This window comes from Pinus tabuliformis, chromosome 8 (genome assembly GCF_031772625.1).
Source record: "Pinus tabuliformis cultivar Carrire ecotype Pingquan chromosome 8, CPIR1, whole genome shotgun sequence".
Taxonomy (NCBI): Eukaryota; Viridiplantae; Streptophyta; class Pinopsida; order Pinales; family Pinaceae; genus Pinus; species Pinus tabuliformis.
In genome coordinates, this window is record NC_142294.1 from 248416361 (window position 1) to 248488449 (window position 72089).

A 72089-nucleotide genomic window follows, 5' to 3' on the forward strand; every position below is an offset into this window, starting at 1 on the left:
CCAACAATCTTTGAGGATGAGTTTGTTTGAGGCATTGTATGGGAAAAGTTGTAATACTCCCATCAATTGGAGTGATCCAGTGAACATGTGTTGATTGGCCTAGACATGTTGGTAGAGATGGAATAGGAAATGCAGGTAATCAAGAATAATTTTAAGGAAACATAGGATATATAGAAGAGTTATGCATATCAAAACATGTTGTTTAAGGGCTTTCAGGTTGGGGAACAAGTGTTCTTGCACATCAAGCCCAAGAAGAGCTCCTTGAGGATTGGATCATGTACCAAGTTGGCACCTTGGTTTTGTGGACCTTTTAGGATTCTTGAGAGGATAGGACCAGTAGCTTATCGACTTGAACTTCCTCTGATAGTGAAAGTTCATGATGATTTCCATGCGTCATTTCTTAGGAAGTATGTTAAATATCTTGATCATGTTATTGAATAGACTGAATTTCAAGTGGAACTAGAAGGATAATTACAGTCGGAACCTCAATGCATTTTGCAGATAAAGACGGTCATGCTCCAGAACCAAGAAATCGAGCAGGCTAAAGTTTAGTGCAAGCTCTTTGGGCCTAATGAAGCTACATGGAAGATCGTTGATCAGATGTGAGCTATGTATCATTATTTATTTGTTGGTTGAGAAAATGTTTTTGGCATATGTTTTGGTGTGATGTTTGATCTATGTATATGCATATATGGATGTAAATACTACCATGAGTTGTGTTATAAATCTCCAATAAGCGATATGGGTGTCATTTTGTTATGGTTGTCATGTGGTTATGTTTCTCATGTTGGTTTGCTTCTCAACAGGTTGTTCATTGTAAATAATGCAATGAGCTAAGTTATAAAGCTCCATGGGCAATACTTGTTTCTTTCCAACATTTTTACTAGTGATAGGCTTCATTGAACACTGAGGATGGTGTTCCCACAAGGGCGAGGGTTCTGTAACAACCCTAGTAAAAAATCCATGTAAGAAAGATAATAAAGGAAAAATAATAACCATGGTCTTGGGATACATATTCCAAGCTAAATGTTGGGAAAAAACATAGTGATGGGGATCACTTATGATTAATTAATGGCTATGGACATTGGCAAAGGCAATGGAAAAGGCTTTGGAAAGGAAAAGTGGCATTAATTAGCATTTTATTTATGAAAATAATGGGAATTAGGAGAAAATGGAGGTGAAAAGTCAAAAGTTGCATGTGAGGAGGAAAATGAAGGAAAATAATGGAAAATTGAAGAAAATAGAGGCCTCATTAATAAAAAGGCTTATGAGGATCAGTTCATGGCTTTTTTCAGTTCAGACTTGTGTCAATTTTCGCTGAGATCTCTCTATTCGAATCTCTCTCTCTCGCATACTCTTAGACACTTAGATTTTTCTTAAAGCACTCTTGCAATAGTGTGGCATACTTGGAATTTTGGAGCAAGAAGGCAAAGGATGTTATGAAACCAACTCACAAAAAGATAGATCAACGACTTCAAAATCAACCTCTTCAATGGGGAAACCTCATTTACATTACACAAATGAATAATTCTTGGATGATACAAATGACAAGACCTCCTTTCTATATATAGGAGTCTAAGGGGTCTCAATACAATCAGAGCCTACATAAAAATAATATTGTAGGGCCACAAAAATAACAATAGTGGGCTTCTATGTAGCATAATAATAACAACATGGGGACTATATGGGCACAATAATGCAATAAGGGGGTTGAAATAATAACAATAAGTGTTATAGCACCATTTACCACTCTTGGTAGATCTGATGCTCTGATTATGGCCTAAGGCAACCCTTCCTTCTAGACTTGGTCCAAAATCTAAAAAAATCATGTTGTATTTCCTATATGCTACTTTTCCCTGTGATAAAAGTGTGTACATGTGGGTCAGCATATACCCAACCCACGTACATGTATTAAAACACTTAGAATTAATACATTTCCTTAATTTCGGGTGGATTTCAAGGGTTTTACTTGTTACTCACCTCCTATATCCCATGGCCCAACAGTTTCCCAACTGAAAAAACTAATTTGGATAAGTATAAATAAACCTCCATGGGAAGGTCTTAAGGGAGAACAAAGGAGATATTGATATTATATTTGATTTATCCATGATCAAGTCTGACGAAATCTCTGTGCCTCCTGCACTCCCCAAAGCTTTAGGAAACCCTTGTTTCCTCTTTTGAAATATCCTTCATCCTTCTTGAGATATCCTTGTGTATGATGATGGAGGAAGGTTGCTAAGGCTGGGAAAGGATGGATCCAGAGGACTATTCCACCTGGAGCTGGAGGAAGACTCAGGTTGTAGTTTTCCATCTTTCTTATAGCTTACATCAATAAAGAAATTGTGTTCTATTCCTGATATTAAAACGTGTTTATGAATTGATCGATATTGTGATTTGTTTATAAATCTTATATTGATGCATAATTGTTCATTTGTTTATATGATCTAACGTATATATCACAAATTACTTTATGTTTCTACTATTGTATATGCTTTTTTTGAATAATTTATAGGTTTCAAAGGTATCAAGAGAAGCATAGGGTTTTCACCCTGTGGGATCTACCTAAATGTAGGACCTCTGGGTAAGGAGACTTATTCCCAGTTTAGTAGAATAAGCATTTAGATTGTTTGTCTGATTATTTCTTGTTGTTGTTTTCCCTCCGCTTTATTGTAGTTTTCAACCAAAGACCCTAGGGTGTCCCCACCCGCAACATAATTGGCGACACCATTGGGGATAACATTCTTGTTATTCCTAGTTTGGGTTGTTTGTTCTCAATCAAGGTTTGTTTTCTTGATTGCTTGCTTTTATAGTGTTATCTGAATCATTAGCTTCCCAGCCATCAGTCTAATCTTTTGGATTAGGTCTTGACTTTTGTTTTTTCTTAATTGAGCCTTGTATATGCTTTTTTCTTGGGTTACAGTCGCGTATAAACACAAATTTCCTCAAACAGACTCATGTATACACGAGTTTCTTTTGTTAAAAAAGTGTGTGCATGCCTCTGTGTCTTTACACGTTGGCATATACAATTTTTTGAATTGTTTTCTCAATTTTTTTTGCCCAATTAGCTCTATTTCCTGGTGATTTCTGTTGTTTTATGGTCATTCACTATATAAAGAACTCTATTCTCTTACAAGTTTTCTTTTTCAAATCTCCTTCTCAGTCAAAAGCCCAGTTGGCCTAGGATTGCTTTTTGTGCAAGATTTTGGTCTATGTCTTGGGTTCAAGTATTCTGTCTAAAGTTCTTGGATGTTCTAGTTTTCCAAAACAAGAAATTGATTTTGATTTCATTTGTAACTCATATTTCAAGTTGCCTTGCTTTTATTTCCATTTTGCTTGGCCTTGTTGCTTTTCATGCTTTTTGAGTGTCTCTTTAGCAATTTTGAAAGTTTTCTTTCTTGACATTTTATCGATTTGCTGAAGTCTTTTACTGTTGTTCGGATCATTTTTGGTGAGTTTGTAGTCCTTCTTGTTTCAAGTTTCATTTATTAATGAGTTTTATAACTTGCAAGGTATAAGGACTCCTTGTGCTTCTTTTTTGATCTTTCGAATTTAGTAGTTCTTTTTGTGACCTCAAAAGTTTCTTTAGTTTCCTTAAAAGAAAAAAAGACAAAAATGTTGCTTTTGCTTTTCCTTTTTCCAAGATTTTGGTTTTTTGGTTTCTTTTGTTTTGTTTATGAGGAATTGTGATCTTTTTCAATTTGTTTTGCTTGGTTTTGAGGGAAATTTGTTTATTAAATTTTTTCCCTCTTTATTGTCAAGTTGGCTTATTGATCTTATAAAGAAACACATTTTCTTCTTGTATGAGCATCCATGCACCATCATTATAGTTTGCATTAGGATAGTTTGCATAGCAGACATTTTAGTATTTTTGTTAGCTTTTGTGTGTGTGGAGTGTGTTTTCTGGAAAAAGAAAAATTTTCTTGTACAAGTTTATTCGTAGAACTCTATAGAAATCCCTTTTCATTGAAGAAAATAACTATATTTTCATGTAGCTAAGTTTCTATTGGTTTCTTTTGAATCAAAACATCGTTAGTTTCAATCTCATTTTACCCATGACTTAAAGAATAGCCCTCTAAAATCAAGTGCTTTAATAAAAAGAACTAGAACTTTTTTATTTTGTCATTAACAAACACCAACAAGTTTAAGTTCTTTAGGGCCTTGGAATAGGTGAGTGGAGAGTTAACTCTCCAAGGCCGCTCAAATTATCAAACATAGAAGTTGAATAACGAGTGAAATCCAGTGTCGTTAAAAAGATCGGGAAAGCTTTGTGACTGAGATTTAAGCATGAGGGAGAGTGAAGACAAGGAAAAGAGATACCCCCTCTCCTAATTTTTGGTTCCCGCCTCATGACTATTCCGCCCGGCTTTTGATACGAATTGGTGCCCATAGTTTCCTTTCCTAGGGATCACATAGGTGGCTACAGAGGGGAATCCCGTGGCACCTGAGGTAGATGTTGCATCACATTCATTAGTACTTCTGGAGGGTACCCTTGCGAAGCTTGGGTGCTTGCATCGGCAAAGGCTTTTGTCTGGAGGTTAGCGTAACTGTTTCTGTTATCTTTGCTAGTAGGCTTGGGCTATTATTATCCCAAACTATGTTCGAAAGGTCCCTTACCTCAGCTTCTTGTATTTTGGTGTGTAGTCCTCGTCACTTGGAGTGGAAATACTTGGAAGTTGCTTGGTTTGTTGCATCTTTAAGGACTTTATAGTTGAGTGCTCTTTTCTCTTTGGATTTAGTTGGCTTTAGGTGTGTTTATCTTGTCACTTTTGATATTATATTTTGAGTGACTGAACTACCACTCCACTGATCTTGAAAGGCTATTGATCTTTCTTTTTGAAAGTTGTGGAGTTGCCTCCTTCAAGGCAAAGGTTTTGATTGTGCATCTCTCTTCCTTGGAAATTCATTTGTACATTCACATAAGGGAAGGATCTACAAATAAGTCTGGTATGGCCCATATTCCTGTGGAGACCAACCAAGGTACCCTTCCAAAAGAGGATCCTTGTGCTTTTCCTTTCTTTGGAAACATTGGTAACCCCTTGATGGCCACTTTGAATATTCCTGGATTGAATGTTGGACTACCAGTTTAGCTATGGTCCACTCCGAATATTCCTGATGTTCTTGAAGCTTCTCAGATGAATGATTTATTTCAAGGGCATCAAATAGGTGTTAATTTTTCATCTTCTTTCAAAGAGAAATTTGGGATTCTTCTTTCTCCTCCCTCTTGTAGTAAGATATCTAAAAGAGGAAAAAGAGGAAGATGAAGAAGAAGAATAGTTATATCCATTCATCAGCAACGTCTACAAGTCATGTTGGAGATGAGCCTTCAGCCGCTGCAAGTCATGTTGGGGTCATAAGTCTAGTCACTGCAAGTCATATTTGTAATTCATCACCAATCTTTATAAGTCATGTTGGAGATGAACCTTCATCCGTTGCAAGTCATGCTGGGGGCATAAGTCTAGTCACTGCAAGTCATACTAGCAATTCATCACCAATCTCTGCAAGTCATGTTGGATATGAGCCTTCAACCACTACAAGTCATGTTGGGGGCATAAATCTAGTCACTGCAAGTCATACTAGGGGCATAAGGCTAGTCACTGCAAGTCATACTAGCAATGGGTCACCTACCTCTATGAGTCATATTTCTGTTGACTGACCTGCTTCTATGAGTAGAGCTGGGGGTACAAGTCCTATCTTTCTTGGGAAAGAGTCACTAACCTCTGCAAGTCATGTTAGTGACTTTCCATCAACCACTGCTAGTCATGTTAGTGGAATGGATGTTGATCAGAAACCTAAGCAAGGGAGACCATCTTACTCATTTATGCCCTGGTATTCTAGAGGAACAAAGGATATGGTCCAAGTCTGAAGGTTCTTCTACTCCTGAATCTGTTGTGGTTTCTCAACAGTCTCATCAACCATTGGTTAATAAAGTGGTCGAGCTAGTGCAATATTTGGCTGATTACACTCCTCTTTTGGGGGGTGAAATGCCTAAAAACAGAGTCTGTTTGATTTCTAGTATAGAGTCTTTTGGTATAGGGTGAATTCCGGTTTCTTTGAATGTTCCCCCTCTAAGTTCTTGGAGTGTCTCCTTCGATTTGGATAGTCTTGTCGAGCCTCATCTTCCTTTCGCTACACCTTTCCAAATAAAGGTTAGAGTTAATTCCACAAATGTTTATCAATGTATGGTGGATGAAGGATTCTCTTCAAGTATTATATCCTCCATGACTTGGAAAGCTTTGGGTTCTCCAAAGTTGTTGACGGTTGATAGTCAGTTTTTAGCCTATGATAGAAGACCTGGTGAATCTATGGGTGTTCTTCCTAATTTGCCTATTACTTTAGGTGGGAAGGCTATTTTTATTGATATGATGGTGCTTGATTGCCATTTATACTTTAATATGCTACTTGGGCATGATTTTTTCTATGCTATGAATGTTGTGGTGTCTTCACTCTTTCGAGTGATGTTTTTTCCTTGTAATGGAAATATTGTCACTATTGATCAACTTGCATCTGATAATCACCACCCTAATTTGAATTTACTACAAAATACCCCTTGGCTTGTTCCAAGTGTTCAAGTAGACTCTACCCCGCCACGGGTGAACTATGTGGCATTGAATCCTCAATGTTCAATTTCTTCTAAGAAGGATCCTATGTACTATTATCTTCCTTCTAGGACTTGGTCCCGCTAGTTGACCAAGTGATTCCTACTATGGGGACATGGGATTGTTTAGTCAATTTAGTGTTCCTAAATTGATGTCATTAATTGTCAACCCAGGGCTCGTAAGCTGATGAAGTGAAGGTGTACTATATGTACTTAAGCAACCTCTTAGAGCTTTTTGTCGTTTGGGGTGTTGTTTGTGGTTAATTTATCTTCCTAAGATGGAGTGGTGATTTATAAACAGATGAGTGATGGTGTGTGTAAGGTGAATTCTAGATGAGTGAAGGTGTGTGATTAGTGGTTTCTAACTACTTGCTGAAAAGGAAAAGCTTGAAAGAAATAAATAACTTGAAATGACTTGAAAGCAAAGAACCACTTTCTAATGGCATTAGACACCATTCATGCTGCTGCAAATAAAAGGTAAGAAAATCACTTAAAAGACCAATGATAATGTTTATCTCTTCCTAACTCTCTGCTTCTAACACATAGTACTGTGTAAAACACGATTAGGAAGTAGCTAAAGATAAGTCTAAGAAATGATAAAAAATGAGAAAAATCTACTTTAAAGACTAGTTATAATGTTCAGCTCTCTCTAACTCTCTGCCTCTAACACATAGTACTGTGTAAAGCATGATTAGAAAGTAGTTAAAGATTAGTCTAAAAAGTACTCAAAGCCAGCTGTAAGTTATTAATATTCTGATCTCTAAAAGATAAACAATTTTGTGATAAAGAGACCATTCATATGTTAGCAGACAACTTTGAAAATTAAACTAAAAATCAGCTATTAAAATAAAGTAAAGGCAGCAACTTTGAATCTGTCAACTGAAACTACCACTAGATATAAAGCAAATACATAAACACAAAAACAATCCCGGGTTAAAAACCTGCAAAAGAACAATATTGATCAGTCAAAATGAATGTTGCAATTGAAATAACAATGAAAGTGAATTAAGTTGTACATGTTTCAAGAAAAGAAATGCTGAATGAAAATAAGGAAATGTTGAACATAAAATACTATACAAGGGCTAACATGAACAGGGCCCCTCCATTCATATAACCCAAAGAAGACTCAAGGTATTGAAAACTTCAGAACAGCACTGCTTCTATTACTCCATGTGCAGAAAATTACAGTCAAGAGTGCTAGAACAGCACTATTAAAACAGAGTTTTGAAATGCACTAAAATGATAACGAGTTCATAAAACACAGCAACTAAAAAGTAACCATAAGCGTACGTAGACGCAAGTTTTTATAGGCATCTGAAAGATGGCCTAATGCGTACAGCTAAAACTGAAAAGTAAACTAACTGTCATGCGTAATTAAGGTTCAATAACACGTCATAAGCCTCGTGGATGAGTTGGAGGTTCTGGTCGTTATGGGCATTGAATCCAGAGTTGGATTATGTCCCCCATAACCTGCGTAACACGGACAAATCACCGTTTGAACTGACGTGACCCAACAGCTTACGTATCACCGTTAAGCTGCCTTTGTTGACCGTAACTTGACCCTCGTTGACCGGAGGTACAGATGACATGGTTGGCTGAACCAATAGCACAGGAACCTCGAGCACCTTGATTCCTAAGTGCCCATGTGGCTCGTTTGGCAAAATGACACGTGGAACCTTGAGATTAACAAAAAGGCTGTGGAATCATCAGATGGCTGCGGAATTCCTGTAAATATGTCAAAATCTAAACAAAACAGTCACACATTAGCAAAATTCCTTAATCATGCTTAAAGTCATCTAATGTAATGATCTAGGTTGGTTTGCAAGGAAAATGAGGCAAAAGAGAGAGATGAATGAGGGAAAACTGTAGGTAATGGTGGATAATCAAGTGTAAAGTAGAGGCTCTACATACCCCCACTACGAGGGCATTGCATGTCCTCATGCAATCAAAAACATTGTTCAGTCCACCTGCTGGGATGCCTCTGCCAAGACATCCAACCTTCTCTTCTTTCTCTGTGTGGCCACATTGACTCTTGGTCTTTTCATCAAACACCTGAATTTTAGATTGATCAAGGCTCTGTTTAATTTCCTGCATCTCTTCTTGAGCTTTTTGTTTTCCTTTTGCCACAGGCCCATATGAAGCATGGTGTTATCTTGGACCATCTTGTCCACATTGCTCTGTACCTTCAATTTTTCATTTTCTTGTTTGATGTGGCGATTTAGTACCTCTAGCTCAAATATTTCCTGCTTCAGTGATTGGACTTGCTGCTCCAAAGGTTGAGCAGTTCTTGGACCAGCAGCTGCTTATTCTAGCGTCTCCAGGTAATTATAAACTTTCTGCTGATCAGGGTCAACCTCAGGTGACTTCTTAGGACTAGGCTCATACTGAAATTCAGATCCATGTTCATATTCAGGTTCATGCTCAAAAGGACTTTCCTCACGTGGAGGACTGGTCTCAACATACTCAGCGTGTGAAGGGCTTTTCTCAAAGTCAGGACTTGTAGCACCTTTTTGAGGTGTGCTCAAGTCAATAAAGAATGACTTTTTACCCTTTGTGGCCCCTACTTTTCTTTGTAACCTGCTGCTTCTTCTCACGGTGGTGATGTTCTGTTTTTCTTTTTGTGCCTTTTGCTTTTGTTTTTCCACCTTCTTGGAAAGGGCAGTTTCATGGAGTTTGGCCATTCTTTGTGCTAAGGGCTGAGTATCTTCTTCACTAGAGTTCTCAGGAGTAGCGTAAGTTTCTTGGGCTACAGCTTTTCCTTTATCTTTCTTTTGTTTCTTCCTACTCTCTTTTCTCTTTTGAGCAACTTCTTGGGCAAGTTCTGAAAGGGTTTCTGTGATGACTCTTTGAGCTGTTTGATCAGTGTCCACAGCAGGCTCAAGATCAATTTCATGTTCAGAATGATGTACATCAGTTTCTTCTTCAATCTGTTCTTGGACAGTTTCCTCTTGGACAACAGTTTCAGGGGTAGCCTCTTTTCTTTTTCTTCTACTCTTTCTAGGCACAGAGGTTTCTCCTGCTTCTTCAAAATGGTTTCTCACAAGAAATCTCTCCCAGGTATCTCTTTTTGCTTTCAACTGTTCCTCAACTAGCATCTTAACAAGACCATGATGATACAGATGTGATTCAATGTTTCTTGGGTTCCTTTGGACAATTGAACACATTTTTCTAAGACTTGAGAGTAGAAAATATGGAAGGTTAATATCATCTCCTAAGAAATGCATCATGACTTTGGCATGGTAAACATATAAAACTCCAAACCTTCCCTCACAAGTAAAGAATTTTTGCACTAATAAAAGTAAAGTTGTCCATTCTTCCTTGACATAAGTAACAGGAATCCCTTTTGTAAAAATGCTGGTATCCGTACCTGGATTCTTTAAGATTTGCTTCCACTATTGGTCTTGTACTGATCTATTTTTAAACCATCTTTCTCCAGTTTGTGGGAGTGAAGTGGCCTGTGCTATACTGCTCTCAGTGACTGTAAACTTCAGGTCCCCTATCTCCACTTGATTGTCTTTGTCTCTGAAGGAACGTGCAAAGGCCTTCGTAACCTCTTTGTGGTAACCTCTGAATTTCTGGATGCATTGGAGCCAGTTTGCTTTCTGCAAAGCTTCTTTAACTTGAGGATATCCCTCCAGAAATTTTGAACCCTCGGGTTCTACTCTTAAGAGTTTACCCATTGGCTCTACGGCTCTGTTCTAAGACATTTGGAAAAAAGGTTAAACGGCTTCAACAGTGGCCCTAACACAGTAAATTTACGGCTCTGTTCTAAGACTTTTGGAAAAAAGGTTACACGGCTTCAACAGTGGCCCTAACACAGTAAATTTACGGCTCTGTTCTAAATCTTTTGGAAAAAGGTTACACGGCTTCGACAGTGGTCTTAACACAGTAAATTTACGGTTCTACTATAACAGCCGTAACACTGATAATCAGAATTAGCAGAGAGGAAGACGTAAAACAGAGTATGGCTCAGGTAGCAGCATAGTGAGCACAGCGGAATAAGGGAACTGTGGAAATGAAACAGCGTGAATGGAATGATACGAGCGTATGAGGGTTATGAAATGATGGGTAGAAACGGTTAGGTCCTTAGGCTTCGGTCATGGGTTTACACTTGGCTACGGGAATTATGACTTAGAGAGACGTAGTACAGTAGTCTACGTCACTTAGGTACGAAAACCTTAATGGAAGAGCAGCCGCAATTGAGTTTCAAAATCGTGATGAACATGACCGATAAGTGTGGGGGATACGTGGATTTTTGGTTGCATGATGGGAAAGACTGGTAATCATTACATTAAATGGCAAGAAACATAACCCTGAAACTTTGCAAAATGAGATAACTGTAAGTTTAGGATTTAGATCATACCTCAGATCCGCACTTGGATTGCCTTTGATTATTTTCCACTAACCCTTCATTGTTTTATTGTTGTTGCATGACTCTCTTCCACTTATTGTTGATGACTTCTGAACTGTAAATTTTTTTTTCAAACAGACTGTGTTTTTTTTATGCAGGTGCAGAGAGCTGCGGAATCGTTAGATGGCTGCAGAATTGTCAAACAGCTGCGGAAACTGCAGTGATACCCTCCGGCTGCACAAAACAACTTCAGTTATCTAAAAATGACTTTATTGATGGAATGAAATGTAATGAATGGATGGATGGATGGAAAGAAATGAAGTGGAGTGAGAGTGATTAAATGAATGAGATGGCGAATGAAGTGGATGGAATGGCGAGATGAGATGGAAGGGAGAGAGATATATATATATATATATATTTTTTGGAAAACATGAGGTGTCAGGTGACCCTGATTTTCACCTCAGGTTTTCTGTATGAGACTGCCAATCAGAGATTGGTTTTCAGGCTCATACATTTTTTTTTTTTTTTTTTTTTTTTTTTTTTTTTTAAACCAAAGATTAGGCTGATGGAGGAGAAGAATCCTTCTCCACCAACCTGATTGCAGAATCTTCTTTAAACAACTTAACAAACTCTTCTTTTGAGAATGGCTTTTGGTAGATTTTCAAGTGATGGCCATTCACAATAAGAGGAGTATGAAATTCATCAATAGTTTTCACTCGAACTGCTCCATTGCTAAAGACTTCATCAATCTCATATGGCCCAAGCCAATGAGTTTGAAACTTTCCTTTGAAGTCTTTGAATTTTGAATCAAACAATAGAGCCCAATCTCCTTTCTGAAACTTTCTTTCTTTGATATGACGATCATGCCATTTAGATCTTTGGTGCTGAACTAGATCGGTCCTTAGAATTGCATCTTGTCTTATTTCATCTAGCTCATTTAGCTGGTCCATTCTATGTCTTTGAGCTTCTGAGAGGCTCATTCCCAATTGGACTGCCATCTTGAAGGTCTTGATTTGGAACTCAATGGGGAGCAGGACTTCCTTCCCATAAACAAGTTCATAGGGAGAATGTCCTGTTGTGTTCTTCCATGTAGTTCTATAGGCCCATAAGGCTTCAGGGAGCCTTTCCGCCCAATCTCTTCTATGAAGATGAACAGTCTTGGTGATAATGCCTTCAAGAACTTTATTGGTAGATTCCACTTGGCCATTGGATTGTGGATGGTATGGAGTAGATGTTCTGTGCTTGATCTTTTATTCCTCCATCAGCTTCTCCATCAATTTAGATGTAAACTGGCTGCCCTGATCTGTCACAATTTCCCTTGGGACACCAAAACGAGTGAAGATATCCTCAAAAAGAAATTGAACAACTTAATTTTCAGTGGCAGAAGGCAATGCTTTCGCTTCTACCCAATTAGTAACATAATCAGTACAAACCAGTATATACTTCTTTTGCTTTGATGGAGGATTAATTGGTCCAACGAAATCTAGAGCCCATTTCTCAAAGGGTTCGATGCATACCTGAGGCTGTAGTGGCATTTCATTTGAAGGAGTTGGTTTCCCAACTCTTTGGCAGCTGTCACACCTTCTAACATACTGCTTTGCATCTTTAAAGAGAGAAGGCCAATAATATCCTAGAGAAAGGATTTTATAGGCTGTCCTCTTATCAGCAAAGTGCCCGCCGCATGGTTCATCATGACATGCCTTAAGGATGTCAGGCATTTCATCTTCCCGAACACACCTTCTGATTATACAATCTGGCCCTGTTTTGAACAATTCATTAGAAATCCAAGAATAATGTGCACTCTCCTGAATGATTTTCCTTTTCTCATTAGGAAATAAGTGTAGAGGAAGCTTCCCTGTAACAAGATAATTAGCCATATCTGCATACCAAGGAGTCTTGGTAGTCACTGCAAATAAGTATTCATCTGGAAACTTATCTTCTACTGGAGAATATTCATTAGTGTTTTGGATTCTAGACAAGAAATCAGCTACTGTGTTTTGTTTTCCAGGTCTATCTAACACAGTAATGTTGAATTCTTGTAAAAGTAAAAGCCATCTTGTAACTCTACCATTAGTGACAGGTTTGTTCATTAAATATCTTATGGCAGAGTGATCAGTATGGACAAAGGTTTCATAGCCGGTTATGTAGTGTCTAAACTTGTTGATTGCATGTACCACAGCTAAGAACTCTTTTTCTGTAACAGTATAATTTAACTCAGTGGGAGTCAAATTCTTACTTGTGTAATAAATGGCATAAGGGATCAAATCATTTTGTCCCAAAACAGCTCCTAGAGCTGTATCTGAAGCATCAGTAGAAATGTGGAAAGGGAGTTTCCAATTTGGCCCCCTTAAGATGGGTGCTTCAGATATTCTAGTCTTTAAAGCTTCAAAGGCAGATTGACACTCAGGATCCCATTTGAACTCATAGTCCTTGGTAAGCAATTTGAAAAGAGGGGATGCTATCTTAGTGAAATTTTCAATAAATCTTCTGTAATACCCAGTAAACCCAAGAAAACTCCTAACATCCTTCTGGAAATTTGGAACAGGTAACTTAGAGATGACTTCAACTTTGGATCTATCAACCTTAATCCCATCTCCTGAAATATGATGTCCTAAAACAATCCCTTCAGTGAACATCATAAAACACTTTTCATGACTTAAAGAAAGATTTGTTTCCTTACATCTTACCAGTACTTTTTCCAAATTTTCCAAAGCTTCTTCAAATGTATTACCATAAACTGTGAAATCGTCCATGTATACCTCTACACAATCATGAATCAGATCTGAAAAGATTCCTAATACAGCCCTTTGAAATGTAGCGGGTGCATTGCACAATCCAAAAGGGAGTACTTGGTAGGCAAAAGTTCCCCAAGGACAAGTAAATGTGGTTTTGTCTTGATCTTTAGGTGCTACCTGAATTTGATTATACCCACTAAAACCATCCAAGAATGAGAAATACTTTTTACCTGCTAAATTGTCTAGTACCTGATCAATAAAAGGTAGAGGGAAATGGTCCTTTAAGGTTTCCTTGTTCAATTCTCGATAATCAATGCAAACTCTCCATTTACCATTCTTTTTGGGTACTATAACCAAGGGAGAAACCCATTGGCTATCTGAAATGGGGTAAATGAAGTTTACCTTGAGCAATTTCTGGAGTTCTTCTTTCACGATTTCCCTAAGGTTTGGATTCATCCTTCTTTGTGGTTGCCTAATAGGTCTGCTATTTTCTTCAATATAGATGTGATGAATACAAGTCTTAGGATCGATTCCTTTCATGTCAGTGTATTCCCATGCAAAGGCAGTGGAATGTTTTTGCAACAGTTTAGTTAATTCTTCTTGTTGTGGTCTTCCCAAGTTTTTGTTAATGTTCAATGTTTTTCCTGGAAGGATTTCAACTGTAGAACTACCAAACTCTTCCATTGAGAAGAGAGACATCTGTCTAGAGGAGAGATATTCAATGTCTGCATCTAACTGAAACTGTGTAGAGTCATATTCTAAAGGTATTTCAAAATTTTCTAATGTATTTAGAATTTGACTATCCTCATTGATTTCAGAGATGGTTAGAACAGGTTGAATAGTATCCTCATCATCAACCCACTCATCTTCTCCTATTTCCGTTATTGCCTTTGCTGGAGGATACAAGTTGAATTTCTTGGTGGAATTACCATCTGATATATACATGTCCCCAGACCTACAACTTATGAAAGCATCAGCTGTGGCCAGCCAAGGTCTTCCTAAAATAAGAGGATGTCCTCCTAGATTGTTCTTTGGAGTTAAAATCATAAAATCAACTGGATATTCCCAAGAATCTAGAGAGACTGGAATATCTTCCAATACACCATCAGGTTTAATGATTGATCTATCTGCAAGCTGCAGCAAAGTAGGTGTAAAGAGAAGGTTAGGAAGCTTTAACTGATCCATGGTCTGTCTACTCATGATGTTGATCGCGGCTCCTAAGTCAATCAGAGTATTTGGGATTTCAACCCCATTAATATGAGTTTTGACAATAGGGCTACCGGGATCCACATATTTTTGCATGGTAATCTTACCCATCATTATGTTTGCAATTTTTCCAACTAGATGTATCCTTTTTGTATCTCTGGTTCTCTTTCCTGTTTTCTTCAAACTCAACTCCTTTATTGTCTTCGCTAGAATGGGAATTTCTTTAATGGCTTGTAACAAGGGGATCTTGATACAGACATTCTTCAATTCATCTAGGAAACTATAGTCAGGCACCCATATCTGCTTTTCCACCCCTTTGTCAATTTGCAATCTTTCAGGAAAAGGAGGTGTAGCTAAAGGTGTAGGTTGCTCAACTATGGGAGTTGTAGAGGTTGATTCTTTTTCTTTTTCTTTTTGGATATTTTGGTTTTGAAGTGATACTTCAGAACCTTTATTGACTTTGAGAGATTCTTCCTAAGAAATGCTTGGTTGTTGAACACTTGTAGAAGGTTGATCTAAGATTCTACCTGATCTGAGTTGTACTTCATTGAGAGGAACAACCATATAGGTAGGGAATGGTTGACCTTCCATCATGTAAGCATTTTGAGGGTTCCTATTATTTGGATTTGGTAATGGCTGAGAGGGAAGTTGATTTGATTTCTGCTGGGATTGAAGTGATAGTTGAGAATTTTGATTTTGTGGAGGAGGTTGTTGTTGTTGAGGGTATGGCAATGATAGTTGTTCACCTTGATTTGGAAATTGTGGGGCTTGCTGATTCTGAAATGATGGAGGATATTGATAGAATTGAGCAAATATCCCATAAGGATTTTGCATGCTTTGCATCCATGCTTGAAAAGCATTTTGAGGTTGAGGCCAAGGTTGTTGCCAAGGATTCCAATTTGGTTGGGATTGAGTATTCATAGAGTTGTTAAACCCTTGATTTTGTTGTCCTTGCCAAGGTCTCCTTGCAATAAAACAGAGAGATTCAAGTGTATCTGGATCCTCTTGAAAGACTGCTTTGAGGCCAAGAATTGAAGGACAATCCTTGGTCTCATGAGTTTCTAAGCAAATTACACATGTTTCTACAACGTGTGCATCTAAGGGACATTCCCTTAAAGCATGTTTCTTTCTACATTATGGGCAAAAGATAGCCAAAGCCTCAGCTTCTGCTTTTTGTTTATTGTGAATCTTAAGGGTATCTAGTTGTTCACTAAGGCTCCCTAAGATGTCAGTTTTAAATTCATCAAGCATATTGCCGATTTCAGCCCTACTTACTGATCCTGTTGCAGATTTATTTGCCCTAAGGAGAGAAGGATCTCTAGGCCCTTTTTGAGTTTTTGATTTTCCCCTTGAGAGATGGATACAAAGTTCTGCTATAGCATTGAGTGAAAGTTGAGAAATATCCCCTTTCCCCATCATGTTTAAGATGTCTATCCATTCATCCCTAATGGCTTTTAATAAGAGGGCTTTTAAGGTCTCTTCATCCAAGGTACTCATTTTTGCTCTTTTCAAGTTATATTGAAATCTTTCAAGTAAATCTTCTAAGCTCTCATCTTCTTTTTGTATCATTTTAAAAACCTCGTCCTTGTGATTAGTAGGCATACAATAGTCCAAATACCTATCCAAAAATGTCTGTTTCATTTCATCCCAAGTCCTAATGGATTGAGTGAGCAACCCCATGAACCATTTCAAGGCTTGATCCTTCAGTGTTGAAGGGAACAACTTGAGTTTCTGGGAGTCATCCAGGTAGTCATAAGTTCGACATACCACTTCAAACTCAAATAAAAATGTTTCAGGGTCCTCAATCCTTAACCCATGGAAGTTAGGGAGGACAGATGGTGATATTTTTTTCATGGTGGCTCGGGAATCCTCATTAACAATGGGAAACCCAAATGAATTATCCCCATCTCTATTTCCTCCTCCAAGGGGACCTCTACCTCCATTATTGTTATTGTTGTTTCCTCCTCCTCCTCTACCTCTACCCCCACCACCTCCTTCTTCCTCTGTCATGATGATTCTCCTAGGGATTTCAAAATCTTCTGGTTCCTCTACAAAAGGTGAATGAGAAGAGATTTCTCCTTCTTCTTCAGATGATTCCAATTCCTCAATTACAATTGGTCTTTCTGTAGGAGAAAGAGAAGAGTCTCTCCCTGGTTCAAACTCAATAGAAGGTGTAGGAGAGTCAACTCTTGGCTCTTGAATTCCAGGAGTGCTGGTTGGAGATAAGGGAGGTGTCTCTTGTCTATCCCTTGAAACAGATGGACTTGTAAAAATTGAACTTCGAGCTCTAGCTAAAAACCTTCCTCTAGAATCTCTAGCTCTATGCATGTCATTTTTTATTATTTTTCTTCAAGTCAAGTTAATAGTTCTTTTTCTGATCTTCCAGTTCACTCTAGGTGCAAGAAGAGAGCATACTCAAGAAACTACCAAATCAATAACTTTCTCTTTTCTGATCCTCCAGATCACCTTGCAGTGCAAGAGGAGAGCATACTTTGATAGGTTATCAACTTCTTTCCTTGAAATTTTTATGTTTTTTTTTCTAAGAATATGGCTACTTAATTTCACTTCCCCGGCAACGGCGCCAAAATGTTTAGTCAATTTAGTGTTCCTAAATTGATGTCATTAATTGTCAACCCGGGGCTCATAAGCTGATGAAGTGAAGGTGTACTATATGTACTTAAGCAACCTCTTAGAGATTTTTGTCGTTTGGGGTGTTGTTTGTGGTTAATTTATCTTCCTAAGATGGAGTGGTGATTTATAAACAGATGAGTGATGGTGTGTGTAAGGTGAATTCTAGATGAGTGAAGGTGTGTGATTAGTGGTTTCTAACTACTTGCTGAAAGGGAAAAGCTTGAAAGAAATAAATAACTTGAAATGACTTGAAAGCAAAGAACCACTTTCTAATGGCATTAGACACCATTCATGCTGCTGCAAATAAAAGGTAAGAAAATCACTTAAAAGACCAATGATAATGTTTATCTCTTCCTAACTCTCTGCTTCTAACACATAGTACTATGTAAAACACGATTAGGAAGTAGCTAAAGATAAGTCTAAGAAATGATAAAAAATGAGAAAAATCTACTTTAAAGACTAGTTATAATGTTCAGCTCTCTCTAACTCTCTGCCTCTAACACATAGTACTGTGTAAAGCACGATTAGAAAGTAGTTAAAGATTAGTCTAAAAAGTACTCAAAGCCAGCTGTAAGTTATTAATATTCTGATCTCTAAAAGATAAACAATTTTGTGATAAAGAGACCATTCATATGTTAGCAGACAACTTTGAAAATTAAACTAAAAATCAGCTATGAAAATAAAGTAAAGGCAGCAACTTTGAATCTGTCAACTGAAACTGCCACTAGATATAAAGCAAATACATAAACACAAAAACAATCCCGGGTTAAAAACCTGCAAAAGAACAATACTGATCAGTCAAAATGAATGCTGCAAATGAAATAACAATGAAAGTGAATTAAGCTGTACATGTTTCAAGAAAAGAAATGCTGAATGAAAATAAGGAAATGTTGAACATAAAATACTATACAAGGGCTAACATGAACAGGGGCCCTCCATTCATATAACCCAAAGAAGGCTCAAGGTATTGAAAACTTCAGAACAGCACTGCTTCTATTACTCCATGTGCAGAAAATTACAGTCAAGAGTGCTAGAACAGCACTATTAAAACAGAGTTTTGAAATGCACTAAAATGATAACGAGTTCATAAAACATAGAAACTAAAAAGTAACCATAAGCGTACGCAGACGCAAGTTTTTATAGGCATCTGAAAGATGGCCTAATGCGTACAGCTAAAACTGAAAAATAAACTAGTTGTCATGCGTAATTAAGGTTCAATAACACGTCATAAGCCTCGTGGATGAGCTGGAGGTTCTGGTCGTTATGGGCATTGAATCCAGAGTTGGATTATGTCCCCCACAACCTGCGTAACACGGACAAATCACCGTTTGAACTGACGTGACCCAACAGCTTACGTATCACCGTTAAGCTGCCTTTGTTGACCGTAACTTGACCCTCGTTGACCGGAGGTACAGATGACGTGGCTGGCTGAACCAATAGCACAGGAACCTCGAGCACCTTGATTCCTAAGTGCCCATGTGGCTCGTTTGGCAAAATGACACGTGGAACCTTGAGATTAACAAAAAGGCTGCGGAATCATCAGATGGCTGCGGAATTCCTGTAAATATGTCAAAATCTAAACAAAACAGTCACACATTAGCAAAATTCCTTAATCATGCTTAAAGTCATCTAATGTAATGATCTGGGTTGGTTTGCAAGGAAAATGAGGCAAAAGAGAGAGATGAATGAGGGAAAACTGTAGGTAATGATGGATAATCAAGTGTAAAGTAGAGGCTCTACAGGGACCCCATAATTCCCACTTTTGATCCTTGTAGTTCTCGTGATTTCTTGGAATTTGATTTGCTTTCACAAGAGGAACTTTTTGAAGCCATGAGTTTTAACTACCAAAGAAGTCCTTGGCCTGAGCCTCGTGAGGGGCTTGTCCTGAAGAACTATTATGTGTGGTTCCTTGTACCATATTGTACATATAAGGTACGCATTTTCAAGTTTTGTATTCTATAACACCATATTTTATCTGAAGTTTATATATGGGATGTATTAACTTCTTGTCTAGTGTTCCTAATTATGTGTACAGAACTTGGAAGATTTCTCCTATGGACATTTTTATGGCTGATTTTCTTTGATAGGTATTGGTTCTCGAAACTGGCATACAGGTTAGGTTTTTTACCTACATTTTTCATTTATCGGTTTCCTTTCCCATTTTTTCCTTAGGATCGACCCCGCCAAGATATGATGTGGAACCTTCTCATTGCTTAGAAGTGTTATAACTTGTGTGGTAGAGCCTACCTTACCATGGGCACCCTAGATAGTACCTTATTGTCACTTGGCACCCATGTTGAACTTGTGTTCTTAGGCTCAGAAGTCCTCTGTAGTCCCGCCATGACTTTTGCGATGAAGGCTAATTCTCCTCCTTCTTCGCTATTTTCTGGCTTTATACCCTAGAGGCTCCTTTGTGTTAAGGTGTACTGCTACATTGCATATTGACTATTTACACCTTTTGGCCTTGATCCGGCTTCACTTGGACTCGTGTTTAAGCCAGTTTTTGACCACGACTTCTATGAAATCGACCTTGCAATCATTTAGCCTCTGCAACTTGACATCACCTTTTACTCGTGGAAAGAATATTCCTTTGAGTGTCATTAACCAATTTCGCCACCTTACATTAAGCATAGGAATGTTCCCCTCCCAAGAACTAGAGCATCTGCTTTTTTGACACTCTTTCTTTCTACTGTACTATAGCATTCTTTTATTCTTTTTCAGGCTTCATATAAATGAAAAAGATAAAAAAAATTATATATCCCAAAAAAGAGTGGGAACTAGACATTATTTCCATGTTTGATGGCAGCTAGAGTCAGTTGTGTCGCCCTTGAAAAAAACACTCAAAAGATAAGTCTTGCATCCATTGGGATGGGCTTTAGTTTGATTTAGGAGAGCCTTAACCTTGTTATTGAGTCAGTACTCCTTTGATTGGTTATCTCTTCCAATCATATGGAGAGTTTTCTTATGCCTCCTGCATGAAAAACTTATACGAAGTTATCATATGCTGCCATATAGTCATAGTTGAGTTGTGCTTTTGTTCAAGGAAAGTAAACCTAAGTCGGCCTCTCTGCAGTGTCCCTTGACCTATTTTTAAGCCGACCATCCCTCGTCGTCAGTGTCATGTTCGTTATCACATCAGATATGTTGTTCCTTTGCTCATGCTGGTTTGAGAAGGTCTGCATTGACTTCTTGCTGGAAGGTCTTACTCTTATTGACTACGATAAATTTCTCTGAGGACGGATGTAGAGCCGCACCCTCACCCTATTTTCATTATTTTTAGGTCACCTTGTGCTCAGCATCAATCAATATCATGGATTTTTGACTGAGTGGTTTCCCTTGTTTTCAACATCAGCTTTCATTATCACACATTGGGATTCGTGCAGTACCTTGGTTTCCATTTTAACCTATTGGTGGATTCCTCACCTCTATGTCAGCTTTCATTATTAGTTGGTTCAGAGGGTTTCTATCGTGTGCTAGCTACATCTTGTGTATGTCAGAAATGTGCTTCGGTTAGGTTACTACATCTTTATTCATCTGATTCCTTCTGCATTATTGGCCTACAAGTTACACTCACGCTAGATTGATAAAGGATGCCTTAATGCCTTCCTTCTAGTGGATCTTTTCCCATCAACTTCAGCTTATTTCTCTGGGAAAAACATCTAGAGTCCATTTGGCAGTTCCTTAGGGGTTGCAGTCATTAGTGGCAAATTCCTTCACTATCAACAGTGAGAAAACATCATTGTCTCATGATTGATAAATTCTTCCAAGTTTTCAACTACATCACATTTATTCGCACTTCTTAGATTGTACTAGGTACCTTGGCTCTCATCATCATTAATGGTGAGTAGTCTCGCATTTGTTAATGGTATACATCAATGATCGGTAATCAAACGATTTCTCACATGGTCGACTTTAGATCATTTATACCCATTGTTTATAAATGTACCATAGCATTCAGTGAAGACCTCAGGTTTGCATCAGTATTTCTTGGTTCACTTGTCAGTTGCTCCTGTTTCTGCTAGTTGACACCATCCACTTTATATGTTGCAGTTCCTTACAACAACATCCTGTATGTTAGCATCCGAGTTGCAGTGTAGTACCATTTATTCCATCATTTGACTTGGTACTTTTTGGATCAGATTTATGACTTCAGTGATCAGCTTCATACTTCAGCATCATTGATCAGTTCTTTTTATGTGATATTTAGACATGTACTTATTTGGATATGATCAGATAATCCATTATGTATCTTTTCTTCCTCTATACTTGTATGCATATTGGATCCATTTTTGTACTTGACATGCGAACATGCTTTACTATATCTGAGCATGGGTATGCTCACCTCAAACAATAGTTTCTTTCTAATCTCTTTCACTGGCTTGGCAGGCTGAATTCTGGTGAACTCCTCCTCGGTTTCAGCGTGATTCCTTCTATACATTTAATACATTTCAGCCATCATGTACCCCTTTTGACCTCATATATTAGGGGGCATATGTTATAGGACCATTTACCACTCTTGGTAGATCTGATGCTCTGATTATGGCCAAGGGCAACCCTTCCTTCCAGACTTGGTCCAAAATCTGAAAAAACAGTGTTGTATTTCCTATACGCTACTTTACCCTATGATAAAAGTGTGTACACGTGGGTCAGCATATACCCAACCCACGTACATGTGTTAAAACACTTAAAAATAATAATTATCCTTAATTTTGGGTGGATTTCATGGGTTTTACCTTTTACTCACCTCCTACTGCCCATGGCCCAATTGTTTCCCAACTGAAAAAAATTAATTTGGAGAAGTATAAATAAACCTCCATGGGAAGGCATTAAGGGAGAAGAAAGGAGATATTTATATTATAGATGATTTATCCCTGATCGAGTTTCACAAAATCCCTATGCCTCCTACACTCCCCAAAGCTTTAGGAAACCCTTGTTTTCTTTTTTGAGATATCCTTCATCCTTCTTGAGATATCCTTGTGTATGATGATGGAGGAAGATTACTAAGGCCAAGAAAGGATGGATGTGGAGGATGGTTTCGCTTGGAGATGGAGGAAGACTCAAGTTGTACTTTTACATCTTTCTTGTAGGTTATACCAATAAAGAAATGTTGTTTTGTTCCTAATATTAAAACATGTTTATGCATTGATCTATATTGTGATTTGTTTATAAATCTTATATTGATGCATAATTGTTCATTTGTTTATATGATCTAACGTATATATCATGAATATGCTTTATGTTTCTACTGTTTTATATGCTTTATTTGAATAATTTACACATTTCAAAGGCATCAGGAGAAGCATAGGGTTTGCACCCTACGGGACCTACCCAAACGTAGGACCTCTGGGTAAGGACACTTCATCCCAGTTCGGTAGAATAAGCATTTAGATTATTTGTATTAGCATTTCTTGTTGTTGTTTTCCATCCGCTCTATTAGGGTTTTCAACCCAATACCCTAGGGTGTTCTCACCCGCAACAATGAGGGGTTACACTAGTAGTATAGGGACCTAACATGCCCCTCTCCTTCAAAAAGTGTTGTCCTCAACGCTTGAGTAGTTTTGGATGTTTCTGTATAAAATTATCATCCTCCCATGTGGAATCTTCAGTAGGTAAGTTCTTCCACTTAATGAGATACTCTGAAATTGATCGATTTCGAAGCTATCGATTTTTTGTTTTTGTGACTTCTTCAGGTTCCAATATGATTTTTCCTTCCTCGTCAAGTTCTAGCAAATTTTAACTTGTATCTTCTCACCTATAACCTTCTTTAAGCATGAAACTTGGAAAACTCGGTGCACTCACGAAGATGCAGGAAGCTCCAATTTGTATGCCATAGTAGCAATCTTTTGTAACACCTTATACGAACCATAATACTTTGGTGATAATTTACTATCCTTCTTAGATTACTTAAGGGACATTTGTTTGTATGTGTTACAGGTCAATTTGGGAACATCACTCCTGACGATCAAATCAGTACAATTAGGGCTCATCAAACCCTAACTCAGTTGCTATATGCCCTAGACAAGTCATCAAATTGAATGCTTTCATGCATGAAAGTTTCCTAGCTTGAAACCCTACTGAAATGCCTCCTTGGGACACCAACGCAACCTTGGTCAGGGAAACTATGATGCATAGCAAGTAGGCCCATTCAGGCATGCACTATAGTGCACTTGGGTCCACTTATATATGCACTAGGTGAGAATGAGTGAAATTGTCATAGGATTATGGGAATATTCCTCTATTCTACATCATTCTAGAAGGATGCCCAGATCTCATCTCATCCTATGAGATCAATTTTAGTTAGGCTATGGATCAATTAACCCTCTATCCTCTCATCCTTTTCTCCATGGAAACTAACTCCAAATATGGAAAACCATTCAATACCCTATTTATGACAAAACCACTTGCATTTCCCTATAAATTGACCACTCATCATAGCGATCAGAGGCTAGAACTTGAATATTATAGAGAAATATTGTTGGTTTGAGACTTGAAATCATTGTCAAGTAATGTTATGCTTTTGAATTGATGTGCTATTGGTGTGATGAGGGTTTGGACTAAGCTGGATGAGTGACACAGGATTGAACCACATTGGGTGTAACTTCTACTTCTATCAATCAATAAATTTGTTTGTTAGTTTTCCAATACTTTTGTCTATATCTATGATGAATGTATATTCAAATGTTTTTGATTCCATTTTTTTATAGTAGATATATCATATGCTTTGATTGTTGTCGTCTTCTGTTTATGTTGGTAGGTACCAATTGAGTGAATTTAGTTTGATTGGGAGCGATGGGAGCAATTCAAAGGAGACCAAAGGAATCAAGAGATAACAAGTAGGTTCCTTTATCTTATATATCTATTATAGGAAAAGGTTAAACATATTTACTTCTGTTGTTCTAAGTGTAACTACCCACTTAGGGAAGATGTACTTATCAGTAGGTATAAATTTTGTATAACAGTATGGTTGTAGTCGTATAAATACCTAGTCACCTACATCAAAACTTCTTTCGTTGTGATGTTGATCTGCCTATTGTTTCATTCTATTCTACATGCCAAAGTGAGGTTATCCTTTAAGAGTTTGAGAACTTGTTGTTGATGCTTGATGTGATATTTCATTTCTTGAACCTTATAATTTTCTTTTAAATATGATGTGGTGGACAGTGGATGATATCCATAAAGTGCCATAAATGGGGTCATTTTTGTTGCAGCATGGAAGGAATTGTTATACCACCATTTAGCCAGAGGCAACCACTTGACCCATTTTGTCTATTTATCTGATACAAAGCAACGAAGATATCCTTCCAAACATTTGTTCACTATCTTGGTTTTCCCATTAGATTGAGGATGATAAGATGAGTTATGAGCTAACTAAGTACCCAAATATTCCACCTCTTATACTCCAAGGAAACATTTGGAGCTTTTTTCATATAATTGTTTCTCCTCCAATAGTTTGAGCACCCTGTCAACATGTTGAACATGATTTTTCCAAGACTTATTGTAGATTAGTATATCATCAAAAAATACTAACATAAATTTTCTAAGGGTTTGAAAATGGAATTCATCAAACCTTGAAATGTAGAAGGTGCATTGGTAAGGCAAAAAGGCTTGACCAAAATTCATAATGACCCTAATGAGTTCTAATTTTTTTTTGGGAATGTCTTTAGTCTTCATTATGATTTGATGATATCCTGAACGAAGATCCAACTTAGTGAAGTAAATTTCTCCATGTAATTCATCCAATAATTCATCGATGATAGGAATGGGAAATTTATCTTTAATAGTAAGCTTGTTGAGCTCCCTAAAATCCGAAAACATGCACCATGATCCATCCTTCTTGCATACCAATACCACTAGAGCAAAGAAAGAACTTTGACTAGGTTGAATTATACCAACCTCTAGCATTTCTGCAACTGTACGTTCAATTTCACTCTGTTGGGCATATGGATCTCTATAAGGCCTAATGTTTGGGGGAACACTTCCTAGAATCAAATGAATAGCATGATCGTGATCATGAATATGAGGGATGACTTTGGGAGTCTCAAATACCTTGGAATGATTGTCCAAAACTTTTTGGACATCTGGAGAAATAGATGATTTCGATGTGGGAACCTCTAGTGAACATAATTGTGCAATTACACCCCTTTATTATTTCTTTAGAATCTTTGTCATGATGTTAGACCTAATTATATTTCTTGGTTTCCCTATGATACCCCTTAATTCAACTTCCTTTCCTTCCCAAAAAATATTCAAGAAAAAATCTTGAAAATTAAAATCTATCATACCCAAAGATTGTAGCCATTGGACTCCTAGTACAACATCTGCACCACCCATTAGAATGGAAAGAATTGTACTATTCAAGACATATTCTCCCATGGATAGCTTGCTATTATGGCACTTTCCATTGCAATTCATGGTTCCTCCATTTGCAACCATTACTTGACACTCTGTTGTTGGATATAGGAAGCAACTCAATTCCTTGGCTATCTTACAATGAATAAAATTATGGATACTACCCGAATCAATCAACATTATTACATTTTTCTTCTTGATATGCCATTCTATCTTGAGAGCTTGAGGAGTGATAATTCTCCTCAATGCACTACAAGATATGGTCATATTCATTTCTTCTTTCTCTGGGATTGGTTCCTGGTGTATATCCTCTTCTTTTGACATTTCTTGTTCCTTTTCTTGCTTATCTTCCCCATCTATGTAAATTAATTTTTTCTCAGCACACTTATGACCTTTAGTGTATTTTCTATCACAATTGTAACAAATCCCTTTTTCTCTTTTTTCTTCCAATTGTTGTGGTGTCAACCTTGTAGGTGGTGAATGGCTAGGACCAACAACACTTCCATATTTATAGTTATGAGTGGTAGGCTTCCTTGTTGCCATAATTTTTCTTTCAATTTTTCTTGCTATCCTGTATGTATTCTCTAATGAATCAGGTTCCCAAAGGAAAACCTCATGTTGGATGTTATCATTTAAAGTCCCTCTGAAGACTTTAATCCTATGCTTCTCTGGAATATCGTTTGCCCTTATATTCAATTTTTGGAAGTCCTCAATGTGTTATGTCATTGAACCCTTTTGTTTGAGATTTATCAATTGGCTAAAGAAGGTTTTGCTCTTTATATCCTCTTAATGTTCTATCATTTCCTTCATGAAAATTAACCAGGTGACAAGTGGTTTATGAGAACAAATCCCTCTATACCATACAAACTGATTCGGCTCCAAATATAAATATGCAGTATGTACCTTTTGTGGTGGTTTCACATCATTTAGATCAAAATATTTCTCCATCTATAGTATCCAAGTTACCGGATCGTTGCCATCAAATTTTATCATATCTATATTTGGAATATGGTGGGTCTTCAATCTAACATTAGATTCTTTTCATCCTGAGTTTCCTCTACTACCTTTTCAGCATTAGGAAGCCTTTCTTGTACTGACTTTCTCCCACCTTCCTTCAAACCTTCCATGTCTTTCTTTAAATCTTCCATGTTTCCATTCAATTTTTCTTCTATACCATTTATCTTATTGATCATATCTTTAATCTCATTCTTCAAATCATCCCTCCAATTTTGCTTAATATGTGTTTCTATTTTTTTGATTCAAGTCATTCTTTTTCTTTCCTTTAGGAGCTCAACCTTGAATCTGTTGTATCTTGAAAATTTCGGGTCTCCAAGGTCTGAAATTGTGACCTTTGGTAGCCATTTGTGTCCTCTTTCCAATGCCTCCAGTCAGTTCGAAATTGGATTCTCCACAAAAGAGTTATGCCCAATCTCCCAAGATGACCTAATTATATACTTTTTCAGTAGAGTGAACTTGTACGAAGTGCCACGTATCATTGTTTCGACCTTTGGACCTGAAAATGATACATAAAAAACCAATGTCCATCCTATTTCTATAAGTTCTTATGAAATTTCAATCCGATTCTCAGAGAGAAATTTATGATGATTTTCCCTAGGTCACCTGTTTGGGATGTAATTCGGTAGCCTATAAAACCCTAACTTCTTTGGACCATATCTCCGAAAATATAGCATGAAAAGATCTAAATTTAGATCTGAGGTTTATCAAGATTTCATTTCGAATGGGTTTTAATTTCATCTTCTAAAACATTGTAAAAAAAATGTTATTGCAAAAATTCCACAATGACTTGATTGGAGCAGTGAAACCCTATAATCCAAAGCTCTGATACCAAATGTTATGAAACCATCTCACAAAAATATAGAAAATATATATCAATGACTTCAAAATCAGCCTCTTCGAGGGGGAAACCTCCTTTACATTACTCAAATGAACGATTATTGGATGATACATATGAAAAGACTTCCTTTCTATATATAGCAGTCTAAGGGGTCCCAATACAAGCAGAGCCTAGATAAAAGTAATATTGTAGGAGAACAACAATAACAATAGTGGGTTTCTATGGGGCATAATAATAATAACATGGGGACTATATGGGCATAATAATGCAATAAGGGGGTTTCACTAATAATAATAAGGGGCTAAACTAGTCGTATAGGGACCTAACAATAGAAGAGTAGGAAAGTGCAAGAGGGCATCGAGATCACTACAATGGTTTTTTCTTGCATGTACCTAGTTTCATGTATGATTTCCTTGCTAGTTTTGGCATTCATGGAAAATGCATGTGGTTTCTTGGTTATGATATGTCATTGGCATGGAGGAATGACTGGATTGACTATGTATTTTCCTAGCCTTTCCATTTCCTAGATATTCATGATGTTGTGGATTTCTTTCCTTTTCTTTTCTGGTTGGTTCTCATGCTCCTTTGGTTGTGGGTTGAGTTACTAGTTCCTGGAGCCTTGGTTGAACAAAAGCTTTAGAAGCCCTGTAGCAGCTTGGGTTGAGTTACTAGTCCTAGAAGCCTTGGTTGGACAAACGTTTTTGAAGCCCTGGTTGATCTTAAATTGGAGGAGAACTTCTCCTTCCTAAAAAGTGATCGTTCTCTCGACACTTTGTAATTAAAAACGGGTCTTATGACAAAACAGGTTTTCAAAGGTCTCTTCAAGGACTATGAGTTATTTTTTCATGTAAACTTAAACATAAGCAACATCTCATCATTTAAATCATATAGGCATTCATGAAGATAAAAAACAAATAATTTGGTGACATAGTTCAACCCTCCTAGGCTACATCTTCGGGCCTACCAACATAGCTAGACCACTCCATATATTCATTGAAAAAGAGTACATAATGTTTGATGATGAAACAAGTGGCTAGTCTCCCCTTCAAGGAAACATTCTCCTCTAAGTAAATCTCACTATAAATAGCATGACAACCTACAATTAGTCATGAAACCATCAGCAATAAAAGGTGTCTCCTACAAAGACCGAGTTATCCATCTGAAAATGAGCATACATGAGCATATAAGTACCTCAATTCCACATTGAGGTAAAAAAAGAAAGCTTTCCTCAACAAGACATAGTGAGAAAAGACAAAATGAGTTTAAATATGCAATTCATAATTGTTGTAGTAAACTTTTGAAGGTAAGAAAACCCCTACAAGGCTTTCTCCATGCTCAAACACCTTTAAGAACTACTCCAAAACAATGATTGATCCATACACCCATTGACTTGAACATGCAAAACATCTATTTAGATGTGCTCCAATATTCCAATAGAGGTTACCATTAGATCCAGAATGTCCAAAAAACCCTATCTAGACTCTTCTTGAGCTCCAAAAGGCCAAAAAATACCAAGTTATGGCTCTAAAATGCTCTAAAAACTCCTCCTATGTTATATGTCCTACAAGCTGGATAAACAGTCTAACAACGCTACAATTGCGGCTTGTTTTCCACTGCAGAGGAAACAAATTCGCCCACTGAAAGTGCAATTTGTTGTACCATTAAATCATCCAATAGCCTTTAAGTGAGGAAATTGTGGCCACAAGGCTCATGCAGCTAGGCGTCGAGGCTAACCATCGGCCCCCACCGGCCTAGCCCCTTAATTTCTAGGTTAGAGGTCTTAGAGCACCCATAGGTAAGAGGGTCGAGCCAATGGCCCACTCTTAGCATCATAGTCCCCTCACACTTTTCCTTGGTCAAGTTGCGGTAAAAAAACTAGGGGTTGGTCCCCGTTTACCGCTCCCTTCATCAATGGCCTTCTTTCACAGTCACGTGCAGGTTCATGTGACCAGGGCCAGGGCCAATCCTTAGTTCCCTCTCCATATGCACTCTGTTGGCTTCATCTACGATCACGTGAGGGTCTTGTGACCAGGTATTAGGCTAGGTCCCAAGCCCCTCTCCTTTTCACCCAAGATCGTGCGGTGAGTCAGGCGACCAGGGGTCGAGGCTAACTGCCCGACCCCTTTTCTAAATATCGGTGCCAATGTCACATTCAAATAGAGCCGAAGACCATAAGGTGTTAAGAAACACCATGAGGGAGATTGGTAGAGTGTTTGACTGTTAGATGAGAGGTTAGAAGTTTAAACCCTACTGAGGCCATCTGACCCAGACCAAAATTTTACCCAGCCACGGGGTGCCACATGGTGGCCTCTGCTTGGGCCATGTGGCACACCCTTATTGGCTATTACAAATAAAACAAACCAATCACAATGAGCAAACTTTCCCAATATGAGGATGCCACTTGGAATGCTCTCATCGGTCCGTACATACCAATTCATATGAAGATGTCAGTAGTACGATAGCCCAGTCAACTACCTAGTCAACAAGCCTACAAACTTTTTATTTGTTGCCCAAAAACTTCAGAACATCATAGCTTTGTCATACGACATCATATCCAGGTGAAATAAGTGTCATTGGATTCAGAATGATGAACACTTTGACTTGACACCACTTTTGAAAGATTCTGGACCCTTTCATTTTTGAGCTAAAATTTGATCACCAGATGACACCTCCCCACCAGGAACTTTTGGACTCCAAAATTTTACTTCTCCTATTAAATAAAATGAGGCTAGAACTCAAATTTTACCCAAAATTTAGTCCATAATGCTCTATTTTCAATTGGTTCCCTTCAAACTCCAATAAAGGTACTTCACCTATCTTCTTCATGAAGACCTACAATCCTGTCAAGAATCGAGCCAAAATTCTTATTGCCAGCATAGGAGAAAAAACATTGATGAGTGGAATTTGAACATTCTCTTTAAACCCATATTTCATGGATCAAACAACTTCATATTAAAGTTCCATTGTTGAAGACAAACTTGACTTTCAGTCTTGGAAATCAGAAGCAATACAATGCCTAATATGCAATGATTCAAATTTGCTTTAATGTACTCAAACTGAGCTTGTACAAAAAAATATTTTTTTGTAAAAATTCAATGACATAATTGGCTTTGCATACAAAAACATAGTCATCTTGTAAAATCTTAAAAAAATATTCTATACACAACAAGTTTCATCTTGAACACTTGCATCGATGAGTACATGACAAACCATAGAAAAACTTGGATGACAAACATTGTACATCCCAAAAGTCCTTAAACATTTGGACTTATAAACAAGCCAACACATTACATGTCAATGGAAAAAATACTTGTTGCACATAGTGATTATTCTTGTTCATTTTACGAAAGTACCCAAAACATGTAAACAACAACAAGTTTTTACATTTTACAAAGTAACAAACTATACAATGAGTCTACCCAATCTTTTCCTCTCCTAGGCTTATGGGTTCTCTTTTTTCATCTACTTTGCTTTGAAATTTGACTTATGAATGTTGTGAATCCTCTTTGCCACATCGTACTTCCTTTGCATTGTTTTTCACAATCTCTTTATCCTTCTTGGAATGAAACTCTAGATGTAGTTTCCAGCATTGATCATTCCCGTGCCCATGCATCTTGCAATGGGTACAGAATTACTTTCTCTTTCTTGTTGACAAGGAAGTCCTCAAATGTGAAGGAGATTCACCATTCTTGATGCCAAGAATTTGATCCATTGTTTTGACCATTACCATGTGTTTCTCAAAAAAAACCACAGAATGGTCAAATGCATCACATAAAATGCAAGGATACATGTTCCACAAATAGTCAAAATTACCAACATTTGGAAAACACCCATGATATTTATACCTGTCCCTTTCGCTGCAGCTTTGACGATGTGGAGTGGATGATGAAATCTAAGGTCCTTTAAATCATTCATCTATCTTATGAGACAAATGAACATTGTCACCACCATCTTGGTGTGACATATCATCATCGGATGACTGATTTATCTCAAACCATTTAGAGCATTCTCCAAACTCTCTTTGACCATACCTCAATCCTTGATATTTTTGTCTCTCTTATACCATGATTGGATTAGCAATTCTTTGGCCTTTAAGGTTGAGTCCTCCTCCTTCATAACCCATTTTAAATAGCAGCTTCATACCAATGCCTCTAGTATGTTGTTCAAATGATGCAAAAGAGTTGTTATGAACATAAATAGAAGGATTTTAACTTGAGATTCTTATTACCTCCTTGAACTTGCCATCCACCTTTTCTACTTTAGATGATGATGATGACTTTGTAGATGAATCTAGCCACCCAATATTACCAATGTCATATGATGAGAATCTATGAGATGCTTACAAAATGCACATGCATCATTTTCCTCATAAGGTACATAACCTTTGTTTGAACCATATCCACATATTGGCTTCACTTTCGAGGTTTCCTTTGCTATCACTGGAGTGGAAATTTCATCAACTTGTTCCTCAAGCACATGCTACAACTGAAGGTGCATATGCCTTCTCCTATTCAACATTTTCAAGCATTCTTCTCAATTCAATGTTCTCCATTCGAAAAGCCAAATTCATCTCCTCAATCTCTTGGAAACTCTTCTTGCGATTTCTTGCAACTTGTTCAAGCCTTGTTCTGATACCAATTGATCTGAAATTGGACAAGAACTTCTCCTTCATAATAGGTGATCGTTCTCTTGATGATTTGCAAGGAAAAATGGGTCTTAGTAAAGAGAGGGCTTTTAAATGTCTCTTCAAGGACTATGAGTTAGTTTTTCATGTAAACTTAAACATAATCAACATCTCATTATTTAACTCATACAAGCATTAATGAAGAGACACAACAAAGAATTTTGTGACGAAGTTCACCCCTCCTGGGCTACATAACTAGGCTTGTCAACATAATAGATCGCTCCATATATGCAGTGAAAAGAGTACATAGAGTTTGTTGATAAAACAAGTGGCTAGTTTCCCCTTCAAGGAAACGTTCTTCACCAACGAACTCTTACTATAAACAGTATGACAACCTATAGTCAGTCATGAAATAATCAGCAATAAAAGGTGTCTCCTACAAAGACCCAGTGATCCATTTGAAAATGAGCATACATGAGCATATAAGTACTTCAATTCCGCATTGAGGTATAAAAAGAAATATTTCCTCAACAATACATAATGAGAAAAGAAAAAATGAGTTGCACCCTACAAGTCACAGTTGTTGTAGTAAACTTCTGAAGGTAAGAAAACCATTACAGTGCCTTCTCCATGCTCAAACACCTTCAAGAACTTCTCTAAAACACTAATTAATCCATACACCCATGGACTTGAACCTGCAAAAAGTATCTTCACATGTGCTCCAGAATGTCTAAAAACCCCCATACAGACTCTTCTTAAGCTCCAAAAGGACAAAAAATCACCAAGTTATGGCTCTAACAACCTCTAAAAACTCCTCCACTATTATTCATCCTACAAACTAGATAAATAGTCTAACAATGCTACAATTTCACCTTGTTTTGCACTGCAAAGGTGATAAATTCGATCACTGAAGGTGTAATTTGTTGGACCATTAATTCATCCAATAAACCTTAAGTGAAAAAACTGTGCCCAGTCAGGCCATGCAGCTAGGAGTCGGGGCTAACCGCTCACCCCCGTCGGCCTAGCCCCTTAATTTCAGGGTCGGTGGTCTTATAGTGCCCATAGGGCTGAGGGTCGGGCCAACGACCCACCCTTACCACCATAGCTCCCTCGTGCTTTGTTGTGGTCACATTACAGCAAAAAAACCAAGGGTTGGTCCCCATTGACCGCTCTCCCCACCAATGGTTTTCCGTCACAGTCCCATGCAGGTTTATGTGACTGGGGCGAGGGTCAATCCTTAGCCCCCTCTCCATCTATGCCCTGGTGGCTCCATTTGTGATCACGTGAGGGACTTGTGACTAGGGGTCGAGCTAGGTCCCGAGCCCCTCTGCTTTGCACCCAAGGTCATGTGGTGAGTCAGTTGAGTGGACAACCCCGGACCCTTTTCCAAAATCGGTAACATTGTCATATTCAAATAGAGTCGAGGACCATAAGGTGTTATCAAACACCATGAGGAATATTAGTAGAGTTCTTGAATGTTGGATGAGAGTTTTCGTGTTTGAAAACTATTGAGGTTTTCCGACCCATACCAAAATTTTACCCAACCATGGGGTGCCATGTGGTGGCCTCTAGTTGGGCCACGTGGCACACCCTCTCGACTACCACAAACAAAACAAACCAATCAAAATGACCCAACTTACCCAATACGAAGCTGCATATTGGCATGCTCTCATTGGTCCATACCTTCCAAAAGTCATCTGATGATGTCACCAGTACAGTAGCCCAGTTAACTTCTGAGTTAACAAACCTACTAATTTTTTAGTTGTTTCCCGAAAAATTCATAACATCATAACTTTGTCATACGACATCATATTGAGGTGAAATAAGTGTCATTGGATTCATAAAGATGAACACACTGAATGACGTCGGTTTCAAAATATTCTGGGAACTTTCATTTTTGAGCTAACATTTGATCACCAAATCACTTGTTGGAAAAACGCACTAAAAGCCCAACCGCAGTTGTGGGTTGAGTTACTAGCCATGGAATCCCTGGTTGTATAAAATTTTGTAGAGCACTAGACAACTTGGGTAGTACCAATCTAGTGATGGTTAGTGATGTTTAGCCGTGAGGTGGAATCATTAGTTGAGGGTTGAGGTGATTTGACCTCTGGAAGCCCTGGTTTTGTTTTTTTGGCTTTTTTCCATGAGATCCCACATTCATGCTTGGAATATGATATGAGATTGATTGGCTAAAAGAAATATTTGGTTCAACCAATCTATGGTCGGGTAGTACATGAAAGTCCCAATCCTGGTTGCATTTTTCATATGTTAATAAGAGCATCTTTCCTCTTGTATTTTATGGGTAAATATACTTGTTTATATGTGCTTTTCATGGCTATTATATCCTTGTTATTTTTGTTGGTTATATATTGGTTATGAGCATGTTTTATGACATACTTGATGTATGGCTCCCATCATTTTTTGATTTGCAAATGAGTGAACAATGGATATATGACCTAATACATGATAATGTAGCTATTGTGATAATGCATCAGTGCTTCCTTATGATTCTCCAATAAGTATGAGACCCATATGCTCAAATATGTTGTTATGACATATATAATGCATATTTGTGACATGTTTAACGAAATCCCTGTCATGGCTAGTAGGGGTCCAGTCAAGTCATTGATTAAATGCTTTCATTAGTACTCTTGTTTTGATGTTATTAATAATTTCTAAAGTGTTCATGAAGTTTTGGGCAATGGATTGAATCTTGGCCATAAAAAAGTGGCACAAAATTCAAGGTCGTTGGCTTAGAACTAGCTAAAAATTTCCATATACGTTGGCATGCCCTTGTTGTGGGAGTGACTCGAAGGCATCAGTCACATGCATGCCTTGTCATGGGAGTGACTGGGGGTTCAGTTCAGGGAAATGTTAAGTTGTCTCGGGGGTTGATCACTTGGAAGGGTTGGTTGGTTCCAGGAGGTTCTATAGCATGTGTGGAAGGTTAGAATGGTTTGGTTTGGTCGGTTCCACTTCTTTAACTATACATGGGGAGTTGAATCACATCATAGTAGCCCCTTATCACATGTTTACACCAGCGGACCAGTTAACTTGGGTAAATGTGGGAGGAGGGTCTTACAAAATCCTACCTCTGCACTTGCGGGATGAAGCATGCAACACAACAATCTATTTGCAGAACATGAGTCCTCATCATATTCTTGGAATGATCACACCAGAGGAGGCTTTCTTGGGGTGGAATATGGATGTGTCACATGTCCTAATTTTTGGAGACTTTGTCTACTGCCATGTCTCCAAAGAATCAAGGAAGAAGCTAAAGGCGATAGCAGAGTTGTGGGTATTTTTTGGGTTACATAGAAACTCCCCATAACAAAACATAGTTACTCATCTAATATTTTCCCATGGGCTAATATTCTATACTTTTTCCAAAAAAAAGATTCACTAATTTCCATTTTTTGTAAAAATGATTTGCCCCAATTATATAGAATGAAATTATTTTACCCTAAAAATTGCCAAAAAATTATATATAGACTATACCAAAATATTATAAATTTTAATATTTTTACAAAAATATCTCCAAACATTTTATAGATTTCATATTATGGACTAGTGGTATTCACCAAGGTTTCCAAACTTTAAGATAAATTTCCATCCTTAAAATTTTCCCTAACCATTACCTCAAAATGGGTACTCGAGCCCAAAAACCCCAAAAAACGTGAAAAAACAACCCAAAAATAAAAAGTGTTGATTCTACATTACCATTTTTTTTTCAAAGTAAATTTTCAATATTTTTTAAAATAACAGTAAAAAAACAATAAAAGACATTTTGTTTGGTGCATAAAACACCTTGAAATCGAAAAGTGTTGATGCCGGAATAACGTCTTCTTTTTTCAGGGTACATTTTCAACATTTTTTAATAATAACGTTAAAAATAAAATATCATGACTCTAGGAAACTTAAAATCTTCAACAATTTTCAAGCATGACATTAAAGATAAAATGTCATGTCTTTGAAAGCCTTAAAATTCCAATGATTTTTAAGCATGACATTAAATTTAAAATATCACTTTCTTGAAAAACCTTAAAATTCCAACAATTTTCAGGCATGATGCTAAGAAAAAATACTTATAACTATTTTCAACTATAGCATTAAAGATAAAATATCACGACTTAGAAAAACATTAAAATCTTGACAATTTTTCAACCATGGAATTAAAACCAAAGATTATGACTACAAAACAATCTTAAGTTTTCAAAATATTTCAAGCATGACATTATGGAAAAATTTTATGATAAAAAAACTTTAAAAATGAACACCTGAATGAAAGAGTTATTATACCAAGAGTAATTTTTTTTTAATGCTAAATGTATAGCGATTTTAAAATCTTAGCATAAGACAACTTGATACATTGCAAAAACAAATAAAAATCAATTATCAAATTGGGCGCAATATATGTGAGCTCAACCCATTGTAATGAAAACTTAAAGACCAACCATGAAATTAACACATTGTGGGGCAAACTCGATTTATTATAATGAAAAATTTAAATTCAACTATCAAATTGCACATAAAATACATGACAAAAAAATCAAATATAAAAAATATATAGAAATGACATTAAAAAAAAAAAAACACACACACACACACATTATAAAATGTAAAAACAAATTAACCATACATTGTAAAAAAAAAAGAGAGTAAAATAAAATAAAAACCAAATAAAAAATAAAAAAATAAGAAAAATAAAAGAAGTTACAAAAAAAACCAAACATTAAAAAAAAAAAACCTAAAAAAAATCAATTTCGTCGGCCAACCCGAGGCCTAACCGGCCAACTTAAAAAAAAAAAAAAAATCACCGGCCACCGTGAGGCCCAACCGGCCAACTAAAAAAAAAGAAAAAAATCGTCGGCCACCCCGAGGCCCAACTAGCCAGGGGTGGCAAAGGGACGATTCATGGCAATAAAAAAAAAAAGTTAAATAATAATAATAATAATAATAATAATAATAATTAATTAATTAATTAATCAATTAAAAAAATAAAAATAAAAAATATATATATATTAAAAAAAAATTAATCGCCCCACCTCCTCACTGCCCCTCGCGACCCTACCCCCGTCATCCCCTATCCATCTCACCCCATCCCCCCTACCTTCCCCACCACACACCACCCCCACCCACCCCTTCCGTCCCCCACCACTCCCCCCCCACCCCCCCTCCCCCGACCCTTCCCACCCGCCTGCCCAAGCCCTCAGCGAGAGGCCAAAGGGCCACAGGCTGAGGGCCCAGCCAGGCAGGGAAGGCTAAGAGGGGAGGGGAGGGGGGGTGAGAGGGAAGGGGTGAGCGGGGGTGGCGTGGGGAGGGGAGGTAGGTAAGGGAGGGCGAGGGTGGCATGGGGCGAGGGAGGGAGAGAGGGAGCGGGCGGCAGGGGTGGGGGAGGGCGAGGGGTGGAGAGAGGGGAGTGAGGGGGTACGATGGTTAATTTTTATTTTTATTTTTTAGTGTTTTTTCTTTTATTTTTATCTTTTTTTATAATTTTTATAATTTATTTTTTTTTTAATATTTTTTTTTTAATTTTGTTTTATGTTATTTTTAGATTTATATATATATATATATATATATATATATATATATATATATCTTAAATTTTTATTTTATTAATTTTGTTTATTTAAATTATTTAATGTAAATATTTTTATTTTTTTTTGAATTGATTTCTTTTTTAATTTTAACTTTTTTTTCTTTAACATTTTTTTCTATTTTAATTTTTTTGGTAATTTTTTTAATTTTCCTTTTTTAATAAGTTTTTTAAATTTTATTCGTTTTTTTAACTTAAAAAATTTGTTTTAGATTTTTTTCTTTTGCTTTAATTTGTTTTTCTTTAAATTATATATATATATATATATATATATATATATATATATATATATATATATATATATATATATTTGTTTTCCGTTAATTTTTTATTCATTTTTTTATTTTTGCAGGTTAATTTTGGTTTTTTTTTTTTTTACACATTGTTATAAGTTTTTTCTTTTTTTTATATTTTTTTGTATTTGATTTTTTTTGTCATGTTTTTTTATTTTTATTTGTATGTTTCATTACCAACATGAAAATCACCACCATTTAAAAAAAATTATCCACACTTAATACATTAGAAAATTTAAAGTGTAAAAAATAAGCCTTCTAAACAAAAAAGGTTGATGCTCATCAGCACTTTTCAAAATCAAGATGAAAATCACTAACAAAAAAAAAATGTTCACACTTAAAAAGAAAAGAAAAAAATTAAAATTATAAAAAATAAGCCCTCTAAAAAAATGTGTTGATGTTGCATCAACATTTTTCAAAATCAGCGTGAAAATCGCTAGCATTCAAAAAAATAATTCATACTTGATACATAAAAAAATTTAAAGTGCCAAAAATATGCTCCAAAAAAAAGGTGTATTCTGAATAACCATTTTTCAAAATCAAGTGATTTTTTGCTACCTCAAAATAACAGATATTAGGTAATTTTCTCGTTTGGTTGGTAACTATGTTACAACCGTGTGTATTTTCCATCCCTCAAAATGACACTTGTGCGAAGGGATGTAAAATTTGATGAACACAAATCCATGCAGTGCTCTCTTGAGAGGGAGATTAAGATCCCACCAGAGGAGGATCTTTTAGCTCCAAAGGAGCAGTCTCAGGATGATGTGGAGCAGCCACAAGTTGAGGAGCAGAGTGTGGAGACAACCACTCAATTAGAACCATCCAGAGAAGGAAGGAAGAGAAATAAGGAATTTGAGAGACTTGTGCAGGATGCAAGGGAGAATGTGGGTGCTTCTTCAAATCAACGCAGGAAGAGAAGGTCACTAGATCAGTACACTAGCGACATGGCTTTAATTACTGAGCTATCCTCTTTCGAGGAAGCAATAGAGAAACCCGTATGGGTTGATGCAATGGTGGAGGAGTATGAATCCATTGTGAAGAACAGTGTTTGGGAAGTGGTCCCAAGACCTATAGACAAATCAAATGTGGCTTCGAGATGGATCTTCAAGGTGAAGCATGCAACATACGGAAGCATAGAAAAGTACAAGGCCATATTTATGGCTAAGGGGTACTTTCAAGTTGAGGTGATTGATTATGAGGAGACCTTTGCTCCTGCAGCAAGGTACTCAACCATGAGATCAAACCTTTCTCTAGTTGCACAAATGGGGTGAAAAGATCCACCAGATGGATGTGAAAATAACATTCCTCAATGGAATCATCGAGGAGGTATATATCGAGAAACCACAAGGCTTCGAGAATTTTTTTCGAGAGTCTCATGTGTGCATACTCAAGCAAGCACCCTATGCTTGGTACACCAGGATTGATAGCTATCTCACCGGTTTGGGCTTCACCAAAAGTGATGTGGATGAAAACCTCTATCATATTTTGGTAGAAGGTAAATTGTTGATTTTTTTTATATGTTGATGACTTAATTTTGACTGGTGATGAGCAATTGATCAGATCTTGCAAGGAGGACCTTACAAGAGAGTTTGAGATGAAGGACATGGGTCTCATGCACTACTTCCTTGGATTGGAAGTATGGCAAGGTGATGGGGAATTGTTTGTCTCTCAGGGAAAGTATGCCAACAAGATACTTCATAGGTTCTACATGGATAGGTGCAAACCCATGGAGACTCCTCTAGTGACCAACTGGAGGAAAGAGGATACCACTTCAAGTGAGGAAGTGGATGTGATTGTTTACCGATAGTTGGTGGGTTCACTCATGTATCTTATGAACACATGACCATACATGTGCTTTGCAGTCAACTAGCTGAGCCAAGCTATGGTTAGGCCAACCAAACTATTTTGGAGGGTAGCTAAGCATGTTCTACGGTACCTCAGAGGCACTACCCAGTTTGGACTATGGTACAAATGGATAGAGGGAGTGAAGTTGTGTGGCTTCACAGATGCATATTGGGCGGCAAGTCCATCAGACTGAAAAAGTACATAAGGTGGAATTTTCAGTATTGGCTCCACAACATTTTATTGGTACTACAGGAAGCAAAGATTAGTGGCACTTAGCTCAATAGAAGCAGAATACATGGTTGCAAGTCAAGCAGCATGTGAGGCGATCTAGATGAGAAAGATACTTGTTGGCTTGTTTGTTCAGATGATGGATCCTACTGTGATTTACTGTGATAATTAGAGTCATATCAAACTCTATGAAAATCTTATTTTTCACGATCAATCCAAGACGGTTGATATCTAGTATCACCATCTACAAGATTGTGTGCAGAGGTAGATTATGTTGTTGCAGTACATTTTGATAGAGGAACAAGAAGATGATATTTTAAAAAAGGCCTTGTCAAGAGGGAAGTCTAATTTCCACAAGTACAAGATAGGGGTGGTTGATAATACCTTTCTTGCTAAGAGGGAGTTTTGAAACTGCAGCAAGAAAATATCAATATGACTTTGCCTTGGCCAAAATAGAGAAAATTTGAATTTCTATTTCAGTAGAAATCTTGGAGGTAGTTAACTGAGGTGACATGGAACTTGTCACTCAGTTAACTTAGTTAATTTGAGTTGGGGAATCTTGAGTTCAATTCAGTATGTTTGATTTCTAATTTGTAGCAATCTATTTTAGTCAAATTGAGTTATTGTCAATTTAACTAGTTCTAATTATCAGAAGAACTAGTGGAGGTCAAGTTGTGGAAGTGGAACTTCAACCACACTCGGTGATCAACCAGTTAACTGATCATTCCACCCAAAATAATTGTTTCAAGCATAGAATTTAAGTTACTCGGTTGATCCTCGGATGCGGGTGTCAATGTGACAGCCGAGGAAGGGCCACACGCTATGCATGTGCCGCCCCGTGGTGAATTAAGGCAGGCTCTTAACGCTGCCGTCGAGGTATGAAGATGGTATGTCCGGGCTCATTTGCATTCAATGCCGCACAGGTTGAAATGTTGGAGCTGCAGAGGGCAGTTATGGTGGGCTATTCTCGAGAGAATGACGAACAGGTTAAGAGCGGCAAGGGAGTATTGCAGGCTCATTTGTATTGTGTGCATTGTGTGGTGCTGGCTCTGGAGCACGAGGTGGCGGAACCATTACAGTGGGCACTCAAGGGCGAGAGTCATTTGTGTGAATTCGGTTCGGGAGCTGACAGAGGAAGTCTCGAATCCACAGGGGGGCGTCGTAGGGTGGAGAATTGTTCCTCAGAAGCGCCAGGAGGGAAAATGGCTCCAAGGCAACGACTGCTTAGCAGGCGAGGCTCAGCTCGCGGAGGCTCTTCGCGCGGCACCATCGCAGACCCTCATCACCATTTTTGTTGTCAATTTTGCCACCGAAGGTCAGGCGCCTCTCCTTTACGGGTTAGCCAGTATATGGATTCCGGCAGTCCCAGTGCCGGGCCGCCTCCGCTGCCAGCGTTTGGCACCGTTGTTTTCACTCTGGGAGGCTCAAGGAACAACGCTCGGATCAATGCACATATATCTGTTCTCTTCACGGAGGACCCTGAGGATGAGGAGGGAGGCTCAGGTAGCAAGGAGGAGCCATCCGAGGACATGCAGGAAATCATTGAGGAAGCACAAGTGGGAGTTCTGGAGCAGACTCCTTCCCATCCGCAAGCGAATGAAGCGTCGTCCTCCAAGCAGGCTGAAGTGGACGCGTGGGAAGGCCGCCCTGAAGGAGATGGATGGAGCCGAATCCTCGAGAAAAAGCCTGAGGAATGACAACCCTCGGCAAGCTCCGTCTCCATCCTCTTTAGCTCAGGTCCGGTATCAGCTCTTTGTTTTTATCTATGTCGGCTATAGGCCAAGTATCTTTGTCTGGGTCTTGTTTGTTTTTCCGTATGTCGTGGTTATCATAGTCCTGCCAGTTCGGCTTATGTCAATGTTTGTCAAGGATCCGTGGTCACCCCTGCGTGGGTATAGTTCTAATTTTGGATGGAAACCCCTGTGTGGGTCGCTGATGCAAGTTGTGGGTACAGTTTTATATTTTGTCAAAGGCTGGGAGCGAGTAAGTCTGGTTAGGAAGCCCCTGCGCGAGTCTATTTTGAATCATGAACAGCCTCAGTTGGCCCTGAGCCACATGTCATTCTGAATGTAAAGTTTTATTGTACATAATATAGTAGATAGTCTAGTTTAACGAGAAAAAAAAAGTTACTCGGTTGATATATAGATTCTAAGGAAGTGTACTATCAATTGTAGCATATTCTAATGTGTACAAGTGGAAACTACATCCAGAGTCAATCAGTCAGGCAGAGGGATAGACTATATGCTTGCAGGGTGTGCTCAAGCTTGAGCAAACATATGTATTTCTTCTCTATTCTCTGATTAATGAAATGTAGTAAGGGGTTTTGAGCAGTTGCTTTCCTCTAGATAAATATGTGTGCATGTGTGATGTTTCCTTTTTCACGTCTTTGATTTGTGCTCTAGATGGTGAAGTAAATTTTGCATATCAGTAGAGTAGATTCAAGTCTTGTGATTTAGTAAATTTCATGAGAAATTTTGAATCTACACATTAATTTTTACAATAGGGGAATTAAATATGGGTGTTACCCAACTCAAAAAAAATGACAATCAAAGACAAGTTTCCCATTCCTATCATTAATGAACTATTATAGAAATTTCATGGTGCAATTTTATTTACTAATTTCAATCTTCGTTTAGGAAATCATCAAATAAAAAAGAGGTAAGAACACACTCGCAAAACAACCTTTAGAAAACATGAAGTTTACTATGATTTTTTGATTATGTCATTTGGACTTACGAATGCACCTTAATGATTTCAATGCTTGATGAATTCTTTTTCCAAATCCTTCCTTAGAAAATTTATGTTGGTATTTTTGATGACATACTAATCTACAACAAATCTTGGTGATTTTGGGTGTGTGTTATATTCTTTCCATGACTAGCTAGGTGCAGCGGGGGTGGCAGCCCCCCTTGTCGGGGGGTTTTCAGGGGGCGGTAGCACCCTTGCATGGGGTGCCCTAGGAATTTTTTCTTTGTATCCTATATTAGGTGGGTGGACCTACCTGTGGTTTTGTGCATGTGTTTTGCACATGGTTTTGGGCATGATGGTTTTCTTCACATGGTATCTTGTAGATACAGTCAAAGGAACTACAGTTATGTTCTAATCCAAGGTTAATGGATTGGGGTTTATGAATGCTTCGACATGTATATATATGTTTTGTGACATTGAAAGGAATATAATGAAAAATCAATCTAGTAGTCTCGATTTTGGGATCCATGGGAAATCTCTGTGTATTTGTTTTATATTCTTACCATTGTATATTTTTTGGTTTTAAGAATTCGTTTGCAGGTAATTTTTGTACAGGGTTAAAACCTATAGGCGAGAGAATGTACAACATGCTGGCAAGGTATTACCACTATTGGAATATGAACAATTATATGAAAAGTATTCCAAGTGTGCCTTTGGGGTTCAATAATTGGAATATTTGGGTCATATCGTATGACATGAAGGTGTCAAAGTGGATCATAAAAAATAAAAGCTAGGAGGGAATGGTCAATCCCAAAGAATTTGGATGAACTCAAAGGATTCTTAGGATTGATAGGATATTACTACATGTTTGTCAAGAATTATAGTTAAATAGTAACACCTCTAACAAAATTATTGGAGAAGGAATAATTTTCTTGGACTAAAGAAGCAAACAAATCTTTCGAGAAACTTAGAGAGGTTATGTGTACAACTACCATCTTGGCCATGCCTAACTTAACAAAAACCTTCCTTGTGGAGTGTGATTCCATGGGCCATGGAATCAATGCAATTTTGGTGTAAGAAGGAAGAACCCTTGCCTTTGAAAGTAGTGAACTTAAAGGAAATAACTTACTCATACATTATGAAAAAAAATATTGGCCACTATATGTAGTTAAGAAATTACATAAATACCTAATAGGAAGACACTTCAAAGTAATAATAGATCATGGTAGTTTGAAAAAATATTTGGAACAAAATTCATCATCTTAATTCTCAATCAAACTCCATCAAATTCACGATGGAGATTGACGTTTATGGTAGCCTTCCTTTCCTTGATGCCTCCTCTCTATAATGGAAGATGGTATCTTGTCTCATCAAGTTTTTTGTAAAAAAACTCACGTAGAACAATATCTTCATGCCAGTTCTCATCATTTTCCAGCGCATAAATTTGGAGTTCTTAATACGCTTGCTACCCAGGCTTTTAGAATTTCTGATGATAATAACCTAGAATATGATAAATCCCATCTTCTGAAAGTTTTCGAGAATAATGTCTATAACAAACATCAAGGGCTCATGGATTTTCAAAGAGGCAGTAGAGAACCTAGTCTTAAAAAAGCTCACGATGAATTGGTTTCCAATGTTCAACTTACATTCATCTATGGGACCACTGATAAGATTTCTCATATTCTTATAAATAATAAAATCTTAGCTACCTTCAAACCTCTTTCTACCATCAGAATCTCCCTTAGATTTTTTAAGGACTCAAGAAACCCTAAAGACATGAAAGGGGTTTACTTAATCCCTTGCTCCTATGGAATTCCTTACAATGGGGAAATTGGTCGCTCCATTGATCAAATAATTTAAGAGCATGAAATAGACATTAAACACAAGTGTTCCCACTCCTCAACTATAGCTGAGCATGGGGAAAAACCAAGCACCATGTCTACATTGAGGATTCTCGGGTCATCACGATGATTGATCACTTCCATCATAGTAAGTTGAGGGAAGCCATTGAAATTGAGAAGTAGGTGAATAATCTCAACAAAGACGATGATTGGAAATTAAGTAAGAGTTGGATTGGTGCCCTCTCGTCTTGATGATCTCTGATTCCCTTATATATATATATATATATATATATATATATACTCCTTCGTTTTTTAACATAATTTTATAGATTTGTATACCTTTAATAACTTTTAATAAATAATAATAATATATAATAATTATTTTCCTTTTAATCGATTATTGATTATAAGTATACGATATTAAGATATATATATAATAATATTATATTTTTCTTTGTTATATTAAATTTATTTTTATAAACCTATATCTTGATTTTTTAATTGTTTCATTTTTCCCCTTTTATTATTATATATTACATAGTGGTCAAACCTCTTATCCCCTTTTATGTTGTTATAATTCTATGTGCTTAATATAAATGTTATTTCTCACCATTCTTTTATTTCTAATAAAATTTGGAATAATTAAAATCTTAGAACCTAGCTTCATTTTGTTTGAACTTCTCTTTTATCATATTAATAGATTTAGCTTCATGATATTATGTAATCATATAATAATATATAATTTTGTACTATAATTATAATTAGTCTTTTTATTCACTCTTATTACACAGTAATATAATATTAATTTAGTCTAATTTTTCTTCCCTTTCTATATTTTACATATCATTTTTCTTTCTAAATATATAGTTTTTTTGGTTAATTTCTATAACTAATTGGTTGTTTATTAATATTTTTGTATTAGATAATATAATGACCATATTAATGTCCTATATTATAGTAGTCGAAAACAAGTTTAGTCTTTCAAATTTATTTTGGCAAATGTGCAAAGGTTTTGCTATGATCTCTTAGAGATCAAGCGATTGGTCGTAGTAAAGTATGAAGGATTTCATTATTGATGCAATTATGTTACAGTGTGTGAAAGATTAGGTAAAAAAAGTTATCGATTTCCTAAAGATTGAGTCAAGTAAGTCCTAGGTCATGTCTCATACAAGATCATGAGTGAGGTCATAGTGAGTCTTGTCTTCTCATCATTGGCACAAATTAGTGGGGTCAGGATAGTCAGTTAGGTTGTCAAATCATATTGTGCCATGACATCACCACTAGTACAATGGTTATGAGGCATGTGCTAAACTTCTTTAAATTGTTCCTATTTCATCATTAAAGCTCCAAATCGCAATCATTATCTTTTAAAGTCGCGTTTGGTCACCTTGGGAGTTAAAAAACTTGTTTTAGCATCTAAAATACCAGAGATCCATTCTTGGTCCAATCGAAAGTTTCCTAGACATCATTGAATTTCATTGCACAAACTCTACGGGGGAGGCGTTGTGCTTAGAGACATTCATTGTGTTTCTTCAACACAAAGTGTTATCACTACTTCCAGGATCCAATTCATCATTTTCTTGAATAGTTTTTCTTGCATGTTGTTTAATATGACCTTAGCAGTCGAATAAAATACACAGATGACCTTGCAAACTTCAAAATTTTTAGCTTGTTGTGCTTTGTTTGTTGTGTCTGAAAAATATGTTGTGCTTTCTTTCACTCGTTGTGTTTTATGTTGTTACCTACATCAAGCATTCAAAACTTTGTTTGTCACCCATATTTTGAATCCTGACATTCCATTTAACTGGTCTGGAGCCTCACATCTTGTTGTTGTTGTACGACATGGTCTCTATTTCTATTCTAAGGGGGTCATAAGAAGAATCCAGTCTTGAGGTGTGTGATGCATAGCTGGAGAAACGTTGGTCACTATCGAAATGGCTGGATGAAGGATCAATAATATTTTTCCCCCATGCACTGTGTTTTCTTGTTGCGCCTATGTTTTTAGTTTTTCACTGTAGGTAAAAAACAACAAGTTGTTGACTTGGGTCTGAGAAATGGGTTTTTGTTGTCTAAGTTTTCTAATATAGAGAATTTTATTCTAAAGTTCGATAAAACCCTTATCTAAATCCCTATTTTCATAACTACATTTTGAACACTTGCGTTGGCTCATAAACATTCGATGTGATCTCTCCAAAAAATTTCTCATCTAAACATTATGGATCAAATAAGTCTAAACTCAAAAAGATTAGCCCTACATGGAAGGGAGTTTGTTGATAAAGTTTGACTTCTTGAACACTTGCGTTGGCTCCAAAAAATTCGATGTGATATCTCCGAAAAAGTTATCATCTAAACATTATGGATCTAAGAAGTCTAAACTCAGGAATATTAGCCCTACACAGAAGGGAATTTGTTGATAAAGTTTGACTTTTTGAACGCTTGCATTGGCTCCAAAAAATTCGATGTGATCTCTTCGAAAAAGTTCTCATCTAAACATTATGGATCACAAAAGTCTAAACTTAGAAATATTAGCCCTACACGGAAGGGAATTTCTTGATAAAGTTCAACTTTCTGAATGCTTGCGTTGGCTCCAAAAAATTTGATGTGATCTCTACAAAAAAGTTCTCATCTAAACATTATGGATCACAAAAGTATAAACTCAGAAATATTAGCCCTACACAAAATGGAATTTGTTGATAAAGTTTGAATTTTTGAACGCTTGCATTGGCTCCCAAAAATTTGATGTGTTCTCTCTGAAAAAGTTCTCATTTAAACATTATGGATCACAAAAGTCTAAACTCAGAAATATTAACCCTACACGGAAGGGAATTTTTTGATAAAGTTCAACTTTTTGAATGCTTGCATTGGCTCCAAAAAATTCAATGTGATCTCTTCGAAAATTTCTCATCTAAACATTATGGATCACAGAAGTCTAAACTCAGAAATTTATCCCAACATGGAAGGGAATTTGTTGATAAAGTTCGAATTTTTGAACGCTTGCGCTGGCTCCAAAAAATTCAATGTGATCTCTCCGAAAATGTTCTCATCTAAATATTTTGGATCACAAAAGTATATACTCAGAAATATTAGACCTACATGGAAGGGAATTTGTTGATAGAGTTCGACTTTTTGAATGCTTGTGTTGGCTCCAAAAAATTCGATGTGACATCTTCGAAAAATTTCTCATCTAAACATTATGGATCACAGAAGACTAAACTCAGAGATATTAGCACTACATGGAAGGGAATTTGTTGATAAAGTTTGATATTTTGAATGCTTGTGTTGGCTCCAAAAAATTCGATGTGATCTCTCCCAAAATGTTTTCATTTAAAGATTATGGATCACAGAGTCTAAACTCAGAAATATTAGCCCTACACGGAAGGGAGTTTGTTGATAAAGTTTGACTTTTTGAATGCTTGTGTTGGCTCCAAAAAATTCGATGTGATCTCTCTGAATAGGGTTCACATAAGTCTAAACTCAGAAATATTAGCCCTACAAGAAAGGGAATTTGTTGATAAAGTTTGACTTTTTGAATGCTTGTGTTGGCTCCAAAAAATTCAATGTGAACTCTCTGAAAAATTTCTCATCTAAACATTATGGATCATAGAAGCCTAAACTAAAAAATACTACCCTATTGCTACGCTCAATTGGAAGACACTGAAATTTCATTGAAAAACCCTAAAATTCATCTATGTCGTGAAGTCATGACAACTCCAGATAGAGAAAAGCACAAGGGAGTAGACATACTCAGGTTTGAGCCCCAAGAGCTTACCTTGATAAACTTACACCCAACAATTAGAGTTGGATTTGAACAGGTTGGTTGCATCATATTTTGTGAGAATATCCAAGGATATAGTGTGTAGCTCACCAAAGAGTTTGCCTTGAATTTCACTGGGGTGGATGTTAAGATTGGAGAGATGAGTTTTCCAGTGTTAGATGTCACAATTTTAGCTGCTACAAAAATTCCTCTTCAAGGATAACAATGGTTTAAAAACATGCCTCTTGACATAACCAATTACAAGGAATTCTTAAGACCAAAGTACATAAACAAGGGATATGGAGCTATTGTACCGAGGGAATACTTGCTTGAACCCTACAACAAACTTCTAAAGGTCATCTAAAGATACTTCACCTGTGAAGGAAGATTTGGGAGGATCTATCCGTATCATTATAGGCTATTGATGCACTTCATAGGAAAATTCCCTTTGAATTTTCCTTTCTATTTGTTTAGAAGCCTTAATAGGATGGAAGATAAGGTTTAATGTAAGAAAAGCCAAGTGGATCCCATTATTTTCCATTTCTCTTTGACTATGTTTTTGGTGGTATAAGAACTAAGGAAAAGGTGTCAATCATGGCAAGCATTCTTAGATTCATCAAATTTGGCAGCTGAGTTACCAACTAGCCATTGGATTAAGAAAGATACACGATCATCTATGGAAATATATGTGAAATCACCTATTGAAAGTTCAGTAAAAATGCCATCAACTTCATTTGATCCATCAGAAAAGAAAAGGAGTAAAAGTTGCACTTTTCTCCTGAGGTAGTGGAGGTTTCCAAGAAGCCATTTACTAGAGCTACTACAAAGAAATTTCCTTTGGAACAAACATTTGAGTAGTAAATTGACGTTTTAGATACCATACTAGAGGATATTGTTCTAGATGATAAAGACTAGGAGATCTTAGAACTACAAGAATAACTAAAGAAGGCACACTTGGTCATTTCCCAACTACAACATGACAATAGGGAGGTGAAGAAGATTGCCTTAGAAAGGACACCTAATATTAATGAAACAGAACTAGTAATAAAGGAAAATCCATTTCTTACCAAGTCCAAAGGTAAAGAAAAGGTAGTAATAGAGGATATTCAAGAGTTTGAGACACCATCAGCAAGAGTTCTTGTGACCATATCTTCATCAAGAAAGTTGCATCTACAAAAGGAAGAGTCAGTGCAGAAAGAGAAGAAGGTTGAGATAGATGAAGGGAAACATACTTTACATAGATTGAAGATATAGTTGAAAAAATCCCAAAATCAGATTACTAGATGTAATAAGCAGGATGAAAGGGTCAGAGAAAAGATATATGACCATTTGAACATGTGTGATCTAGCATTGTCAAATGCTAAGTATATGTTGAAAAGGAATATTTCTGTATAAATTCCCACTGTAGATCACCTGATAATGCAATAGATTAAAGCAAAATACTTGATCTACTTCTACAACCAATTTAGCAGAAGCTTAATCGAAAATGAGCAACATCAATAAGAACACATATAACTGAAATGGAGAAATCAATCACACATAACACAGAAGATATAACCTGATGAAAGCCTCAGCCTAAAACCCTAACTTTCTATTATCATACAAGTGGAAATATAGCCAGTAGTACAAAAAGAATTAGTTCAAAAGTTATCCTGCTCTCTCTGCAATACCTTTGCTACTCATAGACAATCAAAGACCTCTCTCAAACCTCTTGATCTGCTCATCAAGCCTCCTATTTCTTTGGGAAATTTTGATTGGGGTCTAGTGCAGCCACTTGTGTGAATTGGCCTCTTCACACTCTCACTAACCTCTGATCCAACTGCGCAATCCTGAAGGAGATAAATCCTTTGTCATGGATGAGCTTCCTTTATAGGAAAAAAATCATCCAACTGATAGTACACTATCCCTTCTTTGATCTCAACTGGGTCTTTGTCTGAACTAACATGCATGAGTTATTCATGAGAGAATCTTCAGTTATTTGAAGTGCAACAGTTATATGCAAGCACACATTAACTAACTAAACCTACTTAATTTAAACAAATTGTTTAAATCAATTACAAATGGACTTGACTCAGTTAACTGAGCCAACTAATTACTACTCAAATTAGAACTCATCCTTGTCTCTCTAACTAATGGATAAATTCCTCAATTAATATAGAAATTGTTGCATGTCCTCACATAGATTTCATGTTTCATTTTCGCAACTAATTAACTCATGGTGAATTAATTAATTTGTTTTCAAATAGCTATTAAGTTCAAATTCGAATTTTACTTCCTATTTTTTAGTTCAGGGACTGACTAAAATAGGAATCCATCCTGAACTACTAAAAATAGCAATGTTATTTTTAGCACTTCCATTTTTCATTCCTTGTTGCTCAATCTGACACTAGTACCCCAACTGATATTTATAGAAGTGTTATTTTTAGCACTTCTATTTTTAGCATTTCTTGTTGCCATTTTCAACACTCCCTCTCAACAAGAAAGGCTTCAACTCAAATCCGATCCTGTAGCTTTGGAATGTTGTGCATGCAACACTTCTACCAAGTGTGGTTGCTCACACAACTCTCGGAACAAAAAAAACTCCCCACTGACCTCTCTGTTGGGATAGAAGCATACTCTGATGCTGAAGCTCTACCTGTTGCTGACAAGTGCTCTCTCACTGACCTCTGCATCTCACACTGTTGCACACCTCTCTTTGCCATCCTGCACTGGTGCAACACTCCTATGTCTCTTGCATTGTTGCAACTTGCTAGCTCTACACAGTCCTGGGACTCCTGCACTGTAGCTCTCTCTGCCGCTCCATCCGCATCTGTCTCTACCCACTCAATCAGTCTTGCTACTCCTCATCAGGGCTCCTGTAGCAAAGTCGAATCAAAGAGGTTGGGTACCTCAAGGATCCTGCCCCTCCTCCTTGGGATGATCACTCCACATCGCCCCACCTCCTACTTGGAAGTATGGCTGCATGTGATCCCTCTGCCCACCTGGCTCGAAGTTTCCCCCTATTGGAGGTCTCTACATGAGTGGATGCCTCCACTCTGTCTCCTCTCAGCTTCCCTAGTTGTGGCTGCTCCACAACCTCCTAAAGTTGCTTCACCAATTGTGGCTCCTCCACAATCGTCTAAGTTTCTTGTGGCGCTGCATGTTGAGAGGTAATGTACTCTCCCTCTCAACCACCAATTCTCCATCAGTTTCCTTGATCCTCAAGGCTTTGCATGCATCTTGAACCTCAAGATCATATAGGTTCTTGACCCGTGAACCGATTTGCTTCACCTGTCTAGTGATGATGTGTCTAAGGAAAACCTTTTCCTTACTGAATACTACATCATAGCCTCTTTCTTCCAGCATCGCAATCGACACCAAGTTTCTCTTCAATCCTAGTACATAGTTGACATCATTCAAGGTAAGGCGAGCTTCATGCTCCCTCTGAAAAATAATCATGCCTACACTTGAGACACTATACTTTTCATCATTACCCATCGCTATGAGTATCTAGAGATCTTTCTCCTCCAATGTACTTAACAAACTCTTATTTCCAATCATGTGGAAAGATGCTCCACTGTCAAGAAACCAACCACTTCCCACCATGGATGAAACCATGCATGCGAACAGTGTGAAATCCAACTCGAACTGTGAGGCCAGTGCCTCACCTTCTGATCCTTCCACGAATCCATTCTTGGATTTCGTCAATGGAAAATTTGTAGCAAAATGGCCCACCTCATGACAATGAAAGCATCGCACTTTCGATTTGTAAAAATTCTTCCCACCATGGGAAGAACTGGATTCAGAATGAGAAACCTTCTCCTTCCCCTTCTTCGCCTTACTCACTGAGGCACAATTTTCTTCATCCTCCATGGATGAAGAACCATCTCTGGTGCTTCTTCTTATCTCCTCCTGCATCAAATCAAACCAAAGTTGTTCCCAATCTGGCAATTTTTCTCTTCCATTAACCGAGTCCTGGTAGCTATGCTAGCTCTTAGGAAGACCGAGGAGTGCAAGACTCACCATGTCATCATCAGTTGTCACCCTTTTCACACTTGATCTTCCGAAGCTTGTCTTTCAGTGCCAGTGTCCTCTAATAATTGTTATTCTGATATAGATCTTTCAATGTTTTCCACATTGAAAATGATGTCTCCTTCCCATGGAGACTCGAGACTATGTGATCTCGAACTCCCTCAAGAAGGATTCTCCTTGCTCTAGCCACACATTTCTTCCATTCAGTCAATTCAGCAGCACCAGTCAGCTTGAGGACTTCTTGATCAATGAAGTCCTTTAGACCGTTATCCTCTAGTATTGCTTCCATATGATCCTTCCAGGCTATATAATTCGAATTGCCATCAAGGGCATATTTGAGTCTTAAACCATTGAACACCATAGGTAAAATAGAGATGTGATAAGAACTCGATTTCTATATTCAGGAACCACAAACTTCAAACTTCTCCCTTCTTGTATATTGTTCTTCCTTGATCACCTTTGCTCTGATACCATGTAGAAATTCCCACTATAGATCACCTGATAATGCAATAGACTAAAGCAAAATACTTGAACTAATTCATAACCAATTTAGCAGAAGCTTAATCGAACATGAGCAACATCAATAAGAACACATATAACTGATATGGAAAAATCAATCACACATAACACAGAAGATATAACTGGGGGAAAGCCTTAGCCTAAATTCCCAACTCTGTATTATCATACAAGTGGAAATATAACTAGTATTACAAAAAGAATTAGCTCAAAAGCTATCCTTGTCTCTCTGCAATACCTCTGCTGCTCATAGACAGTCAAAGGCCTCTCTCAAACCTCCTTATCTGCCTTTGAAGCCTCCTATTCTTTTGTGCAATTTTGATTGGGGTCTAATGCAGCCACTTGTGTGAATTGGCCTCTTCACACACTCACTAACCTCTTATCCAACTGCGCAATCCTGAAGGAGATAAATCCTTCTGCATGGATGAGCTTCCTTTATAGGAAAAAAAATCATCCAACTGATAGTACACTGTCCCTTCTTTGATCTCAACTGGGTCTCTATTTGAACTAACATGCATGAGTTATTCATGAGATAATCTTCAATTATATGAAGTGCAACAGTTATATGCAAGCATGCATTAACTAACTGAACTTACTTAATTTAAACAAACTGTTTAAATAAATTCTAACTGGACTTGACTCAGTTAACTGAGCCAACTAATTACTACTAAAATTAGAACTCATCCTTATCTCTTTAACTGATGGATAAATTCCTCAATTAATAGAGAAACTGTTGCATGTCCTCACATAGACTTCATGTTTGATTTTTCACAACTAATTAAATCATGGTGAATTAATTAATTTATTTTCAAACAGCTGTTAAGTTCAAATTCGAATTTTACTTCCTATTTTTAGTCCAGGGACTGACTAAAATAGGAATCCATCCTGAACTGCTAAAAATAGCAATGCTATTTTTAACACTTCCATTTTTCATTCCCTGTTGCTCAATCCAGCACTGGTACCCAAACTGCTATTTATAGCAGTGCTATTTTTAGTACTTCTATTTTTAGCATTTCTTGTTGCCATTTTCAACACTTTCTTTGCATAGGCAACTCAAAAATATCTATAGAAAAAACCTCACCTTAAGAAAGGAGCTAAGGGTTGTTAAATAATAGTTGCGGGAAATATAAGAGAAGGACAGGGGAAATCTTGATTTGTTGGCTAAAGCATCCAAAGTCTGAGCCTTGAAGCATGTAATTGGAACGGTTTTGTTTTTACCCTTTTGCCCAAGTATACTAGTTGAATGGTGTTGGATAAGGGAGTTGAGAGTTTTATATTTTGTATGAAATTTTTTGGGAGCACAAACAATCATACTTTTGAAGTTTATGAAATTTTTTCCAAAGGGAGCAATTTAAACAACAATGTTTCATTTTTGACATTAGGGTTTGATGGAAATATGAAGTTTCGACATCTTTTTGGTGAGTGGGAATTTGAAAAGGGCTTTCAATGTTGGAAATAATACTGAGAGGGGGGGTGAATCAGTATTATCAGATCAATCAAACTTTTCAATTTCATACTCAGAAACATATACGCTACTTCAATTAAGTGAACCCACGTGTACACGCCACTGTGTCTAATGAAACTCGCGTATATCCAGAGATCTTATAATTCAGTTAGCTTAATCTTCAGTAAATGCATCAGATCATTATTAAGCATATTAACAGTAAACAGGTGCAGAATAACAGAACAGAACATCACACAAGAGCCACACACATGAACACAAAGATATAAGGTGGAAACCTAATGTGGGTGAAAACCACCTGCTGCAAGTCATCTCAATCTTCTTCTTAATAAGAAAATCCTTTTACAATATTTGTACTGGTGCAGTCTTATACCAGTACGGGAGCTACAACCCCCTTTGCTCTTGTACTAGCCGATTCATTTACTAGTACGCAGGCTGCTACCTACTACAATGCTCCAAAGATCTCCTTTAGCTTTTGTACTAGCTTAGATACTAGTACGTAGGTGCTTGCCTACAATCTTCTCACCTCCAGGTACCACGTTTCATCAATTTTCAGACTGGATACACTGAAGCACAACACATAATCTGAAAGGCCACATTTCATCCAATTTTCATACTGGACCCATAACTATCATTGAAGCTCAAAACAATCATCAAACTCTGAATCATTGAAACCCTGTTAACAATAGTCACCAGAACATAGAGCAGACATAGAACTCTGTAATAACCATCAGATCCATCTGCAACTTCAAATATCAAGCTTTACAATGTATACGCTACTTAGATGAATCAAACCCGCGTGTATACGTGCTTTTGCCAAAGACAACCCGCGTACAGATCTAAAAATAATTTCTCATAACTTGCAGCTGTACCAGACATCAGTCATACTCATAACATTTATAGAACAATACATGCGTCAGTATGTAGATCTAGAATAAGCATCATAAAGATAGTTCATTTCAAACCATTTGATCCCGATCTCTCCTTAGATCTTGCTCTCCATCAACCGATGAGATCTCTCCTTAGCTCAGATCAAGCAATGCATCATCAACCCATAACCTGCATACTGGATCTAATGCTTCATCAGATATTCAAGACATTTCAGATGCACTTGCCTAATGATTTCCTTCCCTTTATATAGCCTTAGGCCTTGTTCAATACCAAGAGCCAAAACCATAGAAATCCAATACCATCAACTTCAAAAACTAGGGATCAACACGTCCGCCGAGATGCCAAGGTCCAAAACCATAGGCACAACTTCCAAGGAATAACCGCCATGGACCAAAGGTACTTTTCCACATACACGCGCTTTTGCTGAAGCCAACCAGTGTGTACACGCGACTTGGGCTTAACGAACCTGCGTGTATGAACTTTCTCTTCTTCTTATAGTCTGATCATCAATTCCTTGCTGCTGACCTTCTGTACTATGATTTGTCATCAGTGAGGTTTGCCATCAAGGACAACACTTATCTCATAATGCCAACAATCTCCCCCTTTGGACTTGATGGCAAAGCTAACTTGTCACACTTAGAACTATCATCTGATTCCTTTGAGCTATCCTCCATCAGTCACATCTGATATCTCTTCTGAAGATTCATCATCTGATTCCTTCGAGCTGTCCTCCATCAGTCACATCTGATATCTCTTCTGAAGATTCACCCAGTTATACATAAGTGAGATATTCTTCTATGAGAGGGTTGCCATCAAGTACAACACATGCATCATAATGCCAACAATCTCCCCCTTTGGACTTGATGGCAACAACACCAAATCACTCTCCCCCTTTGACATCAAGGGCAAAGGGTGGACCAAGATATTCTCTTCCTTTGCTGAATCATTCCACTATCCATACTCCCCCTGAGTACCTGCTGAAATCTCTGAATAGTCTCCCCCTTTGTATATGCCAAGGTGTACCAATCTGTCCATGCTCCCTCTGAGTACATGTTGAATCTCTGTTCTTGCTGAAGTGTGCTGATCATGCTCTCCCTGACTGTAAGCAAGGTCTACAAAAGATGTTCTTCAAGAAGAACATGACTCTATACATCATAAAAGACCTTCCTATCACTTAGGACTCAAACAAGAAAATGACTCATCCACCCAACCAAGTGGGGATACATCAAAAATTTACATATGACAACCAAACACATTGCATCAATCATCCCAGGCATAGTGGGGAAACCAAAATAGGCCGTTACATGACCTTGACACCATGAAAGAGATACCACAAAAGAGATATATGACATAGAAACGAAAGAACTAGACCAAGACTTATGAAAGTCACCAATAATCGCCAGCATCTTGTCAATCACCATTCAGATCAGCAACCAAGAGATCCTTTTGTTCTCCCTCTGATTTTGACTTTGTTCCACCTGAATCAACAACAATGTGAACTAGAACCAAAGGCTTTAAGATAATGCCAACAATGCATCATTGGAAGATTATCTGCTCCCCCTGAACCTGTGCCAGATGATCTCTGTCAGACCTATATCAGACTTTCTGCAACCAACATCTGTCCCTGCTGATTTTCTTCAAATCTCCATATACGCGTCTGTATACACATGAACAAGCGTATATACGCAGATATCCCTTACGCAACACGCGTATACCATATACGCGACTATCCTCTTGTAAAACCGCGTATGCACGCGAATATCCTTTAAACAGCACGCGTACACAAATTTCCATATCAACAACCTGTAAATGTCCTGCAGCAAGGTATGTCTGAACATAGATGTCAACTCCTCCTTTTAAACATCATCATGAAATCATTCACATTACATGTGAAACCACCATAGCCATTACATCAACATCAAGATCTACAAGCTCCAAGTATCATTTCTTGGGAACATCTGCATCAATCATCATATGTAAGTATCAACCTATCATCATATAGATAAGAACTCATCACCATGTCTCCAATAAAGCAACTTTGAGTAGTCATCCATGTGTCAGCACTATGTATCTTGAGCTCAAGCTCATTTGACAAAACTTCTTGATATCATCAACAGCAACAATCCTTATCCACATGAGTGCCTGCATCATAACTGTATGATCTTTATGCATATGACAACAACAGTATATAAGTGACTCATCATCAAGTGAGGAAGATGTGTATTCAAGCTTTGTACTTCTCCTTGTTCTTATGAAGATCACCATGTAAGCACCATACATGCATCATCAAAGAATCAACCATAAATCTGATCTGAACATCTTCTATGTAACTTCAAGAATCATATGAGAGTTTATCATAGACAACTCACAACATCATATCATAGCAAGATATATCATTTATCCATATAAGAATCATCACCAAGGATTATTAACCATAATGCCAACAATGAATTACTAAAGGCATATGTTCCCCCTCAACCAGTGCCATTTGTTAGATCTGATCATGCATATATCAGCAGTAAGCATCAAAACATCTTCATCCTCAAGTTAGGATCAAAACACTTCTAGACATCATACAAGTAACAAAACATTTCCACACATCCTCAGCAGACTGTAGCTATTAACCAATAGAGCAAATAATGGACTGAATCATATCAGATCCCTTTTCTGAGCCTGTCCCCACTGCTTTTCTTCAGACTGACATATACGCGACTTTGCAGTGTCTAACTCGCGTATATACGCGACTTCCCTTTAAGGAACTTGCGTATGAGATTCAGGACACTGAAGTTTTACACTTTCAGCTCCCCCTGAGTCTGATATGTCTGTGCTGTGTTGTGTCTCAGTACATTGTGCTAACTGTACTTCCTTCTTCCTCCATATCTTCAAGTGTGATGAGGTTTTCTCCTTTTGGTGTGATGTCCATCCTTTGTTCCTGCATTCCTTTGCTATATGTCCAATCGTGTTACATGCATAACATCTTACATATTTCATATTCCTCCTGTAGCAATCAGCGGCTTTGTGACCAAACATATTGCAAGCAAAGCAATATCCATTAAAGTACCTTGAATGTGATGATCTTTCTACATGATGGTCTTGAACCCTTCTTCTTCCACATCTAGCTGCAACATGTCCAAGATTATGACATACATAACATTCAACATTATTCATAGGAGGAGTAAACGATTTTCTTTGAGGAGTCTCTTTCCTTGATTGTTGATGGGGTTGACCTTTCATCTCCCTTTTGACCATTTTAGTTTTCTCTTTAGAGTTCCTTGCCTCACCTTGTGAGCTAGATTCATCTTCAACAGATTCATGAAAACCAAGACCAGTCTTGATTGCAGGAGACCTTTGACTACTAAGAATATCATCCAAGGCTTTAGTACTATCTTGAAATCTCAAAAGTTTATCCTTTTCTTCTAATTTACCTTTCAAGATATTTACCTCAACTTGAAGTTGTTCCTCCTTTTCTAGATATTGCTTCTTCATGTCTTCTTCATCTTTTCTTCCTTCTTCCATTCGTTGCCTTAGATTGAGTATCTCCTTTTCTTGCTTTTCATACAGATCCTGCTGAATTTGACGAACTCTAAAGGCACATTCCAACTGTGATTTTAAACTGATGACTTCGTTGTCTTGTTTTTCAATTGCTTGGTGTAGATCTTCATTCTGCTTCTTGGATTCTTCAAGATCTTCCTTTAGTGAGAGGATCGTAGCTTCAATATTTTCATAGTAGCTGGATCTATCTTTGAGTTTCTTGATGGTTGTGCTTCTTTCGTTGACTTCTTTTCTTAATGATGTCACTTCATGCTGCAATTTTTGACATTGGTCTTCGTTGTCCTTGAGTAGCTTTCTTACCTTGTTTCCTTCTTCTATTTGGGCCTTTAGTTTGGTAACTTCTTCTTTGAAAGCACATTCCCTTTTGTTCAATAGATCTTGTTGATCTTTAACTTTGTCTGCAAGCCTTCTAAACACTGCCTCTATTTGACACTTTTCTTGCTCACCCATAAAAGCATGTTCAGTAGTTTCACTATCACTTCCATCACTTTCACAAGGAAATATAGCAGGAACATCAGAGGATAACACATTCATACCTGATAATGATTCTGAATCTGATTCTGAATCTGAAGAGCTTCTTATACCTAATCCCCAATCGACTCTCCCACTGTCATAGTCCTTCTGAGATGTCTTCTTCTTCTTATGAGCTTTCTTCTTAAGCTTCTTTCCCATTGTTCCATGGATCTCCTTCAAGCGATCAAGCTTCTATCAAAGGACCTGCTCTGATACCAATTGTTGGAAATAATACTGAGAGGGGGGGGTGAATCAGTATTATCAGATCAATCAAACTTTTCAATTTCATACTCAGAAACATATACGCTACTTCAATTAAGTGAACCCGCGTGTACACGCCACTGTGTCTAATGAAACTCGCGTATATCCAGAGATCTTATAATTCAGTTAGCTTAATCTTCAGTAAATGCATCAGATCATTATTAAGCATATTAACAGTAAACAGGTGCAGAATAACAGAACAGAACATCACACAAGAGCCACACACATGAACACAAAGATATAAGGTGGAAACCCAATGTGGGTGAAAATCACCTGCTGCAAGTCATCTCAATCTTCTTCTTAATAAGAAAATCCTTTTACAATATTTGTACTGGTGCAGTCTTATACCAGTACGGGAGCTACAACCCCCTTTGCTCTTGTACTAGCCGATTCATTTACTAGTACGCAGGCTGCTACCTGCTACAATGCTCCAAAGATCTCCTTTAGCTTTTGTACTAGCTTAGATACTAGTACGTAGGTGCTTGCCTACAATCTTCTCACCTCCAGGTACCACGTTTCATCAATTTTCAGACTGGATACACTGAAGCACAACACATAATCTAAAAGGCCACATTTCATCCAATTTTCATACTGGACCCATAACTATCATTGAAGCTCAAAAAAATCATCAAACTCTGAATCACTGAAACCCTGTTAACAACAGTCACCAGAACATAGAGCAAACATAGAACTCTGTAATAACCATCAGATCCATCTGCAACTTCAAATATCAAGCTTTACAATGTATACGCTACTTAGATGAATCAAACCCGCGTGTATACGCGCTTTTGCCAAAGACAACCCGCGTACAGATCTAAAAATAATTTCTCATAACTTGCAGCTGTACCAGACATCAGTCATACTCATAACATTTATAGAACAATACATGCGTCAGTATGTAGATCTAGAATAAGCATCATAAAGATAGTTCATTTCAAACCATTTGATCCCGATCTCTCCTTAGATCTTGCTCTCCATCAACCGATGAGATCTCTCCTTAGCTCAGATCAAGCAATGCATCATCAACCCATAACCTGCATACTGGATCTAATGCTTCATCAGATATTCAAGACATTTCAGATGCACTTGCCTAATGATTTCCTTCCCTTTATATAGCCTTAGGCCTTGTTCAATACCAAGAGCCAAAACCATAGAAATCCAATACCATCAACTTCAAAAACTAGGGATCAACACGTCCGCCGAGACGCCAAGGTCCAAAACCATAGGCACAACTTCCAAGGAATAACCGCCATGGACCAAAGGTACTTTTCCACATACACGCGCTTTTGCTGAAGCCAACCAGCGTGTACACGCGACTTGGGCTTAACGAACCTGCGTGTATGAACTTTCTCTTCTTCTTATAGTCTGATCATCAATTCCTTGCTGCTGACCTTCTGTACTATGATTTGTCATCAGTGAGGTTTGCCATCAAGGACAACACTTATCTCATAATGCCAACATTCAATACTGTCAACATCATCAAAAGGTTGTTTATTCTTTTCATATCCCTTATAATTAGTCAGAATCGTGGAGGATAGATTTCACTTCACTTTCATACAGGTAATGCGCTTTTACTGTAGGTGGAGTTTTTGAAAGATGGAAGGTTTGAAAAATGAAAGGAAGTTTCTCAAGGGGAAGTTGATGATTTCTAGGTGATTTTCCACATGCATGACTCATTTAGAGGCTCATAAGGTGGTCAGAACAAGTCAGGCCGTCAACTTGTTGCGCTTCAATGTTGCATTTTTGTTGGAGTAGGAAATAACATAGCGTCGATGTTGCGCTTCCACACAATCAGCTCTTTGACCGAATAATTTTTGTATAAATCTTATATAACTAATTTTTATGGTCATGGTTAATATTCTAAGGTGTTTAGGAGATTTGAAACTCGATTTAGGCATTGTATTTAATGTAATTTGTTTGAGAAAGCCTTAATCAAAACAGTTCCTAGTTTCTAGAGAAGTGATTCTATCTTCGTTGATGAAGGCAAAAACATAAATATTTTTGGGGAATTTGGTTCCTAAAGGAAGGAACAACTTTTTTTTTGTCTATTTATGATGTAATTTTTTTGAAGCAAAGGGTTAGTTGAGGGGTTAAGAGAATGATCCAAACTTAAACAACAACACAAAAACTTACAGATATAATCATAAACACGGAGATGTAGTAGAAAAACACTTCATTTCATTAATAGAAAATACTGAACTATGCTTACAAACAGAATGGAAATAAGATAGCTCGAGTGATGGTAGCTTATCTCTGAGAAGAGATGTGGTGACTACATGCCTCTAAATTATGTTACAATGAGGCTCAAGGGCCTATTTATTATTGCAAAACATGAGAAAATCCTAAAAAACCAAAACCCTACCCTTGTGGGCCCCGTTGGGGTTAGTTGGGTAGTCAACTTCCCGAGGTTGTAACTTGGTCGTATTATCTCTGTTTGGCACATACGATACCTTGTTTGAAAGGTCTCATTGAGTACTACAGGTTTCACCGCATGCACCTACTTATGGTTATGGGCCTGGTGCAGACCCAAAAAAACGCTGTTTAGGGGGTCAAAATTGCTCGGGAAGTTCATGACCCGAAAAACTGCTAGAAATAGTAAATACTGAAATGAACAAGGAAACAGATGAAACTGGCTAGGGGGTCTAGGTGTAATAGGCATGTGGCCACCAATATCCACCTGGATCAGAGAAGAAACATTGTGCACTGTATTTTTCTGATATTTTCCAGTGAATGGAAATGACTGAGGTTTTATTTTACAAGGATTCCCATGTCAATTTCTATGGTGATGTCTTTTCTTATGTTGTAAGTTTTATTTCTTGTCATTTCGATGCTTGAATGTATGTCTTAATGTTTAGTTCGCAAGTATTTATCTCAAAAATCAATGGCAAAGTGCTCTGTTATAGCTTACTAAACAATTAAGGTTTTCTTCTTTAATGACATTTAGAATTCATTCTTCAGATATATGCTCTTTATGTCATTTTCCACCATTCCTCTACTCACCCTTCTACAACAAATTTAGTTGAAAATACCAGAAGGACTGACTACCTTTCCCCTGTCGAAAAATCCCTTGTCCCTTCATCTTCTCACTCGAAAATCAATCAACTTTATATTACCGTATGCCTAATGGATTTTTCCTCTTCCCTACCAGCAAATTGTAAAATATGTTTCTCAATTGCTCTCCATACCTATCTTAAGACCTAAGTGACTGAATATTTTGGCAAAGATAGCCCTCTCTAAAGCTAGAAGGGATAGATTCCAGTTTCAAAGCAGTTTGTGGTTACCTTTAGGTTCATCCCCTCATCTTGGAGGAATTACGAAGTGCTCGCAGGCATGATAGTCTGACCCAACGTTCAATAAACAAAAAAATATTTCATTAATCTAATTTTTCTGACATTTATCTTTAGGACGTGATGTATCTCTGTTATTTATACCTAGGTATATATCAATTTTTCCATATTTGTCCTGAGGATGAACCCCATTAGATGGTTTGAAATGTCGAGAAAAAACTAATGATGTGATTAGTCCAAAAGAGGTTCTAAAAAACAAGATTCTTCATAAGAGCAAAAAAATTGGGTTAAAAATATGATAGGTTTTGACTTTGAAATTAAATATTGTGGTAGATGCACTCTCAAGGAAAGAGTAAGACATGGAGTGTTTACTATGCACTATTTCAATTCTACAATCTGACTAGGTGGAAGGAGCCATTATAGAATGGAGGCAAGATGAGAAGGTATAGAATATCATTCAAAAACTATAGGAGGAATCTGATGCAATTGAAATTTATGTGGAAGAATTATTAATTATCGTATCAAGATCATGTACACTTATGTAATAACTCTCAACTCAAACAAAAGGTCCCTTTGGAATTGCACACTTCTCCTATAGGACGACATTCGCGTTCTTGAAAACATACCATAGAATTAAGAAAGATTCTTTTTGGGAAGGACTTACAGTAGATGTGCAAGTTTTTTTTGGCTAAACGAGTGGTATTCCAATAGAATAATGGAAAGAAAATCAAGACCCAAAGATTCCTAGAACCATTATTCATACTAAGGAACATTGGGAAGAAGTTTCAATGGATTTTATTATAGGTTTACCCAAATATGAAGGAATGTCATTATGGTAGTGGTAGATATAATTACAAAGTATACCCATTTTTTTCGCTCTTTCTCATCCTTTTAAAGCAATTACAATGGTAGAAGAATTAATGTAGATAATCCAAAAGCTACAGGGAATTCCAAATATTATTGTAAGTGATAGAGATCCAATTTTCCTTTAAATTTTAGGACTGTATTATTTTCTTCTTGGGGTACTCAATTAGCTCATGCCTCATCTTACCATCCTCAATCTAATAGGAAAACTAAGATTGTGAATAAATGCTTAGAAGGATATCTACGTTTATTTGTATACGATGAACAAATATAATAGGTCAAGTGGTTTCCCTTGGCAAAATGGTGGTAAAACACATCCTTCCATACTTCATCACAAATGTCCCCGTTTATGGAACTTTATGGATATCATCCTTCATCCATCCTAACACCCTTGAAAGGAGCTATAAATAGTCAAGCAATGAAAGGTGACATAGGGAGCTAAGGTTCTCAAACTATTTAAGAACAACTTGGTTATAATGAAAAATAGGATGAAGCAACAAATAGATCAATGTCACAGTGATAGGGAATTTGAAGTGGGGGATTGGGTATTTCTGACTACAATTATATAATTAGATGTTCCTTTAGCAATAAAAGAAGGAAAAAAAATTATAACCAAGGTATTATAGCCTTTATAAGGTGTTTGCAGAGGAATGGAAGTGTGGCTTCCAAATTGGAGTTGCCCCTATATTCACATGTACACCTAGTTTTCCATGTTTCTTGCTTAAAGAAGGTAATTAGTGACAAGATCCCAATCTTAGCTATTTTACTAGAGCTCAAAGAAAAAGGAAACATTGTACTAGAACTAGAAATAATCCTAGAAACAAGGATTAAGTATTGAGAGAATTTTTTAATGAAACTGCATGGAGAATGTTTAATCCTATCCAATGTTTCATCCAAGCAGATTCATTTGAAAATTTCTCTCAATATGAATAATTGTGGAAATATACACTCTCTCAAGGATTAATTAGTTAATAAATCAAACAATTACTATGTTTCTCACCAAGTCAAAGAACCTACTAGTGGAAGAGATGACATGGGAAGATTAGTTGTTCAAGTAGAAATGTCTGCGGTTAGTCAAGTGTTGAAGACAACACTTGTTTGAAGGGGAGGGGCATGCTAAGTCCCAGAAAATCCCCATGTTAACCCTAAAACCCCTAATTAAGACCAAGAGATTGAATTATTAGATTTATATTGTAAGTCATAACCTTTCATTGTATTATTTCATTATAATTGTACCCCATATATAATAGACACACATACCATGGAGACCTAGTCTTAGAATCATCAAATATTGTCTTATACATTGTATTCATTGTAAAATGAGGTTTTCCCCTCTAAGTTGATTGTAATTATTGGTTTGTTATCATTTTTAAGGAACATGGTTAATGAATTTTGTTTTTTCTATTTGATTCTATCCTACATTCTCTAGCATCTCATTTTACCATATCTTAAGGGGATATAATGTCCATGTAGATACATAATGGAATGATTGCTAGGGAAGAGCAATTTGTACAAAAAATTGAGGAATTACCATCTTTTGTACCATTTGGAAGCCATAATAAACAATTGCATCATCCTAAGCATGCAAAGGTGGTAGGGGGGAAGTTTGGTTTCAATTAATGCATGAGATTTAACACTTAGCATTGTCTTGTCTACCCTTCATTACATCTACTTGCCTCAACCATTTGTCTTCTTGTCCTTCAAATGAGGAACAACATAAAATCGAGGCAAGGTTCATTAACCCCCAACATGAACTAGAGACAACCATTCATGCAACTACTACATTGAAGCTAGGAGCCACATGAATGAAGTGATTAACATGCTTCCATTGTCTCTTGTTTTCCCCAGAGGAGAGAAGACAAACTCCATGTCCTTTCTATGTTTTTCATTATTCTTAGAAAGGTGTGGAGTTTGTTTCCCGACAACAAGTAATATTAGGTAATCCAAAATTCTTACAAGAGGTGAAGTAGTTTCAATACATAGTAGAAGTTCTAAAAACATTGCTTTATCTCTATGACACCCTAATTTCGAGAATCTCTTCATTCAATCAAGTTATTTCATTTTGAATCAAGTTCACCAAAGCAAAGACAGAAAATTTTTAGGAGCAAATTTTATCTTAATGTGTGGAAACCTTGACAAATATTATTAGTCCATTATATGCAAATTGTAAAATGTTTAATGATGGTTTTGAAAAAATATTCAAATTTGTAAGAATTTTATATAGTTTACATATATATTTTTTATTTTAAAAGTTAATAATATTATTGTCCACAGGTCTTGGACCGACGATTGGTGCGGTGCTCTGTTAAGGCACTCCTTGATATGAAGTCATCGGTTAAATTCCCTCCCGATCGGAGTGATATATTAGACATGATGAAGATGTAGTCTTGCCAAACTTACTATTATTTTTTTAGGAAAATTAATTTTAACTCTATAATTTCCCATGAAATTATGAAGATGATGATTTTGAAATTTTCACTCTTCATACACCAACCAACTAAAAAAGGATTGCAAAGATTTTAGGCATAATCAATCTATAACCCATTCACAATTAGTTTTCCAGAGCAAGTTTACAAAATCCATAGAACAAAATCTAAGTCAAAAAAGAAGTCACCACATTTCAGAAAGAATATAATTTATCCACATTGATAGATATCCTTATAACCCATTACAATCAATTTTGCCAAGGAGCACATTTACAAAATGCATAGAACAAAATCCAATTCAAAGGAGAAGTCAACACATTTTAGAAAGAATATCATCTGATAAAGAATACCATCCATATTGATAAATGTACTTCAAAATTAATATAGTTTCAAAATAATTTATACAAGTAGTCAATATAGTTTTAGAAGAATTTATACACATAATCAATATGTAATTTCATGGAGATGTGATGCCATATTATGTATTTTATAAAATTGTTTAAAATATTATTAAATTTATTAAATTACAATTTCACTTAAAAAAATTGTAGGAATGGATTTCAGTGAAAAAGATGTTTATTTTTTAAAACATAATTTTCCCTTTAATATCATTATTTTCATCGTAAGTAATTTAAGTGTTTTTGTCTTTACTTTTAGTTTGAGATATGTAATTTGTTAATGACATTAAATGAGCGAGAGTTATATAGGGGAGGGACGTCGTTACCTGTGCGCCCTCCCCTCCACCTCACCTACACCCACATGGATGGCACATGCGCATGTACGACACCTACCCGACGTGGATTGCCACGTGTTGTGGTGGGTGTCAACCCTTCAAAACCCTAATTTCGACCTTTTTCTTGGTTGTTTCTGCCTGTTTGCAGCAATGTGTGCTCTACTCCCTATTTTTCTGTTCGAGTCCGGTGTTTGGGTGAAGCCCTCCACTGACGATGGCGCAGGACGGCTCCATTACTTGTGTGCCTTGTCTGTCATTGTTGAGCTGCTAACTGGGATTCTTTGCTTGCACGCGTCCATTAACTAAACATGGTTTCTATTGTTCTTGTTTTATTCCACCTGCAATTGTTGTTCATTATGGATCACCGGAGGTTTAGGGTTTCCTTGGTGGTTGTTACATTCACGCGACCTGTTGTTTGGGGAGGAGCCAGTACCAATTTCAGCCAGTTCGAGGTCGAAGGTAAATTTACAGGTAATTTCAGGTTTTTTGGTTTTTATTTGGAAATGTCTGTGAATATTTATGCATTGGATAATTTCCAACTTGTTGCAGGTCTGGCGAGCTCTAGACATGGAAGACACTTGGACATGGCTTCTACGTCTATCCGGTAGGAAAAATCCTATCAGCCATTGCCACTGTGTTTGTTAACACCTCACCTTCTGTGTTTTTCAACACCTCACCTTCCTATTGGAATTTTTGTTATTTTGCTCTTGGAGTTTCAGGATTTCAAAGGGTTTTGCAGGTTAGGAGTTTTGAGGGTTTAGGGTTTTGAAGCATTTGTTTGCCATCTGGATCTTAGAAATCAATCAAAGTATGAACTTTGTGCTCTCTGACTTTCGTTCTGTCAATTTATTTCAGGAATTTCCTCTTTCGTTTTCAGATCTGTATCAACTGGTAATTGCTAATTTACTAGTAGCTTGTCTGAGTACATCTATTATTGATAGGAGCAATGTGGGTGAAATTTGAACTTGGAATGTGTCTTTTCAGCATTATTTCATCTATCCTAGCTTCATTGACACTATGATTTTTGTGTTGTTTGTCTCATGATAGAACCATTTAAGAAACTATTTGGCTCGTTATCTTGCAAGGCTACCCATTTTTGCATTCTGTTGCTTGAGCTTGAAAATATTAGTATTTTTTTTTCATTGTAGGTCAGTGGTTTTGAGGGTTTAGGGTTTTGAAGCATTTGTTTGCCATCTGCATCCTAGAAATCAATGAAAGTATGAACTTTTTGCTCTCTAACTTTCATTCTGTCAATTTATTTCAGGAATTTCCTCTTTCATTTTCATATCTGTATCAACTGGTAATTGCTAATTTACTAGTACCTTGTCTAAGTACATCTGTTATCGATAGGAGCAATGTGGGTGAAATTTGAACTTGGAATGTGTCTTGTCAGCATTATGTCATCTATCCTAGCTTCATTGACACTATGATTTTTGTGTTGTTGGGTTCATGATAGAACCATTTAAGAAACTGTTTGGCTCATTATCTTACAAGGCTGCCCATTTTTGCATTCTGTTGCTTAAGCTTGAATATATTAGTATCTTTTTCATTGTAGGTGACCAGGACTAATGTATTATTATCTTCTACATTCCCTTCCACATACTCTTAAGGTCTCTGCAATTCATCAATCATAACGTTTTGTTGCTATACACTGAAAACTTTTACAAGGGTTGTTTCCAGCAGTTGCACTGGAGTAAAATGGGAGAAACAACTGTTGGTTATGTTTGGAGTAGGTATTAGATTAGAGGAAAACATATACATTATATAGTAGTCGAAAGAAAACAATGAAGTAAAGCATGAAATGTATGCACGAACATGCATTCTCCTCCTTTGTTTGGGCAAAAATGAAAAAAGTTCAAATAGCAGTATTCTACAGTACCTCTTCCCTATGCTATCTATTAAGAAGGTTGGATATGCGAAATAAATGGTCATCTTGGAATTATTTTGGGAACTATAAAATCCCTTTCTATACATCACAAGCTCCAAGATTATACAATGGAAAATACAGAGACAAACTTCATGCCTGGACATAATTTTGGAAATTATAGGATCACTCAGTTGTTGCATCTAAGATGTTGGAAATTGTAGGATCACTTAATTGCATCTGAGATGTTTTTTAACCAGCCCAAATTATATTTCTTCCACTGCAATAGATAGGCAGGTCAGGACTTGATCCTTGTTTAGATTTTTAACCACAACAAACTATATTTCTTCCACTATAATAAATAGTTTTTCAATGTTATTAATCATTTTTTATAAAAATTTGTGATTAGGTACTATTGCACATCACTAGATGAATATTACTTGCTTGATCTTGGGATTTTAAATTTATTCATGTTATGGAAACCATGGTTGCATGCTATGAGTTTCTTATAGCTAAATCTTAACTATGAATATTGAGTGAGGGGAGGTGTTTGACTGTCAATCCACACCTGAACATGGCATATGCCTGATCAAGAAACCATGTATCTCAATAAGGGAGAAATTCAATAACAAAAGGCAGGTTAGGACTTGATCCTTGTTTGTTTTTTTAACCAGCCCAAATTATATTTCTTCCAATGCAATAGATAGGCAGGTCAGGACTTGATCCTTGTTTAGATTTTTAACTAGGACAAACTATATTTCTTCCACTGTAATAAATAGTTTTTTAGTGTTATTAATCAATTTTTTATAAGCATTTATCATTAGGTACTATTGCACATCACTAGATGAATATTACTTGCTTGATTTTGGAATTTTAAATTTCATCATGTTATGGAAACCATGGTTGTATGCTATGGGTTTTGTTATCACTGAAAATCCCAATGCCAAAATTTCAGAACCACTCACATTAGTTTGATGCGCATTAAGCCTTTTTGTAGTTTCGCAGCGCAAGATGTTTAGGTAGTTTCGTAGCGCATAATTCATATTTTGCACTGGCTGCGCTACGAAATTGGGAAATGACAGATATTTAAAGCGGATTGATGGAAATACTGCAGGAAACGAGGTTTGTCAAGCTGTTATATGTGGGCCTGTCCTCCATTGAAGGGAGAGGATTATATTCTTTATTGACATCCAGAGATACAGAAGACACCGAAATCTGATAAGCTCCATGAATGGTATCTTGCAATATTGCGGAATGCCACAAAGGAGAACATTGTTATGGAACTCACTAATCTATATGATCAATTTTTTGTGTCCACTGGTGAATGCAAGGCTAAGGTAACTGCAGCTCGCTTGTCATATTTTGTTGGTGATTATTGGCCAGGCGCTGCAAAAGATATGATAATGCAACTTCAACAAGCGAAAGGAAAGACCAAGAAAGTTGCAACCAAAAGAGCATCAGAAGCTGCATCACAAGCTGAGCTTGCAAGCAATACCTCAAAGGATGCTTTATTAATGCAAAAGCTTGGGGAGTCCATATCTCCAATGAAAGAAGACTTTATTATGGTTCGTTTGCAATATGCATGTTCTCATTGTTGTCACTTCATTGTTTCTGGAAAACGTTGGGCTTGCAGCCAATGTAAGAGTTGACAATTATGTGATATTTGTTACGAGGCACAACAAAAGGCTTGATGAAAGGGAGTGGCATCCTGTCAACAGTAGGGAAAAAGAATTTATTTAATTCTGTTGAAGTCACAGATTTTCTTGCAGATACTAAGGATAAAGATGAAATTGTGGAGAGTGAATTCTTTGATACCCGTCAAGCCTTTCTTAACTTTTGTCAAGGAAATCACTACCAATATGATACCTTGCCACGTGCCAAGCATTCTTCCATGATGGTTCTTTATCACTTACATAATCCTACAGCACCTGCATTTGTAACCACATGCAATACCTGTCATCATGATATTGAAACAAGGCAAATAAGGCATATTTCTCTGTTTTAAGTTGTCAACTTCCAAGAGGTATTTAGAGCAGCTGAAAGAATATTTTCGAAAATTGAAAGAGGTTTTTATTCCTAACATACTTAAATAGAAAAACCTCTTTCAGTTTCTTCAAATTGATTATGAGCTGGGAGAAACGAGTGACTAAAGTTGCGCTACGAAACTGCTGTAGGTGCCGTTTTTAATTTCCTGTTTTACACATCTTCTTCAAAGACAGATTCTGGGCAGCTGGAGTAGTGTTTTAAAAAATCAAAAGAGGTTTTTGTTAAGTACGGATTGTTTCACAAAAACCTCCTTCAGTTTTTCGAAATACGTCTTCTGTGAGAAATTACGAGCTTTGTCCCAAGATATATTTTTCAGCCAGAACATAGGGGAGTAGTTGGTTCGATTGCAGATTTATGGGTTAAATATGATGCTGAAGTGAAGGAAGTTTTCTCAAATGATAATGCTACTAAAGCTGTTGTTGAAGATACCCTTGATGACGCTGAACATGGTTCTGTTGATGATCATATATTCCTTGGGAAAAAGGAACCTTCTGATTGGAAATCTGCTCTGCCAAGAATCTCAGAAAAGAAGGAAGAAAGGTGTTGTTCTTTGTTTTGGTCATTTTTGTTTAATTTCATTTTTTTTGAAGACATATAAATCTCTGACACCTGTAGAGGAAGTTTAAAGAGTCATAGGTTCAAGCAAAGAATGCCTTAATGCAAATATACTCTGTTTTAGCAAAAAACAGCAGTTTCGTAGCGCGCTACGAAACTGCTGTAGGTGTTGTTTTGTGATGAAAACAATCAGTTTAATGGTGAGATCAGAAAATCTATGAAGGAAACACCTAAGGAACATAAGGGAGACCATATGAGGCTATCCAGGCCATTCAGAGAATGACAAGTGTGCCTTTTTGTAAAGGTGAAATATTTTGTCTCAAGTTAAAACTTTTAAAAAGGTACTTTATGACCAGTTAGGGTTTGGCAGAAATGGCATACGAGGAGTATTGTTTTGGTTTATACACATGGCCATCAGCAAAGCCTCCAACACATCTGAGATATGGTAAGGCTCATCAAATTTTGGGGTATTAAAGAGCTGGGAACATGTTGCTTAACTTTCGAAGGATGATGGGAG